Source organism: Gymnogyps californianus, chromosome 1 (genome assembly GCF_018139145.2).
Source record: "Gymnogyps californianus isolate 813 chromosome 1, ASM1813914v2, whole genome shotgun sequence".
NCBI classification, from domain to species: Eukaryota; Metazoa; Chordata; class Aves; order Accipitriformes; family Cathartidae; genus Gymnogyps; species Gymnogyps californianus.
Genome location: NC_059471.1, coordinates 203,628,209 through 203,700,297, shown reverse-complemented (window position 1 = coordinate 203,700,297; position 72,089 = coordinate 203,628,209). Strand labels below are relative to the sequence as shown.

The 72,089-nt window shown below is 42.0% G+C and overlaps 1 protein-coding gene across 2 annotated transcripts; it reads right to left on the bottom strand.

The window, feature by feature from the left end:
* Positions 1-17,531: 17,531 nt before the first annotated feature.
* NAMPT (nicotinamide phosphoribosyltransferase) lies at positions 17,532-49,685 on the bottom strand. 2 transcript variants are annotated; one of them, XM_050904659.1, is made up of 12 exons: positions 49,601-49,685; positions 37,126-37,282; positions 35,717-35,820; positions 32,780-32,908; positions 32,142-32,300; positions 31,662-31,798; positions 29,379-29,604; positions 28,056-28,175; positions 25,392-25,409; positions 22,504-22,644; positions 22,213-22,347; positions 17,532-20,446 (listed from the first exon to the last, which is right to left on the bottom strand). In XM_050904659.1, the coding sequence occupies exons 1-12, from the start codon at positions 49,658-49,660 to the stop codon at positions 20,333-20,335; spliced, it is 1,500 nt and encodes a 499-aa protein (XP_050760616.1). In that variant the 5' UTR covers positions 49,661-49,685; the 3' UTR covers positions 17,532-20,332. The 2 variants fall into 2 exon arrangements, with proteins under 2 accessions (XP_050760616.1, XP_050760624.1); XM_050904667.1 differs by lacking the exon at positions 25,392-25,409.
* Positions 49,686-72,089: the final 22,404 nt, after the last annotated feature.

Genomic DNA, 72,089 nt, shown 5'->3' with positions numbered 1-72,089 from the left:
AAAGTCATTAATGACTATTGCTGCAAGAGCTGCTTTGGGCAGAGGAGGTCACATTGCACCCAGCTGCTGCCTCCTGCTCCAGCTGGTGCAAGGGCACATTGCTTTGACCCAGAGCTTGTGCAAAAGCTTGCGAGGGAGCAGGGGGTGCCAATGAATTTTGCAATCAGCTGGCAGTGCGTTTTCTGTATTTCTGTGTTAGGGTAAAACACCTAAATGCCCTTGCTGACAGCCCTCTCATGGAGCTCAGCGGCACCGCACCCAAGCAGAACCTACTTCTTTTAGGATGCAAGTTAGCTCTTTTGTCTTATTATAAGAATTATTACTAAGGAAAGGAAAGGCAATGAGAGGCTTGTCAATGTTTGGGTTTTTTCTCCATTATTTGCACAACCAGATAGAGGGTTTTGTTATCTTCTGGGTTCTGGAGCAAGTTCAGACTGAAGGTTGTGCCGAGGATTGGATTTCTTATCCCCATTTAGGTTGGCATCTCTGGGAGGAAGGGGCATATGCTGCAAGAAGAGCCCTCGGCTACTCCGAAAGTTCAGAAAACTGCCTCAGCAGCATGTTTCTGGGGAAGGCATTTGGTGCAAGCACTGAGTGGGCATTTTGTGGCATATTTTGCCTCCCTGATGTTTTTCCAGTGCCTTTCCTGTGGCCAGGGATGGGGTAGAGTGCCCTAGCACAGGGTGGGGTGACATGCCTGGTTGTGGCTTAACACAAAAATAAAATGCTGAGCAATGGAACACGCTCAGACAGGAAATCACTTATTTCCTTGTGCAGCTGCTATGACAGCAATGTTGATGTTGGATCTTCCCTAGCTGAAAGAAAAAAAGTAAATAAGTTCAAAAAAATAGGGCCTGATTCCTGTGTGGATGAGTAGTCGCCTCACTCTGGAAGGTGATTTTCTACAGCCCAGAGCATCAGCCACGCAAGCAGCCAGAGGTGGACGGTTATACATTTATCTTCCTTTATCTGCAAGATGCACAGCCCTGAGTAAGGAAAAAATGGTGATTTAATTCTGTTTGATTGAACCCAGTAAGAAACAAGGAGGGATTTTCCAAGAGCACTTCAGGCAGTTTCATTTCCATTGCCCTTGAGACAGAGATTTATAGTCCTGTCACTTGAGGGCAGCTGCTTGTACTCTTAACTCCTGTGCTGCCTTTGGGGAAGAGGGTAATAGTCTTCAGTGACCAGAAAATCTCTGGTCATTTCATGTGGGAAAACTTAGGATTTCCTAGCACCAGAGTTGGCTCAGTTGTAATTTTCACTGCAGTCATTGTGATTCCTCTGAGAAAGATGCTATGCTCTCTGCTCAGCCCACTGGCAAAAAGGACGAATCTCATCTTGGCAGATGCGTGTTTGTTTCTTTTTTCCCTCGCAATTTGCTCTCCCTGAGTTGCCGAGAAAAGACAAAAAGCTGCTGTTTCATCAACCCTTTCTCCAGCACTGCAGGCCCTTTTTAACTTTTGAACAAAGTGGGAGCAGGGAGTATTTGTGAAGTTGTGTGGCAGCAATTGACTGTAGAGGAAAATCAATGCTCCCCATCAAACCAGCTCAATAGCCTCGTGTGCATCCCCAGCTGTTTTGTTTCCAGATGCTACATTTTGCTCTAGTAACGTTTCCAGTTGTCATTATCAACCTGAGCTCTATGTTTTACCTGCAAATGTTTCAACTTGGTCGATACATTGACAGGCCCAGGTTAATTCACCTTCTTTAAAATGTGTGGAAAAGGAGACCTGCACCAAAGAGTTGGGGATTCCTTGTGAAATGGCATACGAGAGACTGAGCAATGAGGTACAGACGGCAGTAATGTGCATCTACTGACTTGACGGGACCTATGTCTGATTTCTAGTGATTTATATGAGACCAGCGTCAGGCACAGCCACCCTGGGGGTTTTCAGGCCCAGGAGGACAAAGCCCTGGGGCTGAGATGATGCCTGTGTAGCTGCCACATGCCTCGGACTCACACTCCCTGGGGTTTGTTTCGCAACTGCTTTGCAGTTCCCTGCCTTGCTCATGGAAGCAAAGGATGAAGCAGCAGCAGCATCCTCACCTCCTCCAGGGTTCCCTATTCTTGTTTAAAAAGTAGGTCTTTCCTTGAAAAAAAATCTTATTTGTTCCTGTTTGTCTACATGGTATCTCCTTCTCCTTTCCTTGGATCCCTCCCAGCCATACCTGCCCCCCACATTAAGCCCGTACATGCCACAGTGGCCTCGTTGGATTTATGGGCAGTGGCCAACCCATGCTGGCTTGTTTTCCAGGAGGCTGCCACAACCCCTGGACTTGTCCCGGTGGCTCCCTGCCAGCACTGGGAGCTTCATGAAATCCCTCCCTGCGACTGTGCCCACCACAAGCGTGCATCCCACCGCTCAGTCCAGCCATGGAAAATTTGCTTGCATCCCCTTGCAGACAGGGTATGTCATAGCAAGTGACTACTTGGGTTGGTGGACACGTATCTCCTGGAGCAGAGGCACATCCACACATTTCTAACTAACCACTATCAAATTCAGCTTAGCCTCAGCAGTATGAAGTTGCCCAGCAAGACTGAACCACACATCCACCCTCCCCTGCCTGAAATCACTCCTCTGGGCCTTTAAAGTCCATCTACTTTCATTAAAAAGAAACGTGATCAGTGAGAGACAAGCGGTTGCACTGCAGTAGCAGTGATGAATGACATGGTGACATGCACAATGCAGGGACTGTCTTGTGCACTTGCTGTGCAGTCATTTGTGCTGCCACATGCTCTCCAGGGGAGCCCCATGGTGAGGACGGTGATGGCAGTGTCCCCGCCAGCTGGCTGTCGGCTGGGGACTGGTTACCCAGCCTGGGAACACAGAGGGAGTGAGATACCATCCCCTATCCTCCCACCCACAAGTGCCCCAGCACAGGAGTGAGGAGGCAGGTAAGAAACCTGCTTGGACCATAATAGGATGTGGGCAAAGTGCTCACAGAATGAGATGACCCTTCACATAACCAAGTCTGGAGCTAAAAACACTGAGATTGATTGATACCGGCTTCTCCCACAGTGCAAAACCCCATCCCATAGTGCCAAGTCAGACAAGCAACCTAGCTCCAACATACTGCTCAACCCAGCCACGAAGGCATTTGGTTGCGACCCTTATGTCAAAAGACATGTACGTGCTGTTGTGCACATGGGATTACTCCAGCAGGTCCCAGCCTCCAGGAATCAATGCCAGCCTGAGAGCGAACCCACCGCTGTGCATGAAGGCTTCACTGCAGAGGTGCAGCACAGACTCAGGATTGCACTGGTGGGGACATCCTCATATTTTGTTGTCCTTTGAGGAGGACAAACCCAGTCTTTTGCTTCAGGAGATGTCAGCTCTGGCTTTTGGCAAGATGCATTTCTAGATTCTAACTAGAGGGTTCCTACGTGGGTTTCTACCTAATTTCTTTTATGATTAGTAGAGGTTACCAAGTATTTCCCTGTAGAAGGCCTCATAGACCTACCAAGAGAAAATACCCCAAAAAAGTAGGCAGGCAGGGAAGGGGCACAGCCCCTGCTCAGGTGATGTTACGGTCAAGAGGCAAAGATAGGTGTGATACACTGTGCCTGTGCCACGAGGCTGCAGCTGAGCACCCTCTGCAAGCCCAGCACTGGTTTCCAATCTCAGAAACCTAAAGCAGATCAGTCTCAAAGCTGCTAGGTTGGGTCTGGAGTCAAGGGAGCATTTTTTTATACTAGTTTGGTTGTCAAAATAAATATTCTAAATAATAGTCAAAATAAAGATAGTCCTCAAAATAAACCAGTTCCATCTAACAACAGAGGAGTTCAGAAAGCTGGACGGGGATAGTTATTTAATGGATTCCCACAGTTTGGTTGCTGAAATAGACTTTCTCACCATGTTTTTATAGAAAGCAAAACCGAGTTAAATAAAATACAATTTCATACTATTGCTATTTGAACTGGGGCTATATCATGGGCTGGATGTAGGACTGTGCTAGACATCCCTGGAGGCAGATGATGCTCTGCAGAGCTGAGGTCAGGCTTATGTCCCAGGCTGGGTGCTGTGGTGGCTGCTGGGCAGGAGCTGGGCTGGGCTTCCTGCCTAGCACAGTGAAGCCCGAGCCTGAAGGGACCACGTCAGCCTAGTGTACAACTGTTATTATTTCTTCCACACCAGAGGTGGGCAGGACAACCCATAAACACGTAGAACACAAGCTGACATTGACTTGGCTTCAATGGCATTATTTTGGGCTGCAAAATGACATTATTCAGGCTGCTCTGCTCCTCTGGGCTCCTGCCAACGCACTGCAGGTGGCTGGGAGACACACAGGCCCAAGCTGGGGTGCCCAAGGTCCGGGTTTCACCCCTCCCACCACCCCACTGGCTGTCTTGGGAGCTTTGTGGCTCCTGGAGGGTGAGGACAAGCCTCCAACATCCCAGCCGAATCCTGCCCCTGCGACTCCCAAGGACAGTGCCAGCAGGAGCTGGGAGACAGAGACTCCCCATTGCCAATGAAATCCCAGGTGATGAGGGAAGCCACTGCATCACCCCAGGTCTCGGTGGGAGGACACGTCCCTCTTTGCCTGCTGTGGGGGACATTGGATCCCCAGCCACCCCTCAAGCTCTGGGTGCAGGTACAGGCACTCGCCTGATCTGGCTGTTTGGGCACTGTGGTTTTGGGTGACTCTCTGAGCTAAGCTCTGGGCGCTGAGCCAGTGCGGCTGTACCAGGGGCTATGGAGACTGTCGACGGGCGTCCACCAGCAGTTTCACCCAGCAGGAGGACGCTGGGCTTTGCTGTGAACTCAGTGCATAGATAAACTAATTACCAGGTAAAATGCCAACTACAAGAGAATTAGGAACTGCATGATTAATTAAACATTTATTAAAGGCATCCCTGGTTGACGCTCTTTGGGTTCAGACTGGATTTACTCCAAAAGCTCCAGGGACTTACATTTTTTTATGGTGGTCAATTTTTTATGACCCTTGAATTATCTGTTTCAGGTGTAGAAAAACCTTCAGACTTCTCTCTCCATTATATTTATTAGACGTGTTTAAGCATAATGCTTTTGATTCTTGGCTATTGTTAATCACACATAGCTCTGTGAACTATTAAGTATGCCACTTTATTCCTGTCTATTCAGGAAAATGTTAGGCTAAGCAGCAAGGAGGCAAAAAAATAAGCTATGCGTGATTTTTTGAAGAGCAGACATTAATTCCAGATGAAGGAGCCTCATGCCCAGCTGCCAAGGAAAGCAGTTCAGAGATGATCAACTGAGAGAGGGAATGGTTTTGTCTTTCTGGGTTTCAGATACATCTCTTGCTCCAGCTGGGGACCTGAGCAAGGGCAGGTTTGCACTGATTATACACTGCCTGGCATTAAAATGTTGTTTCAGCTCTAGGAGGATAAAAATCAACAGCAGCAGCTCTCAGGAGGACTTGCAGCAGGATGCATTATCAAGCAAGGAGGAGGAAAGACAGGCCACTTCTGGTGTCTTCTCTAACAACCACAAACCAGCACATTACTTTGGTACTTAGGAATTTGAATGAGAAGGGCACAGCTACACACAACCCACTTGGTTGCAACCCCAGTGGATTATGAAATGTACTGTGCAAATATAAGTCATTATTGTTGCCTTTCTGGCCCTAAGCCACAATAAAAGATATCTACGATGAGCCATAGTTTCATGCCTTTGGTGTGCCATGGGGCCAAAGGCAGCATCATTTCACCCAGCCGGGAAGTGCGTTAGTACCTTACCAGTGCAGGCTCTGGAGAGTATTATTCCAGGATGAAGTCTTCCTTTTTTGTTTTGGCCTTAAAATCCTCACTTTTTCCAAAATTAGAATGAATATAATTGGTTTTGTGTGCTTTCTCTGGTGCGGAAAGCTGGGGGGGGGGGGGGGAGGGAAAAAGAAAGACCGTTTACTTACCTATTTTTAATTATTTCCTTTGGTTTCCCCCACCCACCATTTATTCCCAATATATTTCCTGGACAAAAATACTTTTAACAGAGGGCAGGATCTTGACTGGACCTTTATCTTGCTCTAAACATGCCTCATAGTAGTTCCAGCCCAGAATACTTCCTTTTTGGGGTAAAAAGCAGCAGCAAAACAGTAATAAGCCTTCTAAGGTTAGTTAGTGTTGGTTAGTAAGACCAACATGTGCCTTTAGCTTAATGTTTGTTCTGTTTTTTCATTAGACGTCTTGCACTGCCTTTGGTGAAGACGGAGAGAGCCAGAAATGCTTCACCTGTTGCTTTGAACCTGTGCTATTCTGAAAACTGAAAACAAACCCATCAAATAGGGGCAGATCAGTAAAACAAGTACAAATAAGGGCAGACCAACATCACCCCAGCCCTCCCCACGCCGCATGCAGGCTCAGGCAAACCATGCGGTGGCTGTGTCCCACCTCTGAGCTGCTGGGAGAAAATAGTCACGAGGCAGAAGGGGCTTCCTCATTTCTAACTGACATTATTTTTGCATCAGGGTACTAGATATATTTATTTTGTGTGCAGCTCTTCAGAGGAGGTGACGGCTGCATGCTAGCCTGCCCAAATGCAGAGTTCATGTTTTGCATGACCATGGTCACAGCCACAGGTCAGGGAGTTATTCGAGCCCATTTCAGAAGAGATACCTGTCAAGAAAGTGATGCCATTGCACAAGGTCGGCAATTTATTCTAGAGCACAGGCATGAAGCCTCACCCCCCTGGTCCCCACCTACCCTGCAGCTTTCCTGCTAGGGCTGCTTACCAGTCTCCTCCTGGCATGGGGTGAACTTTCCCCAGAAATCCAGCTTTCAAAGCTGTTGTGAACTGATGATCACAATGTGTTTTGGATTAGGTCAGTTTAAGCATTTTAGTTTTAAATAATGCAAAAATACTTCATTTTGATTTCAACTCTATTTTTGTATTGTTATTTATTTTTTCTACTTTTTTAGTTCTAATTCTATTTTTTTAACTCCAACTGTAGATAAACTTCATATTTGAAGAGTTATGCTGACAAACTCAGCATTTCAGCAGTTTCAAAACTTTTCTAACCAGCGGTCAAATGGGCAGATTCACTGAAACCAAGCCTTTCTGCAAACTGTTCTGATTTTAGCAAACTGGCATTTTTTAAGGAAAAATATGCTTCACAGGAGAAATTCCAGTTCTCTGCCCAAATAATTGTATAAAGGCTTTCATAACACTCAAAGGTCAGTTTTTTTCTCGGAGAAAGCAAGTTCATATTTTTTCCCACTCTCCTCCTCTAACTCGAAAGGAAATAAAAATAGATAAACAGTCTCTTTTTGGTAGTAAAAGTGCCATTTTGTACTTCTATAAGCACTTTATAGATTTGAAGCACCATAGAAAAAGTAATTAAGTAGCTTAAAACTTCTGCGGCTGAGCTGGTGAACCTGAAGCTGTGGAAATGCTGAAGTCCCAAGGCTGAGACATCTCGCGCTCACTGGCTTGCAGAGGTTGTCGCTGGCTGTCAGGCTGTGAGGAGCTCCAGTGCCCCGCGGCTCCGTGCGGGGACGCCGGGTCAGTGGCTGTGCTTCGGTCGGTGGCTGTGCTTTGGTCAGCAGAGCCCTGCCAGGGCTCCCAACATGCAAAAATCCCAAAGCTTACCTTGAACTTGGGGGTCTGCTCAGACGAAATTGAGCTCTCCTGCCCCCATGTTTACCCTTGCTTTTCCAGAGCCAGAATTTCATCCTGGCTGGAAACCCTGCGGCTCTGATGAGGTCTTAAAGGTTAGCAGCGCTTGCCCACCCTGCACGTGGGTGCAGCAGGACTGGGGCACAAGCCAAGTCCCAGCATCCTGTCATGAGACACCGACCCGGACACTGAGCCAAACAGATGGTGACACTGCTGGCACCCGGGTGGCAATTGCTGCAGGGGCTTTTGGGGGGTTGTTGATGTGGTGCAGGTTTGCTGGGGAAGGAGGATAAGCTCCTCATTATAAAGCCCTTTCCAGTGGGAGATTATTTATCCCGTCAAAGAGAGGATGGGGACTGGCTGACGCATGTCCATACATAGCCACCTGGGGAGAAAAAGTGTCATTACAGAGGACTTGGGCTGGTGAGATGTGATGCCAGGAGGATGCTGCTACCAAGAAATCACATCTACAATGTGAAACAAATTTGGAGGGAGGGCTGTTAGACACGGGAGCAAGTGGCTAAGGCTGTGCCTAAGGCACTGGGCAGGAGCATGCCATGCTGCGGCTGGCAGCCATGCTGCGGCTGGCAGCCCTGCGTCCCAGCCCCTGCACTGCTGAGGCCACACCACTTACAGACTGTCCAAGTAACTCGTCTCTTCTGAGCTTTGCCCTGGTTGCAAGAGCTTGTCTCTGTTTAATGAATGTTAAAGTTCTGGCGTAGACAAAGGAAGCCGCAGTTTTAGCACAGCACAGGCGGTGTTAGGGGAATCCTGCAGGTAATTTTGCAGGCTTGACGTATTTTTTATATTTTTATAGCTGTGGCTATAGCTGTGGCTTATAGCTCAGTCAATTAATTATTGCGTCCTTATTCATTTATGAACGAACAGCAGCACTCAGGGTCAGGGTCTCTTTGTACTTTGAGATAAGAGATGATGTAAGGCACATTGCATGTAATGCAGCAGGGCAAGCAGGAGAGGAGCAGGCAAGAGGGGGATGATCAAGCCGCCCGTTTCAGAGGCCAGGGCCTGCTAACAGTGCCCAGCTGCCAGACATAGGTGTTTGCAGCAAGCACTGTGTTAATGCTGGGAATGGTGTAGGATATGCAGAGTATATGATCTGCTGTGAGACCCTTTGCACTGAAACCACCAAGGCACCAAAAGACATGTGTGGGAATTACATTTCTTACTTCAAGCAAGACACCGTTTGCTTGCGAATGGGGCACAGGAGATGACATCCAGGCCTCCAGACAGACTCCACCTGCTTACAGAAGCGATGAGGTCAGTTTAATGAAGGCTGTCTGGACTTTTCCTGGGTACATGCTTATTCTCCTGCGTCTTGGAGGAACAACCTGGAGGGCATTTCCAAAACTGTTGTTGATGCCCTGGATTGCTGATGCTCCGAGGAGGTAAACTGCTCAGAAAATGAGTATCATTTACTGGGTACGTAGGGTCTGCTCAGCCCCTTGCTGGAAGCTCAGGGTATGTGCTCCTTCCCACTCATCATGTTCCCAGCAGAAAAGTCCCAAGTCACAAACAACTGAAAATAGCAAAATGATCTCATAGATCAGTTGCTAAAAATACAGAGAAGAGTCTAGTTACAAATGCTGTGGCCGGGTGGTTTGTTATTCACCCGGCAGAGGAAGGCATCAGAGAATCCTGGATTCTTCCACTTTCAGAATAATTTTTCCTTTCTGGTGTTGCCGGCTACCCTTTCCTGACCAGCACCGAGCTGACGCTGAGCCCGCTGGAGAGGAGCTTATTCAGAAGGAAGCACCAACGAATGAGGCAGGAGTACAGCACATCTCTCATGGGCCACTGGCTCTGCCAACACCTGCCCATCACCCAGGGGTGCCCTGTTCCGAGCCTGCACCAACAGGAGAGAAAAACCTCACACCCTGTCCTGAGGCAGGCATCTCCCCAAGGGAAACAATCCCCATACAGACACAAGGCAGGTGCAGTGGTTTTGGCCAAAAGCCTGATGCTGCCTGAAGACCTGGCATAGCTTTGACCTGAGGCTGCTCACTCACCTTCAGGACTTAGCTGGAGCTGGGAGGGGAGTCGTTCCAGGGGCTGCTGGGCTGTGGGGACTGAGAGGTCCCTCCTGAGAGCAGCATCCGGGCAGCAACTGCTGATGGAGACGACTCGCTGCAGAGCCCAGGACGGCTTGGCCATGCCACCTGGCTTCAGCTTGGCATCTCCAGCGAAACAGTGTGCTCAAAGTGTGCTCAGTCGGCTCCAGTTCAGTTCCTTCCCTCCCACCTCTGCTTGGACAGGTGTGATAGTAAAGGCAAAGTGTACTTTAGCAAGTTACAGCCAAGACTTTGGAAGATGAAAGGTCACTAGTGAAAGCTATACAGTCCTTGCCTGTGCTTAACAGGATGCCTGCAGCAGTGTCTGTCCCTCTGGCTTTTCTTAGATGCAGACAGAGAGATCTGGCATCCTCGGAGCAGCCGTTTCCCTACAGACTCCCTTGGTCTGTACAACTTTGCTCTCCCCTAGCTTGCAGCTAGGCTGACCTGGAACTCAGTTTTGAAACACAAATGCACCTCACATGGACAGCTCGGCCTGGCAGGAAGCATCTTGCATGCTGAATGATTGCCCGTCCCTGCTCACACCTGACAGAGCAGGAGCAACGTGGAAGAGGAAAATGCACTTCATACAAAATCCTTTTTTTTTCCCCAGGGTATGCTGGGCATTTGAGGGGAGTTTCTTCTTTGCCCTCGGTTGGTTTGCTGGCTGGTTACTCCCTACCTTCTTCGTGGCATTATACTTCTCTGATCCAGACCTGGCTTGTATCTAACTCAGCAGTTTAAATTTTCCTACCTCATCAGCATTGCTCACTGTTTTGTGGTGACTTTTGGCACATAAACATGGGTGAACACTACATTTATGTTCATTTCAGAAGCTTTTAAATGTTGCTGGAGCAGCGTGTTGGGGACATATCATCAACTAGATTTAGGTCCATCACAGCAATCTTCCACCTTCTTTATCACCAAAGTATGCAGGTTTTAATTTCATAGAAATATAGCTGCAAGCTGCATGATCGTCTGCCGGTTCTGTCCGGGCGCTGAGTGTCCAAGCGCCCTGACCTGCCTCACCTGGGACCTCCCCTCGCCCCCAGCCCGCAGCCCAGGAGCCTCATTGCAGCTCAGCTGGAGCCCCGGACCTGTGCCTCAGCAAGTTTGGTCCAACACAGACGTTTGCCCAGGGACGGATGAGCTGCCAGGTCTGGGCTGTGCCGGGCAGGACAGTCCCCAGGGTGATGGTCCCCGCTTCTCCTGTGACTTTACCTAGCTAACACATGGGTCCCACTTCTCCTCTGGGGCTGTGTTTTCTCCAGCCAAATATTCCCAGCACATTCCTTACCTAAAGGTATTTCCTTTCGTCATTAGGAATTGCAGTAGAAACCAGGATTTGGCCAGCAGCACTTCCTGCTCAAAGCTAAAGAGAGAAGGAGATCCCAAGTGGAGAAGGAGATCATCCTTAACCTTTCAGTTCAGAGCACTTTACTGGCTAGCAGTAACAAAGGGAATCAAGTAGGGCTGGTGTCTTTTTATTGATGGGATTGCAGGTCTGTTGAATAAAGAAATCCATCATAATGCAATGTGAATTCCTCCAAGGCATTAGTACAGCGCTGTGTTTGGTTTTAAAAACTTGTGCAATATGTAGTTGCCAGGTAATTAACTACATGGATTAAAAACTGGTTCTTTCACCGATCTCAAAATATTGATCATTGGGAGTCATCAATAAGCACGACCATATTTAGCAGTGATGCCAAAGGGCTGGGGTCTTTTTGCCACAATTCAGTTTGTTCATTGGTGAACTAGACAATGACATAAAACTTCTGCTGATAAAAGTCTGTGGAAGACATGTAAATTGAAGGGTAATGAAGAGGGACGAAGACAGGTTACTGTTACACAAACCTGACTTGCCTGGTCACAGTCCCATGACATCCACTGGCAGGTAGCTAAATACCAACTTGCACAACACCAGAGACAGACACGCAGACTGTCTTGGCAAGCAATAATTCAGAGACAGATTTAGGAGTAATCATAGATGATCATTTCAGCATAAGCTGCCAGTCAGATGGTAGCTGAAAAGGCTGCTTACACAACTCTTTCATGTATAAAATGAAGGTATCAGGAAGAAATAGGGCAAGGATCCCTGTACACAGAGTTTGTGAAAGATCATACCCCATGAAAGATCACTATTAGAATGTCTAGTCTTTATAGGCATTTCCTTCTATAGATAGAATATATACACATCTACACACATCTGTCTACTCATATATAGATAGATTTGCATCTTTGTGTCTGTAAAATATATGTATATGTACACATATGCATGTGACCCCTGTACAGTCAGTATATGTAAAACACCAATTGCCAGTGTTCACTTCACGCCCAGCAAATATGCCAGAGGCACCTCAGTAGTTTCAATATACCCTCCTTTCAAGTAAAGAGATGACCAGGTTTATATATCTATTTTTTCGGGACATGAGACATGTCCACAGAGCCTTGCATGGGGTTCTAAAACAAATGGCTCTTTCCTCAGAAGTACTCTGGAGTCTGGTTTAGTCCAGAGCCCCTTGTTGAATACAAGAACTTTTTTGGAGTCCAAGGATGAGCACTGTACAAACTAGGTTCTCTCTGCCTCTAGTTCACATCGAATTTCTTGTGAAGTGGCTGGTGAGGCTGTCTCTTTTATAATGTCCAGCTTTCCTGTTCATGCAAGTCCCTGAGAAGCACCACCAGGTGACAAGCCTCCCACAAGTTGGTCTGTCACTTGGTAACTGTCCCTCTTTAATTCAAACCTGAAGAACAGATTTGTCCTAATGGCTAGCTGGTTTTCTTATCCCAAGGTACTCCACTGAAATAGGTGACTGTCAACACGTGAATAAGACTGTAGAATCTTGTCAGCATTGTGCTGTTTGCCGCCGAGAACTGTATTGCAACACGAAAAGACAGCAGGAGAACAAAAATCAGTTTCACAAATTCCCTCAGTTGTCTGGAGTCAGATTTTCCAAATTTTCAAAAAACACTAGATCTTGTGGACAAAGGCACAGAAAGACCAAGGGGCTGGATGCTGACGGTGGACAAACTTAACTTTGAAATTACAGTGGAAGGAATGAATTTGAGCTCCTGGGGAAGACTCTGCATGACATACGCAGGAGAAAGTCACTTTCTTTGAAGTCCTTTGAAGGAGTCAACGGGTGTGTGGATAAGAGAGACCCTTTTAATATAACCTACTTTAATTTCAAAAAGGCATTCAACAAGGTTTCAAATCAAGTCTTGAAGGAAGCAAAGAAGTTTTGAGACATGAGGGGAGGTCCTTACATGGATACAACATTGATCAAAGGATAGAAAACAGTACGAAAATACTCAGCTTTCACAAAGAGTGTGAAACTCCACTTAGTGATCTGTGCTGCAACTCATGCTGCTCAACATGTTATTAAACAATCTAGAGAAGGATGAGTAAGTAGGTGACAGTTTGCTGGATGTGCTGAGTTACTCAGGGTAATAAAGATGGGAGCTGATTGTGAAGAATTGCAAAAGGACCTTATGAAACACAGTGACTGCAAACTAAAATGGGAGATGAAATTCAGCATAAACTGATGCGTACAGGAAAAAATAATCCTAACCTCCCGCATGAAGTGATGTGTTATGATTCATCTACTACCACTTCAATACCAAATCCTGGGATTATAAAAAATACCTTCATAAAAATGTCAGTACAAAGCTCAATAGCACTAAAACCAACCAACCAACCAACCAACCAAAAAGAAACCCAGGCAATTCAAGTATTAGGCAAGAACAGAGACTGTAAAACAGAGCTTTACCCCATTGTAGGAAAATTACACATGGCTGCTTGGTGAGAGTGGTACTTTCCAAATTCCATGTGTTTTAACAGAGTAGTGGATAAAGAAAATCAGCTGGGGAAGAACCAGAGGCAGCCTTAGCCAACACACATCTCGATACCCTTGCCTTTGCTGCAGTGTTATAACAACCATCTCAGTGACAGCATTTATGTCTAATCAATTGGCTTGGGAGGGAATTATTATTTACAATCATATCACAACCAGCAAAGTCACTCCCTCTTCTCATGCTGGTTTACAGCACTCCACATATTCAATAACCATATGGGTTCTTGTCTCAAAACGCCTTTGGGCAGGACCCCATTGTAACAGGGAAGAAACTAATGAAACTCTTTCCAGGTCTTGCCTAATCCAGGACCAGCTGTGAAAGATAGACCAGGGATTAAACAAATACATGCTTTCTTACAACAAAACAGCCATGGGAATAGTCTCCACAGCTATAAGCAGAGCTGGAGCTGAATTAGGCTCACCAAAGCCACCAAAAATGCATTTTTTCCTTCGGGGTTCAGGATGGCAGCAGGATAGGTTATTTCATATAGCGCTGGACTTTCCCAGCAGACACAAGACCCAGCATTGTGGTCTCTATATACTTGAGTACTTTGTCTTGCTATTCCCTGTGCCAGTGCAGCCTCTCTGCCTGATGGGATTAACTGTGTGTAAACCACACGGAATCTGGCTGAGACTGGTGAGTCAAGAAGCACCTGCAGAAACCAAGCTAAAGTGTTTGAGTATTCAGCTATGTTTTACTAATTACTATAAAGATTATAAATGTATGTTTCAGTATACGGCTTTTATAAGGAAACTAATTTTTAAGAGAACAAATTCTTAGTTTTGCAAGATTCTCACGTGTCTATTAACATTTTCACGGTCACAACTCAGGACATGAAAGGCAGCAAAGGGACAGCTTTCTCTTTTGGTTTTAGTGTGTGAATCTATTTGCTTTTGTCTGAAGGTATAAAGATTGCAAAACCTTGTACAGAGGTGAAATCCTCCTTTTTATCTTCTGGAGATTTATAGTTGCAATAAAAGCAAATCATGGTCTTCAAGCAACAGTGCTGGAGGTGAGGCTGCAAAAACCACAGTGTGTGGGAAGAACAGTAGCTTTAATGAAGTTTGTCACTGGCATTTGGCTTAACAAGTAGCAACAAGCTTTGAAAAATGGATTAAGGTTAGACTGGGGCACATTAACAGACCACTGCTTTGTTATCACAGGGACAATGGCACCACTCTGTTTTGGTTGATCAGCCTCAATGTTTTCACAGCAGATTATAGGATAGACTTGAACCTGCTCAGCTGAGACAGAAATCACAGGGAGGCACCCTCACCAGAGGGAGATTAGTTCTCAGGCTTCGACCTTTCTGTGACTTACAGACACATCTCTACCCAAAGCCATTTCACCCAGAGCTTATCCTCTTAAATTGCTGGGGTATGTCATCCTTCTGACACATCCAACAACAAGCTGCAATTCCTTATGCTTAAAATAGGGTAGCACCTTTTGGAATAGGGAAAACTTCCTTGAAAGGGAAAAGCATGCCAGCCTCATTCTTTACAGTCAGAAAGCCGAGGACACCGCATCCCAAACACTCTGAGAAAACAGCTTTTTTCTTCTCCCTTTTGTGGAAAAGGGAAGGAAGTTTGAGACTGGTGTTCTTCACTTTACCTTAGAAGATACAAGGTTTAGAGTCCATACAGTTGGTCTGATGTGTGTATTACTTTTATTAATATTTTGGTGATATGAATACTCAGCCATTATAAAATAGGTTTCCTCATCTCCTTCTGTATAAAAGAGCTCATGTGAAAGCTTTAAATAGCTATACTAATAACCTAAACTAGTGACAAAGAAGTAAAAATGTCCAGCCCTCAGATCCTTCCATGCATTCTTTATCTACCCACTTGAATTTCTCCAGTACTGTAATTATAGAAAATTCTGAAGCCATTTTCAATAACTTATAATTACCTGGCTACATACGGTTACTTGACACAAGCATTGGAACAACTACCAAGAATCAGATCCTCAGATCTCATAGACCAATATTAATCAATGAAGCATAAGAAAATGTAAATAGTTACATACATTAATTAGAGTATGCTTGTGTAAATATATCTAGTGATCTAGAAACAGCTTGAATTGATTTAGATACAATCTAAATTGCTGGGGGGGAAAAAAAGGAGTTATACAACCCAAATTTTCTGATTTTTTGGCTCAAAGGTAAACAAACAATAAACTCGCCCTTCTACTCAGAAGAGTCATACAAGAGGGAAGTAAAAACATTGCTGGTGGCATGATGGCTCCCTATCCATCCTTAAGAGACCTCTCTGCTCCAGCCAGGAGCAGGAGAGAGGACTGCAATTCTGATTCCAGGAAACCTCACCATAAATTGAAAACTCTAGAAATTCTATTCAAAAAGCAGCTAGTACTACTCAGATAAAGATTAGTGAGGAAATTATATGGAACAAAGTATGTTACTTGAAAAGAATCCTGACTACTTCACTCCCATATCCTTTGAATTGCTCTGGATTATGTTACAGCAGAAATCAGGGCACCTTTCAACAAAATACTGTGCCACAAGAGAATACATTTTGGAAATGCTCTATTGCTAAGTGCTTTTCATCCCTTACCATGAATTAAAACCAAACACCTTTAGATAACTGTGAAGGATGTTTAAAAATCATTAACAAGGTCAGCTGTGCTACTAGTAAAATGGGGGGAAAAAAATGAATATAATCCATGGTTAACAACTGTGATTTCAGTAAGCGTGACTTTACAGAGCATCTTTAATCTCAGCATTTCCTTATTTCTGATTATCAGGTTATTTAGAAGGCAAGCAGCTCTCCACATAAGGTGCCTCTATCCACCAGGTTTAAGACAAGAGGATCATCTTTCACTCAAGTGTTCACAAACTTCACAGAGGAGGTACGCACCTACAAGACCCTGATGGGGTCCTCATGGACAAAAAACCCCATATGTTACTGAGCAGAGATGCAATTACCATTGCTTAAATGCATCCTCACAGTTCCTGCCTTGAGCAGCTCAGCACAGATACTATTTTATTTATTACGGTAGAATTGGAGGACACAGAAGAGACACATTTGTGAGTCCCTTGCCTTCTCCTGCACAGTCTGAGGCCTGAATTTCCCTGCAGACTCCTTTGCGTGCTGACCTGGGAGCCTACCACCGCACATTCACCATTGGTCATCACTTTTAACTTGCACAAAGGCTGATTAGAGTGAGAAAAGCTGGAGTGGGGTAGCTGGAGGTTTTTACCAGCATGGAAAGAAGGAGGAAGGGGCCTGCCTACCACTAAGGCTGTGCATGTTCTCTATGAGGATAATGTAACAGAGAGTGCTGAAGGGCCATTCTTGTAGGCTAGAGGAGCCCCTTTTTACATTACAGTAGGACCTGAAGGGACCAGCAACAAATGATGATAATCTTTACACTAGGTGCCTTATATACCCATACTAACAGCATCTGTGTTTGTAAGGTACCCTCTGCAATTTAAAGTTATGTAGGAGTTAAAAGTGTAACTTCTAATTATGAAAAGCCTGTCCAAAGGGACATGAGATGTTCTCTCTGTTGAAAAGCTGACATTATTTTTTGACAGATACTGAAGTGAACCGAAGGCTGCAACATCTTCGGTTAATTTGCTTTTAAACAAGCATTTTTAGTGGCTTTAGAGGTAAGATTTAAATAACAAATCTTTATTTGAGAAAGGATTATGTGAAATATAAATAGAGGATAATTCCTTATATCAAATTCAATTACAAGTGCTTCATTTTTAAGCACAAACAGGCAAGATACTGAAGCACAGATGTGCTCACCCCCCCCCCCAAGGCAAAAAAAACCCCAAAACAATAAAAGAGCCCAGTTTCCCTTCTCTTCTCTACAACTGAGCTGCCTGTAAATTCAATCACCTAACCACAAACTGCATGCGTGCCAATTGAGCAGCTCTCCTACAGAGGACTGTAATGACAGCACAGCTATGCTCCAGTCTGTGTTTGGCAACAAAGAGCATAGGAATAAAATCTGATGCCCAACATCACAACTTTAAGACACAGTCAAATAGCTATTAATTTCACTGCCAGAACTAAACTTTATTTCCATGTGTATTACATACTGGTATTTGATGCCAAATACATTAAAATTACTTTAACAGAGGATTTAAGTGAGGAATATTTATTCTTCACTAAACAGGTTAAGAAGGAATGTAAAAACCTATAAGAAAAAACTGTTTAAGCTTTGTTTTGATTTTGGCAAACCAAACAGTTAAGTACTCTTCTGTTCTCTCCTCAGATCTTTCAAAGTACCAAAAAAGCATCTTTTCATAATCATGCAGCTGAAGAAAAAAAATAGTCTTATAAAACCCATTTCTTATGCTAAATATGGTTACAAATAAGAGTATTAAACACAAAACTCCCTATTTTTAAATACAAATACTGTATTATATTATGAAATGGGGATAATTAAAATATATCAATGACTACAAATCTAGTAATTTAAAGCAAACTTAAACATGCTGTTTGCTTTCATGTGGAAGAATTAGGATATTGTATGGTTCAAGCACTGCAGTAATTTCTGTCAACTCCTTGATGCCCAGAATGTCAAATCACCAAACAGAGACATGTATTCAGGTCTGAATAGCACCAGGTGTTTTCCTTTTTCTTTTTTTTTTTCCTTTTAAAGATATTAACATTTAATAAAATGAGTGATGTGACAACTTTCTGAAAGTGACATGCACAAGTAGACAATTTGCTTCAAGTCTCCAACTAATAAGCTAAAAGTTTTAGACAATACTGAACAATTACTAATGTATTTCATGGTACACAAGAAAACAGTGCTTCCACAGTATATCCTCAGTTCTCAAGTACAAAAATATCAGTTATGGGTAGTCAATAGTTATCAAAATTTTTATTGGTACAGAATGAAAGCAGCATTTACTTTATTGTTTTTTAAACCATACATCATAAAATTCCCTAGTACACATGTGGAGGAGTGAAATAGGCTCTCTACTATTTACCTGCTACTGATCCTAGGTCCAGATTTAAAATCCTTCCTGGCCAAATACAAACAGTATCATTAATAGCAAAGGGAAGGCAGTTCCTCAGTGTGAAAGGTCAGCATTTAGAGTCCTACTAAAGCACTATTTTTGAAACAATACATCACTTAAACGTATAATTACATACACTACAAGTGGAAAACAAGTTTTTATTAACAAGAACTATTGAGACTGGGCATAAACGTCAACCACAAACCCTGGAAATATTATAGGTGCTTTGATGTGGCCCTTTTTGGCGAGAGAATAAGAACAATGAAGTATGGCTTTTCAATCTTCCTTTAAAAGCACGTTTTATAAAATTTTGTAGGCTTAAATTATTTTAGAGGACCCCTAATATTTTTTTGTAACATCACTTACTAACTAGAACCATTAATTACATCAGTATATTAAGCCATTGGCTGATAGCTGATCACCAGCATAACACAGGAGCCGTTTGCTTTTGCCGTTTTTTGTTTTTAAGTAAGGGAGGTACTTTTCTAGTGAGAGCCATCCTACAGTACTACCAAACATTTCAGAGGTTACTACATAGCTTCTCAAATAAAATCCTCAACCATTTTGTTTTCCAGCAGATATTCAAATCAAGCATATGCAGAGAGCAAATACAATCAAGTGCAGACAGTTCAAAAGTATCTCTCAAACACATTGTTTTACAGTTACCCTCTGCAAAATAAAAGCCCCTCCTCACCCCAATGAGACGGGGCGAGAAGGGGAAACAGGTCTGCCATTCATGTAGGAGTTTGGCTAGCATAAAGTTTTATTAAAGTTGTTAACAAAAATAGTTAAACATTTTTACAATTTAACATCCAGTCTGACAAAAGGCAAATCAATGAAAAAAATACAAAAAAGTAAAAAAGTGCACTACCCAGTCCAGTATTTTGCTTTAAAGTCATGTCACTTACAGTATATGAAAAATAAACCCAGAAGTGTAATTACTTTAAAATACACCGCTTCCATATTTCAGTATTTTACACATATATTCTATAGTGGAAGAGGAGATCTCTTAAAAACTTTACTTCTAAAATATTGAGGTGCATATGCCAAGTGGGATAGACTTGGCAAGTTAAGTTGCAGTAGAGAATCCTTTCAAATTTGGCATTTCATTTACATACCTTACCATGCCAGCAAGGTCTGTAGTACCTAAACCTTCTAGTAAGAACAGTAATTTTCCTTAATGCAGATTTACTAATACAGACAACTACAAGTAACGGTGAGGTCAGCAATTCTATGGGATCTTAAGGAGATACGAGTCCTGATTTAGTCGTCAAATGGTACAATGTCACAACAAACTTTAAGGCCATGTTTTATTTGCTGATTAATGGACAAAAGGCAATGGATTCCCCCCCCCCAAATATTTTCTTGAAAGTCTGTGCTCATAAAAATCATGAAAAGTTGGAAAGACTTATTGAAACTTTAAATATATTTTACACAATCTTGTTTGTACAAAAATACAAGTTAAATATAAACATAAAGCAATCATGATAATTTTATGTAAATCCATTTTGTGATATTCTGTTATATATAAAAAAGCTTCTCAGCTCTGTCTCATTTGTGAAAAGATCAATACCAGATTGAATCACTACTGGCAAAGGGCCCTAAAAAGCACACTTTAGCATTAAATATGTTTTACAATGTAAGTACCATTTCCTGATTTAATCTTTTCTAAAGGCTGGCAAAAGATAGGGCAGTATGTCCATAAACCAACAAATAATTTGGCTACAATGTCATAAAACACAAACACACAAATCTGTACAATAAACCCAGTAGCTATGCAGTACGTACTTGTTACACACACAGACATGGAATGAAACTTAGTGAGATGCCATTTCTAGTTCACTGTTCTTCAGCCTGGCATTTTGTCTTACTTCATCAAATGAATATGACTTCGTTACCTTTCCATTCTTAAATACTGTATGAAGGAGATCCTGCAAGAAACACCACTGTTTTAGCAAGAGCTATTTGGCAAATGAACAAACAACACAGGCTACACAAATTCAAAAACGAGCACCCAAAATCAAGCCTGGTAAGACTAGAGCTTTAGACTGTCAAGATACTAAATCTTTACCGCTTCTTTAGACACCTTTCACTAATGGTTAGACAGAAGAAAGGATTTAGGCTGTCCTGTGCACAGACAGAAGCTTTGTGCTGAGTAGTCCCTAAAGTAAGTTGTCCACATCTGGCCAAAGCCAAATACACACACGCTAAATATACCTTGCTAGAGCAGCTAGTAAGAAAGGCAACACTCAACCAATTAAATACAATTCAATTACAGAGGTTTAAATGAAATCTTTATTTCCTCTAGAGCAACTATAAAAAAAAATAAAAAAAAAAAAAAAATCTTTCTTCACAGTTCCCTTTGCACATGTATTTTGTAAAACAGTGTATCAAGAAGTGCTTGCAAAAAGCACACTGAAAGAGCAATAAGCACAGCTTTGTACAGAAAAGTTAGCACAAAAGCAGCGTTGAGCAGTCACTATGCTTGATGACCTATTGCAAGGACCTGTGGCTTTAGGGAAACAGGTCCACAAAAGAGTACATTTCCCTGTCATTTCCCAGGGAGCCCCAGAACCTGTACCACACAAATAACCCTCTCTAATATCCCAGGACAGAAAACTTTTTAATGACTTATTTCACCTGTCAAAAATGAAGGAACTATATATTGCCTGATTTCAGAGCCAAAGTCTTGTGATTTGTTTCGAAGAGATTTCCCACCATTAGGTCCCTCCCTCTCTACATATATATATATATATATGTTCATCACAAACATATATACATGCATATGTGTATATGTAACTTTGAAAGTCTTTTTTTAGATCTTCGCATCCAGAGCACATTATCTACAGTGTATATAACTCAGTTTGTTTTCTGTCTTGAAATTTCTCAGAGAGATCTCAGTTTTATGCTTACTGTTGCATAAAACAGTATGCCTAGTAGTACCTCTCTGCCTAGTAGCAGAGAAATGTGCTTCTGCATACCAGAAAACTCAAGAAACTTCCAGCTTCTAAAGGCTGAAGTGCAATTTGATAACTTATTTTCAGTCCTCTTAATTCAGGAAGAGACTCAACATGCAGTTAAACATTTCATTGCTTGCACACTGAAAACGTAAGAGATATCAAACTGAAAGCCTGAGACCGGCATGAAGTTTGTGCTTATTTTACTGAAATAGCATTTCATTTTGCAATTGTAAAGAATTAACAGGGAAACTGAATTCCTGGTTTAAATTTACATCTTTGAAAACTGGGCGACTACTCCACATAAAGAGCATTAACACCTGAAGGAACTATTTAAAAATCTCAACGGGGAAGTAGAAACAAATTTTAGTTATGTCTGTCCCTCTCCCACCTCCAAGTCAGGTCACTACTCAAATTGTGCAATATAACCCATACAAAACTACTTGGCTAGCGTATATTCTGCAACATTGAGACGTTAGTTTTGGGAAAAAGCAGCAATGTTCCCTTGTTTCTGAAGACAAACAAAAGAGAAAGATCTCTAATTGTAAAGCCTGAACATTCTACTGGCATTCTAACATTCTGCTGTTACTGCATTTGGCACTGGGGACACTTCTGAGGTAATAAGACGGGAGCTGAACAAAAAGACAATCAAAAATAAATTCTGAAATTAAGTTATAACCTGCTTTTTCTCAGTCTATTTTTGCATGAAGAATGATATAATACATTTTGGAAATTCATACCTGTCCATACTCTTCAAGATCTCCCTTGCCTTCTTCTAGTGTCACATAATCCCCAGCAGGTGTCCTATGCAACGACAGTCGTCCTTTCTTTGACCTTTTGTTCGGATCCGCAACTGGATCCTTGAAGACATTTACCTAAAATGAAAAGAGTATTTTTTTAAAAGGAAAGGGCTCTGTGGGGCTTGTGTACCGAATACAGATGGTGGTAATGTAACAGGAAACGTCAAACAGGTTTTCAAGTGGGGAGGCCTCTGTTGAAAACATAATGGTGGAAGTTGTACAAAGACATACCCCGAGACCGTTGGTCACCACGTAACTACATTTGAAGGAACAGTTTAAGAGATCTCTGGTTAGTTTCTGCAACAAAGCTCCACCGGATCCAAAGGCAATATTCTCAATACTCCATTTATTCTTCTTCATTCCCTCCACAATCTAGTAAGAAAAAGAAAATTATGATGGAGCATACTTTTAGGCCATGCCATTTTTCCATAAAAATATTATACTACTTAAACAAGATGCTTTTACAGACAATTAAACCAACTAACATTCAGTTTCCAGGAGAGGTACGTAACAATTCTGTCAATATTTGGCACGCTGTCTGCATTTTTATTTGTGATTCCAGCATGGCATAATTATAGAAAGCTTTTGCTGTAAAACTATTATCATGCCAGCATATATTCTTCCCAAACTAGGGTAGCACAGTAATGCAATGCCCAGACAATCAGAGCTCTAAAGAAAAGAGAAGACTTCATGGGAGTATTTCAGAGCCTTCCAATTTCTCAGAATTATGGGAAGACCTCAAAGCATAGCATGTATCCTGAATCATCTTGCTCATCAACTCCAGGAAGTTATTACCCACTTTGACCAATGACTTCAACAGAGCAGTTCTCCTGAAAATCACATTGACTAGAATTAGATTAGCAATTTCGAAGATGAGAAATGGAAGTATGTAAAGCTGCTCAAAAAGTTTGCTTTGCCACCTTCTCAGGCAGGTACAGATCAATGTGAACTGCACCGCTATCAACAGTCAAGTTGAAACTTACTACATCATTTCCCCCCACCCTCATTCTATCCAGATAAACATGACATCCTCTAGCCTGGAGTAATGGGTGCTAGTTTAGTCATGCTCATAAATGGCCAAGATTTGTTCCCCTGACCTGTTACCCTTATGACAGCCTGAAATGATGGTTATAGCACCAATAAGAGAGTGTTTGAACTCCTATCTCCTAACCATTTTACTAACAAAAGTGGGTGAGAAAACTTCAGAGTGGGCAAAATCCCATCTATCCAGAAAAAAGGAAGGTGAGAAGCAGAATGGAAGGACATAATCTACAGGGAACAGTGCAGAGTTTCAAAAATCAACATCGTCAGAAATCGGGTAATCTTTTGTGCCGTCTCAGCCGCCTGCATCAAAAAGAAATGCCAGAGTAACACTGAACAGGACTGTTTCAGGAGCTACTGATGTCAAGTCACTTTTTTTAAGGGACAGCTAAGGCAAAATTAAAGTTTCATTTGTAAGGGGAAAAAAAAAAAAAAAAAGAAAGAGACAATTCCAACTTCAGACAGCGGCAAATGGGTAGCTAACAAAAGAGCATACTAGTATTTTGTTTATCCATTTAGTCGCATGCAGACTGTCTCTTCACAGATACTCTCAGTCTGAATGCCTGACAGAGGCCAGCCAACAGGAGAGGTGGACTGCAAAGCCATAGCCTTTTGAGGGTATGCTCTGAACACCTTCCCACTACGTTTTTAGCAGAGATTTCCCCAGTAGAGATCTCATCAGTGAGTTTCCATCATTCTAATGGTACCAGCTTATTCAGCCTCATCCAAAAAGCCAAGTGAAACAAATCTCAGGCCCTACCACCATGACTTTCATTTAAGGGAACCCTTTGGAAGCTTTGTATCCTGAACAAATACCCCCTCAATATGTGACAATTCTGTGGAGTTTACCAGTAGTCATCATCTTTCAGACAGTGACCATGCACAAAAAGAATCTGTATTTTCAGGTGATTAGGTTCTCCTGGAAGCAGTTAAAAGGGGTACTCAGGGAGGATAAAGGATTGAAATTAATTAAATTCTCCCTTAAGCATCTCAGAAGTAACTGGAGATGACAAGGGAAGGGTAAGAAAAGGGATTTTGTATGCACTCTGCTTAAGCATAAGGCCCAATAGTACTGCAAGAAACCAGACTTGACTGGGCCTGGATATGGACTCTGCTTATCTACGCTGTCTTTTGAAAAGGCAAATGTAGGTGGACTCTGATCAAGTTCTGTCCAGACACTGACCAAGCCTGAAGCCATGTGAACTGTTGGCCACGCCTAAGCCAATGTCTTCTACTCCTTTCCTTATCCAGTTTTATAGACCAGGTCTGACATTGAACTCGCTTGAACATGCCCGCAAGACATAGCACAAACTACCTGGTATAAACAACAGCCTACCAAGGGACATGATGCTTAGACTTCATGTTCACTGATACTTGTAGGTTAACAGATGCTAGTACAAGTATAGTGTAGCTGGGCCATGTCAGCTTAACCTTCTTGCCTGGGTGAGAAGAAATGTGAACCCCCTTTCAGCTAGTGTTCCTGCTCTCATTTACAGATGGGTTGTTCATCTTGTGCCACAGGCACAACTGCTCACTTACCCTGGGTGAAGAACTGGCTTCCACCTTTCCACTCTCTCCCAAGGGATTTCCTTACTCAGACTGATCTTTGGCTGGTGAGGGGTGGAAGGGAAGGGAAATCAAGACTAAGTTGAAAGACAGCTCTGACTCTACCAATGACCCGCAGCAGAGGCCCTGATAACAGCTTCCTTAGGTATGGGGAAGAGATGGCAAACAGCAGCAGTAATAGGGAAGAAGAAAAAGGGGGACAGCTGAAACAACTGAAGCCTCCCCCAAAGGAAAACAATACAGAAGAATGTGTCCCATACTTTCAAACCTATGCAGGGAGAACAGTTCAGGTGTCAAGCTTCTGACCAGCTTCCTCTGACCATTATGAGCATGATTAATATATCAACTGTGACTCCAGATTAGAGGATTTTCTCTGTATAAAAATTTAAAGACATCTGGAAATTGAATGTTCAAAGAAAATCCTTTGAAAGTGTAGTATATTGTGGAGTTAGCAGATTGGAATGATTTTAAAAAGTGAAAATGCTAGAAGAAAGTCAGAAAAGGTTCCTTACCTGTTCTACCAGCATCCCCTATTAAAACAAAGAATTTTAAAATCCAGTTTATACTCTGAGTTTTTCTATATTGTTGTTTCAGCTAGTTTGGATAGTTAAATGAGACTGATTGGTCATTACTCATTCTAGATTTTCCTATTGTACCCATTACTTTTCATCTGATCTGTAACAATAAATCATGCCTAGAATCTAAGACTGATATGGAGTAATTAGAATAATCGCATAGGCTATAAAAGGGGGAAAAAAGATAGCCACAACAATACATTTATATTTGTTCATGTAAACTCCTTTTTGAAACGGATGAATTATACTTCAGGGTTGGGTTGGTTTTGGGGTGTTTTAGTTTTTGGTTTTGTTTGGGTTTTTTTGTGTTTTGTTTTTTGTTTTGTTTTGTTTTTTGGTTGGTTGGTTTGGTTTGTTGGTTTGTTTTTGTTTTGTTTTTTTTTTTTCCAAATGGCAAGCTATTACCAAGTCTTCCAAAAATCAGCATGGTAACCTTGGTTTTGCTGACATAAGAGGATAAAGAGATCCATGAAATTTAAACATGACTAAAATTAGGCTGCAAGATCATGGTCTTTTTGCTCCAACATAACTTGCTGCTGTCAAATGAGAAGTGTCAAATTTCCTTCCTGCCTGCTTCTCCCAGCTCAAAACAACAGTTTATTTTCTCTCCTGTATTATGCTGGCGAGTACTGGCCCCTTTTTTGGGCCAATTTAATTCACTAAAGCACAAAATTGATCACTTTTGGCTGAGTTAGTTTGCTGCTACATATGTGGGCTAAATTAGTTTAATGACCAGCGCGGTTCAATGACCAAAGCTGACATGAGGTGCCCAGCAAGGTTACAGAGTCAGGAAGAGATGAGAAGGCGGCCACTACGCAGCAGTCAGTTATGTCTGCTCTGTACGTCTTGTGGAACTGGATCTTCAACTCTCTTCTACATATTACAGGTAGACTTTTCCTCATAATCAGTTACAGTTTGATGAGGAAAATATGTACGCAGGCAGATCATCTGAACAAAGAATTGTTCCTTCTGCCTCTTATCCTCTCCCATTAGCTGCTGGAATTTTTTTCCTGCTCTATTTAGAACTTGGAGAGCAGTGCATTTTTTCCTCTAATGTAAAGATCTTAAATACTAGTTTTAATATTTTGATTACAATCAATGCTATATGAGCATCCTTGAACTTTGTCCAGTATAACTTACAGAAAGCAACCTTTGAGTTCCTTACAAGAAAGAATTAATAGTCCAGTTTCTTTCCTGTCATGACTCATGAAAATCTCAACCACAACATACTTCGCCTAACACAGGCATTGGTCCTGTTAAAAGGTTGTTGAGAACAAGCAGAAGTGTATTTAAAAAAAAAAAGAAAAGAAAAGAAAAGAAGAGAGAGTCTCTTCCCCGAGTATCTAATGATAAGGCTTTCTTTCCAGTTATTAACCTCTCATGCTCGTGGTTCTGTTAAGCACATTAGCACAGTTGTATATTCTCAAAAAGCCACATGGGACAAAAAAATAAAGTAAAATAAAATTTGCTTTAAAGGCTATTGGAGGAGGAACAAAACTGTAGCGCGTGACTGCACTACAGTTGGCATATCAGGTAACAATCTCAATATTAACTGCTCTCTAAGGATCTGAGTGACAAATTTGAGTTCTGTCATTGAGGTTCACATTATGTGCCCACGTTAGATATGCAGATAGTTTCAGACTAACTAAAAAACAAGCCTGCTGTCTCTCTTACTCCTCATTTTGAGGAGCAGCAAAAGTCAACTTTGTTAAGAAGAATCTAAGGATGTGTCAATCTAGAAAGCTAAGACAAGCATCAGTAAAATCAAGTAAAATTAATCTTAAATTTATCCAACTTATTTCTGTTTTTGAACTCTAATACAGCTGAAGATGAATGATCCTGGACAAAACTGATAAAGTCAAGTCCTCCTCCTTTTACATGACCCTTATCATCTGTAGTTACTGCAGTCTGTACCTTTGTAACCACATTATATTACCTAGTATCACCATCTAGTCAATAGTGGTGAATTTATAACTAGTTTCAAGCATGCAGCATCTACTAAATAACGAATTTTTCTCTTGATGAAATTGCACTTTTGACTCAGACTACAGTCTAATCTGTTATACATATTTTCTGGGCTTTCAATAATCCTTATTCCACTAGTTGCCAAATCAATGAACTTGCCTCCCTTACCCTTGTTTTTAAAAAGTCTCCTTCAAAACTACACCTTCAATATTTGAGTGCAAGCACACTTCAGATGGTACATAACTAATGAGCCAAACCAGTTAATTACTACTATTGCTATAGCACAGCAATCATGCAGTGTGCCTTAGATATCAAGGAAAGGACCAAACACTCCCAGATGTTGATCTGAATTAGACCTGACAAGCAAGATGAAAGCAAACAAAAGGAGAGACAGTGGGAGGAGAAGGGTTACAACAGGGGGATTAGGAAATGCCTTTTAGGTTTTTTTATGCATCTTAATTCCTTGTGGATTTTTAATGAATTTGTTTTACACATTAGGATATCCTGCCAGTGTCTGGAATGAAGGGCAGGGGACGGTCAGCAGTCTCTGCTGCAACATCTGACTTGTAATAACAGAGTCCAGATTAAATATCAACATTGCCAGTGTCACCCTGACACATGAACAGGATCTCCTACCTCTTGCAATGTGTTGATATCCACACCATCCCCTTGAATAACTCTGAGATATGGTGGCAGCAACTTGTAGCCTTTTGAGTTCTCTGTAATGGGAAACTTCTTCCCTAAGATCTCCAAGACCTATTGAAAAGAGAAGGGAGACAGTTCAAAATAAAAATAAAAACCTGCCATTCCAATAAAGAAACACAATTTCCACATTTGAGTCATGCTCTCGCTCTCTCAAAAGAAAAATCCATAAATATGCCCACATATCCTGCTCTAAATCTATCCACATAGGCACACAAACAAAAAGCACGCCAGTCACTGTGGTGGAAGCCATTAGATTAAAGCAGTCACAGACCATATGGCCTTTATGAACTTGTACCCAAGACCTAATCAGAACCATGCTTCCCTCCTTCCTCTCTTTGGTTGCTGTGAGTTTTTGCTATTAAATGTGTCAACTGAAGATTCTGCTCTTCTTTTGACCTCCCTTAAGATGGTGGATGAGGCTTTCAGTTTTCTGCTATTTTGTTAGCCACCAATAATTAAAATGAAACACTTCAGTTCGGAGTTTTTCTTATCAGCTCTGATAAAGATTATTCAGAGTTTCTATCTGTGACATGTCACTTGTCCCAAACGAAAAAAAAAGTGCTAAAGCTGTATGGATCTAATTTGATAGAGTACCAACGTAACTAAAATCTCCCCTACTTCCTTATTAAAACCGTCCTGACAGCTACTCAAATTCAGAGTTATCAACAGCTTTTATTATAGAACTGCCACAATCATTATGCTCTCTAAAGAGCTACGAGGCAAGAAGCATTTTTCAACTTGGAGGTCACGTGCCACTGACTTAAATGCACGTCTTGCAAAAGGGAGAAGAGTGCTAAACTTGCATTTGTAGCATAAAACAGTGAATTACATTAATACAGGACGCTAAGATACCTAAACTTGATGGTAAGAAGTCTTACCGGCCTGGCATTTATTAATACTCAAGTTGTTTCCCATTTTACTTGTTATTAAGTGATGAAAGTTTCTCTTTATAGAATCATTCCAGTATCATTAGACCAGCAAAACTGGTAACTGTTGTAAAAGCCTGAAGAATGGTATGCAAGAATCGGTTTGATGAAAAAGATTAAACTATTCAGACTGCAAAAGAGTTTCCATATCTATATTGAGATGAGGTAAATGTTCACATTTTTCATAGGTCTAAATTATCCAGCATCAACTGTATACTATGCATACCAAGTTAGAGCATTATGTTTCCTACGTTTGTTAGCCCATCATTACAAAACAAACAATTGCCCTTCCCAATCTTGTATACAAACGACTTCAAGAAAGGATTACCTTTAAAACAGTGTCAAGGGGATTCCCAGAATCTGGTCTAATAATAAGTGGTGCCTCTGGACTTCGGGCTTCAATTATATGCCTTAAGTCATCACCCCATATTTTTTCACAAGCATTGTAAATGTCGTAGCTGTCACTAACCACAGATACAGGCACTGAAGAAAACTGTGTCACTATGTGTTCAAAAGCATCTTTTTCATGATCTTTCCCCCAAGCTGTTATGGTACTGCAAAGTCAATTGAAAAATCTGTATTAGAGCAGCATTGATACGTTAAATTACACATTCTGTATTTCCTGCCAGCAACAGTTCAAGATAACAACAGGCAATATGTTTACAAGAAAGCATAAACTATGTGCTTATCAGCTCTGTGTTGCGTGGATAGTAAATATACTATATACTAAATAAACAGCACCCTGGATTTATCTTTGGCAACTCAGACAAACACTTGACACATGAAACTTCTTTCACATGTAAATGTAATTTTTTTTTTTTTTTTTTTTTTTTTTTAACATTTGTGAGAGTTTCTCTTTTAAATCTGAAATTCAGACAGTTAGGGAGCTACAGATGCAAGAACAGAACATCTGCTCTGGCAACTTCAGACTACAAAATGGGAAGTAGAGAACTAGCAGCATATGTTAGAAAAGCCTTAGAAGAAAACACAATTTATTTTCTTTTTTAATAGTGATTTAAAACCATTATGCTCACTCATACAAACATTCTTCTAGAGGAACCTCAGGGCACTACCCTTGGTACAAGTGTACAGGCAAGCACATAAAACAGAGTTGCTACGAGAGGTAATAAGTTATTGAATGCCAGTTGATCTGCAGTAGCTGTTCTGTACCTGGCTGTCGCAGACCAGCTGACATAACTGACTTTGGTAATTGTGTGTGAACACCTAAAAATGCTCTCATGCAAAGAGCAGTGCAGTAAGAGCTAGTGGGCATTGAATTTTTACCATAAAATGCCAGCATTAACTACTGTGTGGACAAGCCCCAGATCACAGTAGTGAAGATACAAAACCAAATTTGTTTCAAAGAGGTTGGGGCAGTCCGAGGAATAACCCTGGTGGCACGCCAGAGGCAAGCACCACGCTCACAACACAACCTCACATTGGAGGTTGTGGAACAGCAGAACAATTCTGGAAAAATTCGGGTCTCTTGCACGAGACCCTTTTTGTGTATTAACTTGGAAAGGGTGACTGCAGTCTGCATTTGGCAATGCAAACTTTAACTAGGGCAGTTTAAGCTGCCTGCTCTCATACCACCACTTCAATGTGCTGTGCTAAAGACGCTGGTTCTCCGACTCCATGTGTTTGCTTTCATAACAAAGAATTTTATAGTTGCTTGGGCCATCATCTTTGGATTTAACTGTAGTATTAAGCTAAGCTAAGAGAATAAGTTTCAGACAAAATTTGTCACTTCTACTGATCAAGCAGTAGGTCTAGAACAGCACTACAGCAACTGTCCAGAAAGTTATATGAAGCAGTGTTCCTTTAAAGATGATCACTACCCTATGAGGGCTATTCATGTAAGCCTTTCCATTATCTGTCTTGCAATCCTAAGTGAAAATATTCACTATTTAAAAGCACTAGATTTTGTACTCGATAGGAGAAAACCTGTCCCTTCCTTTATATTCGGCTCATTTCAGTATGCAGACATGCAAGTGAAATCCAAGGATTTGCATTCACTCCTGACCTTGTACAGGATTTGGATATAAAAAATGAGAGCTCTTCATCTCAAATGTCTGTTTGAGATCAGTTTCTTACTCTCAAAAAAACCTCATTCACAATTCTTAGTGAGAGATCAAGGATTTACCATTGGCTGAATTAGTTATGCTGATGGGAAGCTTTAGAGCAACTGTCTCTTCTGGAGGGAGAACATGATCTGGGAGAGTCCAGAATTGCAACTTACATGGTTTTTCATTTTATGATTCTATGTTTAAAACAAAATTTAAAGCTCATAATGTGAATCCTCAATATCTACTTTAACCTGTAATCCTTCAAGTCTATTCTAAAAAGAATCATCCAAATTTACTTAGACACTGATAAGGTTATAGCTAAAAACATTTAAAACACATTTATAGTTAAGAACAACCATGCCACTGTTGTGCCCCTAGAACATACAGAGGCATCAGTATTGAACTTCAGCCTCAACAGCTGGATCAGTCATGGCTAATACTGTATAAGTGAAACAGCTTAATATTTCTGGATACAAAGATAGACAAGAAAAAATTACATTTTGTTAAGCTATTTTTAAAAAGGCTTTAATAGCCCAGTATCTCACCTGTGTTCAGCAGCTGGAACAGAATATCCTGGAACCGGATCTTTTGTACCGTAGTACTTTTTAATTAATGCAATTCCTGCTACAGTGTCTGTTCCTTTGAAGTTCACCAAATGAGCTGAAGCTCCTATTCCTGCAGTCTGAAAAACATGCAACTTTCAGTTGCCACGCCAAATACAGAAGCCTAAATCCAGTCACCGCCTAGCACTAGTTTGTAAGAGCAAAACTCTCAGTTCCCATTTCACCAATACCCTCTTCATGCATTTACACAGGAAAGACAGCTTCCATATAGAAAAAAGCTTTCCCAGTCTAGTGCTCACAGTTCAGACACATACCCACCCCCTACAATAAGTCCACACACAGTGCTCTATGCATTCACAATTTCACTGCTGAACAGGGAAGCAATCGTTAACAGATACACACTACAATCCTTTATAGTTAAGAACAATTAGACTTCTCAAATTATTAGACAAGTAGTACTACCTCTTGTGAAGAAACTCCTCTGTAGCCAAAGTCATGCAGTTTATACTCCAGTCCTTCTAAGCTGCCAGAAGTCTCCAGCAAATATTTGGCCAAAATCTTTTTCTGCTCTCTAGAGTTTGTAGCCACTGTGATTGGATACCATGACTGCACAAGAATAGTCTAAAACAAAACCCACCACATTATTAGGTGTATGTTTGCTTAGCACTTAAAAATCCCCACTTGGCATTTAATCAGGCACAAAAAGGTCTATTTATTTTCATCGCCCATTCAGAAAGTACTGATGCCTCCAACAGTTTGCTTTAGGGCTAAAGTAATTAGCCTTTGTAATACTTTTATAAGGTAGGCCAGGTATTGACCATCTCAGGAGTTATCACTTCCAAGCTACAGATACACAATTCCGCCCCCCCCCCCCCCCCCCCCCGATAAAAGTACTGCTGTGAATTTCCTGTAAAAATTATTACAATCTCTTGCCAGGTAGGGGGAAAAGATCTGTGCAAGAGCACTAAAAAAGAGAATCCGGGCTTACTTAAAGCAGAAAATGAAAGCTGCCAGAGATTCCCCTTAAACCAATAAGGGATTCAGCCTTTATGTGCATTAATATTTACTTAGAAAAAACATGTTAACTTTCCAAAACTGACCTCAATCCAATTTGTGAGCCAGTAGCACTCTGGATCTGTGTTTTCTACCGTGAAAAGAACATTTCCTCTGGGAATTACAGAGCCCTCAGGAACAGCCTTTATTTCTATAGGAAGATGGCCATCGTATTTCTGTGTAAGAAACAGCAATATTGTTAGACAACAGGAAAGATTAGGACCTACCTCTCTTTTATTTGACAGCAGTGGATAAAAGTCAGGCTATGAGTTTATTGATAAAGCTTTCTTCTTCTTCATTTCTTTCAACCCTAAACATAATTTGGTTTGTTTGCACACTCACTAGCCCAAATAAATAAAAAAATCCACGTTTATCAAACAAGGAGGAAAATCCTGTAACCTAAAAAATAGTCTCTTTATCAAACCAAATGATGGTTATCAGCTGTATTCCTTGTGCAAATTGAGTCAGGAAGGCTTAAATATTTTATAAAAATACATAAGTTCTACCCACAGAACAAGAAATATTTGCTACTCAGTTTTCTTCAGTGCTTGCACATGAAGTAAGCTGAAAAAAGTTCAGCTATTATCTGGCCTTCAAAAAAATCTCTAGTTTTGCTCAGTATAGATGTGTGCTTTGTTAATTTATAGAACAGGATCCATTTAATATCTATTTTAAAGAGTATTTTATCATCTCAATTATTCACTAAACATGAAACCTAATCTTGAAGTGTCATTCTTTTGTCAAATTCAGTCTTTCATCCCTGAAGGACTAAACATTGTGTGAGATGTGCCTTTTGAAAAAGAGTAAGTTGCAAACAGCAACTCTAAAAGAGTAATTATCACTTTCTGAAAGAGCTCTGCAAGCTAAACTGATAATACTTAAAATGTTTTGTATACTAATATTTTTTGACAAAGCTTCTCATGAGATATTCTTTAAAGGTAACAAAAATTGCATCAATTCAGAGAAATTACACAGATTCATAAGTAGCATCAAAATGTATTCTCCAGTGCCCAAAACACATCAGAATTCTCTTCTACACTACAGTTTCAAAGTTTCTTCGAAAGTGTAATATGCTAAAGCAAATTGTGTTTATATACCATATGGGGACAGGGTTTAGTTGTCAGACTTGGAGATGTCTGTTCTGGATTAACAAAGGACAACGAAGCCTTCAAAAAGGCTCAAAATAATTTATTAACGATTCAATGAAGACAAAAGTACAGTTAAGTGAAAAAACAAAACAGATTTCAAAGTTGATATTAGGTGTTGATTTTGTCCATGGAAAAAAGCATTATGGTCATGCCATAGCACTATATTATAGCTCTTTTCAAAATTTTTAGGTAGAATCAACTTGTACAATTCAGGGCTTACATCTCTATCACTCATCATCAATTCCTGCCAACTTCCAGCCTTTACACCACCCCTTTGTTCTCCAGGTAGTCCATTCCTCTCTTCCACCCCTTCACCCTATCAGTATTTACTCTTGGTACAAATTCACCTATGTACATTTCAAATTCATTTCGGCACTTCACTCATACAGCCATTGCTCCCTCCACTTTACCTAACACTACACATTAGGTAACAGAGCCAGAGGGCAAACAGTGGTAGGTATGTGAATATGTACAGGAATTCAGTGAGCAGAAGCAGGGTCCCTGTGTGCATATATCGGCATACAAAGACCCAAAGGGTACATACACTTCCAGTTTGAGAGCCATCAGCATCTAAGATCAAGAAGTGAAAATCATATTTGTTTATATATATGCATAATTTTAACAAAATCTGACAAAGGAATAAACAATGTATACAGGGGGTATGCAGGAAGGCTTCTTTTGACTAAAGCAAAAGTTGAACGGAGTTAGTTAAACCACATTAAAACTCAGTGTGGACAGACATGCAGCATTAAAAGTGTATTAATTCAGTTTAGCCAAAGAGGGATCAAGATTACTTTAAATACAGATGAGAGCAGTTCACAATGTATAATGTAGCTTAAACACAAATATGGATTGAATTCACATCTGTAGTTATTAGAAATGGATGCAAGACCTCTACAAACCTCTCCATAACTCCCTCTGAGAAAACAGTGGTTTTATTTACCTTGCTGCCATTTGCAACATTTAGTTGAAATTCACTTTTCTCTTGCACACCTCACGGGGTCCACCCTGGTTGCAAGATGACATCCAGGTATATTCACAGACAGATGTCACCATAAAATACATACAGTCAGGGTATCCAGGGAAAAATAAATGCAAAGAACTAAAAATTGTGTTTTCAAATGCCAAAAATATCCATTCACTAGAACGCACAGTGAAACTTAGCATATAATTAATCTGCAGAGATTAGAACAGCTCTGATGAATGCTATTAGTCTGAATCCGCTGCTTTTACAGAGAAGAGATGTTAGCAATTACTTGAAGACTGACACCTTTTTAAACAAAAGGGAAAGAGGATAATTGTGGAAAGACTTAATTTGCAAGGATTTGTGTGTCAGAAGTGCTCGAGCCTTGCATTTCATAATAAAGTTCAACTTAAGTATCTCTGAAAAATTTAGCAAACAATTGAACAAAACATGTATTTTCTGGAACTATTTATACACGCAAGAAGTTGTAATGCTTTCTGCATTACAATAAAAATGGCTATGATTAGTTACAGAAAGCAATGTAAATGATGCTAGCAACCACTAAGCACTATATTACATATGGAGACTTGCCAACAAGCCCCCACTTACACTAGCTGGCTGACGGCAGCCATAAATCCTTATTACCTGCAAAGCCATATTTGGCATCTGAAAAGATGAAAATTACTTTTCTCTAAGGAATTACAATTATATGATTATTCTTTGACAGCTGCTGCTCTCTGTACACTAAACATAAAAAGCTAAATTTATCCAGCCTTTACTATCATGGTTAAAAGGAGAGACTGCTGTATTTATTCTACAGTTGATTCATAAATCCTTCATGAAGATCTTACACTATTTTCATAAATTTTTACCTCCAGAATATAGTTCCATCCCTTTTCGTTGAAGACATCATCTTGAAAATGCTCCCTATATACTTCTTTGGCTTCCTTGATTTTCTCTTTGGTCACCACTTTACCTGTGGTTTCAGAAACAGATGAAAGCTTAGAAACTTATGATATTCATCAATTTATAAAATAAATAACAAAAAGGTTCAGACACAGAAAAGTCACTTTGCTTCCAGCAAAGACATGGAGAACACTTCAAATGCAGTATACTAGCTATGTTAAAACCAAATTTTACTTTCATTTATTATATAGATTAGGATGCTCAAGAAACCAACGATAAAATATGCTTGTGGTTTGCAGGTGACTCAGGAACAATTTGAGATTATTACTCTTTTATAATGGCCAAAAACCTGTCAAGAGTTTTAGTAGCAGTGCTCTTCCCAGAGGAATGTGATGATTGTGCAAGTTGGCACATGCAACAAGACATAACCAGACTAGCACAAGGGTTAAGCTACGCTGCTCCAGGGAGAATCCCCGTGGAGAGGCCTTACAACCAGTCTTTGATTGACCACCTTGCGATAGGAACTGACAGACTAACCACATTATTTGAATAAGCATTGTTACTGCTATAGGACCAATCATCTACTGGAAATGTTACTGAGAACAATCCTCAGATTGCTAAAGAGAAAAGAAACAAGATTATCAAGTGTTTTGATTATAGTGGAATTCCAATCTTTGGCGGAATTGGCAGAGATATTTATGAATTCTGGATCAAGACAAAGATGTGGAAGTCATATGACTGAAGTTTTCCTTCTAGAGCTTTGCAGAAGGCAACTTGCATTCAGGTCAGAACAGGTGATATTTGCACATAATGCAAAAAAGCAAACAAAATCTTAAACAGCACCAAGGAATTTTCAGATGTTACTCTTAAAATCATCAATATTGAAAACACTCTCACATGTAGCTGCCATATTCAATGATCTAAGCTGAGTGGCAACCAAAGTTTAAGGGAAATTGAAACCATCATTAATTTACACAGTAAATAAACCAGCAAATACAGACTAAAGTTTATGTTCAAAATGTGAAATGTATTTTCCCTCGAATCTTCTATCTTCTTGTGATTCTATGCACAGTCTTGCTCTATTTCCATTCATCTCAATTTAGCCCACTGAAGTTGGGATATGAACACCTCTTCATTTTTAATAAACCATGGGCATAAATAAACATAGTAGAGAGGTGTCTGAATTAAGAAGTCAACACCATTTTATGAGGGTGGACATCTCATTTTCAGAATCACATAAATAAGATCTTATGCATGCCACTACCTACACTGCACCAAGATAACCTGGAATTGTTTCAACTATAAGACTCCAGGCTTAAGAAAAATTAAGGCATTTATTTACAGGTAAAGTTTTACTGGAATTTGAGACAGTTACCTTTTAAGTATTTATTCAGAATGTACTGCAAACCATAAAAAACAGTTTCTTCATATTTCACTTTCCTTAATTTGGAATTTTCAGTCTTCTTTTCACGACATTCGAAGTAGGAATATACTTTGCTTGTATTAGGTGGATATTGCTTGTAGTGTGTAACCTACATTAAGAAAAACTTCAGTAAGAGCTCAAAACATCACTACAAAGCACAAGAGAAATCATATTTGTACATTTAAGCTTAGAGTAACTCCCAACTCTTCTGGACTATTATTATTTATCCATTCACATTCTACACCATAAGTATTTAGGGGATTTCCCCTCTTTTAGCCACCTTTAATTTTCAGCTCAAAAGACTGTCTTCCCTATCTTATTCTTTGCTTCTGTGTGAAGCCTCTCCCCCTAGAGTAATCTTCATGGTCAGCTCTTCCACTCCAGCTCAGCAGCTGGAGCAGCAGCTACTGAGTAGGAGGAGGAGCACTGAGCACCGCATGCCAGGTCAGTTTTCACTCTCCCGCACTTTGGCCAGGCCTAATAGCTACAGGAAGCTCAAAGTTGCCTGCCACTACCGAAGTGAAGGTACCTGCTCGTATTTGATTGAAGTTTTGAAGGCTATAGTCACGTAGTTCAAATAAAAGCCATCCAGACTCAAGAAGGCATTGACAATGGCCTTTCCCAGGCATCTCATTCACCATAAGCAGAGTGAGTTTCTCAAGCCCTGGTTACATCAAAGCCAGCTTACAAACCTGTTACTGTCAGTAGTGCTGTTGAAATCTACCTGAGGTTTGTACCTCCCCACAAAGTTTGCTAGATGGACTTTTTTCCAACCTTTGAAAAAGTTCACATTCAGCATAAAGGAAGCAGGAAAAGTTGCAGCCTATAAGGGTGTATTACATGGAAACTGGTCATATGAACATACAATGTTATGCTGGATTCAACCATAACAGCTTTCTTTAGCTACTGATAGTAAATCTACCCAGAAATTTACTTTGAGTAATATATCATTTGAAACAAGTACACTCTAAATATTAACAACTTAAACTTGCAAAATTTTATCTCCTAATGTGTAAAAAGCAAACTCCATGCAAAATCCGTAATTCCATATGAAACAAAAAGACTACACAATGACATAAATTTCATACTATCAATGTTTAAATTACAGGATACATAAATCAGCTTAAGACATTCCCAAAGATGGAGCTATCAAAAGTTTTCTTGAATTACGATGAAAAGAAAAGTCTGTGAACAAGTCTATACATTTCATAAGGGAAAACTGTTCCTACAGCCGAGTAAAGCATCGTCATACATCAGAACAAAGCTCAAGAGGGTGTGAAAGTCATGTCTGAATTTTTCTCAAAAATCCAGATTTACAGGTTAGAGCATGAGTTCATTTTAAGTTTCTTGCTGTTACTTCTTACTCCAAATCATCTTAAAAATTTTTGTTTCTAGTATCACAAGGAATTGGAAAAAAGATAGTTTTAGCACTTCTTCCTTATTGTCCTGTTTTTTTTAAATGTACCTCTGACACTTTCAAAATAAAATATGTGAAGATATCCCTTACCTGTATTGCTAAAACTGTATATTAAAGGATTTTAAAAATACAATTTTCTTTTTCCTCTCAAATGCCATTTATATTTAGTATTTCACTCTGTTTGGACAATGACCTAGACAGCTCAACTGAATTTTTCGGTTCTCCGATACCAGCACAACACTGTTATGGTTGTATTTCCAATGCTGCAAGGAAACATTCAAATAATGAACAGGTCAATTTCCAGATCTTTCCATGGTTTTTACTTGTATGAAGTTTTCAAGGCCAATCAAGTAAAACCCAAGCTGGTCATTGCAAGTTTTCTGCCTTTACTTCAAACAAAGCACTGCAACACAGGCATTTAATGAAGCACAAACCTATTCTGTTCCAATTCCGCAGCCACTCAAAAGCAGACTGTTTAAGAGTAGCAATGTTAGACCATAAGACAAAACCTGGCTTTTAGATTTAGTTCTAGCTATTAATAAATGTCTCCACAAATTATAACAAGTCCTTTCCTTGTCCTATGCAGAACTTCCAAAAAAGTAAATCACACTGCCAGCTCACAGAAAATGCTCTTCAGGATATCATCAAGTTTAAAGGGAAAAAACCCGCAAACAAAACAAAACACACACCCCCTCTAGCCCCCCCAGTCCCTTACAGTGGAGCAGTCAAAAATATGTTCTGTTTGACATGTCTTTCTAACTAATGGGAATAGGAACACACACACACACCCTCCTCACAAAAAACGGTATTAAATGGACTCCGAGAAAAAGAGCATGTAACAAATCATTAGAAGGCTCATTCACTGTAAGGCACAGAGAATAGAAACTCCTTGCTTTGCACTGTTGTCACTTAAGTTACAGCAACTGTATGAAAAATTTTGCTCTTTTTTATGACTGGGACTGGACTTTAAGTTGGTGCTTCTTTATGATTTGATTGTATCACCTGGGAACTCTGTTTATTTCCATTCTTCATCCTATTGGCATACTACAGCTTCATTATTTCAGAGTAAACGCTCAACACAGAGCCCACCACCTTCAAGTGTACATAGCAGACGTCCCAGGAACAATTCCCCAAACCAATATCTGAATTCCTTGTGACAAGCTCCAGAGCAAACCAATGTAAAGCTCTTGTTCTCACCACAACAGTTCAAGCAAAACAAAGAAAACTACATCTGCATGAGACTGCCTACTCAGGTTTCTTTAAAAAAGTTTAATTATCCAACTTACTAACTATGGGCAGGTTGCTGACACCGACACCTATATTATAATGAAAATTTGCGTGATCTTCAGCTACCATCTTTAAAAAAATATTTGACTGTTGCAGTTCAAAGACATCTCCTCCACCTAAATGCTTCTCTCTATCAAATGGGTTACATACCCAAATTAGCTTAAGGTGTACCGTGCACACATTGAGTTGGTGCCACCTTTTCCTATTGTGTTTAAATACAGGGGTTTTTTAGGGACCTCCCATTCTAGCTCTGCTTTGAAGCGTGATCACAAAACATGGTGCTCTGGCTGCAAATCAGAACTTGAGGGCTGAAATCAGGCTGGAATGCCAACAGCCAGATTTATCCTTTATGTAACATACCTGGGGAAAAAGCTCCTCCAGACTACCTTGCCGTCAGTTTCAACCTAAAAAAACCCCACTCAAGTTCCTCAAACATTAAATCACAGGTTTAGCTAATTTTTCTGACATTAGATTAGATCTTAACCTGAAAATATATACTGGCTAGTGTCCAGAAAACAGTTATTTCTAGGGATTCAAACTTAAATAAAAATTCTGTGTATGATAGAAATGTCATTTTATCAATTAAATTGCTTCAACTACTTGAAAGAGATAATGAACTAATTTTACAACAGTTATATGTGTAAGATTCAATTACATTCTTCACACATTAGAATCTATTTAAACAGTGAAAAATACACATCCTTGGCAATTAAGATATTTACATCTAAGCAAACTTTACAACTGTAATTTTAAATAACTTGTGCTTCTTTTGACATTCCACAATGCTATTAGTTTTTATCTATAAAGCTGAAACACCCTTTGGGTGTCCGCAAGGCTTCTCACAGACTACTTGGTATTTAAAGACACAATCACGATCTTAAAGTACCACACTTTCCAAGCACTGCTTACTCCAGGCATGCTGTATAGGTATGTGAGACATTAAACACAAGACCTAAACCCCCTGTTCACTTATCTTGCCATCTGTTTTGCTTCCAAGCTCTCAGGCAGGGCACCATACCTAGCAGGAGCATCTGCCCACAAAACATCATGGCAGCTCTGACCGTTAGCTGGCATTTCTGGACTACCAGGACATGGGGAAATAATACCCGTCCACTGTAGCGATGGTCAGGAGGTTTGGCATGTAGTGAAATGCCTGGTGGTAAAAAATCTGAAAAAGGATCAAGCTCTAGGGAATGGGAACAGTTCACAGAAGATACAAAGAATGCCACTGAAAAACCAACCAACCAACAAAAAACCCAACACAACACTACAAGGCACTTAGACAATGAGAACCATGCTTCAAAAAATGCCTGAACTTTCCTTGTTGTCAGATGAAGTTTTGCATCTTTCTGTATTCTAAAGAAGAGTGGAAAGAACAACAGTGACAACATACAATATTTGAAATGTATTTTATGTGACTTACAGATCGAGACAGCATTGATAAATCTATGCTTTCAGTTAGGGGATGACAGAAGCAGGACTTGTACAGATGGGCTCTTCATAAGTAGGACTGACTATAAAGTCAATAGGAAACCTCTTCGCTACAGAAAAACAAACAAACAAAAGCCCCTACTGGGATTAAGAGACCCTTACAAGAAAACAAAACCCCAAAATATCTTCAAAGGCCTTTTGATATTTAGTTCAAAGGCTGTGGTTTAGGTTTTGTCTACAAAAAAGTATGACAAACAGCCTTGGAACAACCACCTACAGCAAGGTTATGTACTATGACTGAAATAGAGCATTTTTATTCCAGTTGTGATAGCTCCTTATTAAATTTAATCCAAATAAAGGCATATTCTGAACAAAGAATACCTCCACAAGGACTACATCTACTTAACTAAATCAAGTCAGCCATTTGAGCAAAACCATGAAGTACAAATTGCATTTAGAACAGCCATCCAAAAAAACCATCCCAAACATTAAGAGTTAAATTTTAAGAAAAAGGAATTAACAGGTATTCATCACAAAACAGGGATGACTGAGGTTAAGACTACGTTTTTATAGGCTAGGTAAGAAAACCTTTGTCATAAAAGCCAAATAATCTTATAATCTACAAGCTTTGTTGGACAAAAGATTGCAGTGAAATGACTTTAAAAGGTTATTTAAGTCTATATAACTCAACCATTTGAAAACATGAGAAAACCAGGTCTGACATGAGTAGAGAAGTCAGGCATGGCCAAATTCTCCAGTGGTGGTTTATTCCTGGTGCTCACCTAGGTCAGATGGGTGCTAACATGAGCCATCAGAAAGATGCTTCTAAGCCCTGCCTACAGTGAAAAAACCAAAACCCCAAATACCTAGCCAGCAGGATCTTGCCTGTACCATAACTACAAGTGATAAGATACCAGTTCAACCAAGACTGTATTTGAACTTTCTGAAGTTATTTTGAAAAATCTCTAGTGCGAAATGGGTACAGAACAACCCAGCTACTGAACCCATGGCACTGTACAGCCACAAACATGAAGAATCAGAGGCACAGGTGGAAGATAAACGAGAAGAAGCATGGCCCTGGAAGCTAGTAGCTGGGCCACTCAGCTAGGGCACTTCAGGTCTGCAGCAAGTAATTAGGGCCCGAGGTATGGGTTGGTCACTGTACTGCAAGCCTTGTTCATACACTGAAGTAAGCTATATCCTTTCCAGTGTAGGTGAAAATTGACCATAGGCTGGTGTGGTGGGTCGACCCTGGCTGGATGTCAGGTGCCCACTAAAGCCACTCTATCACTCCCCCTCCTCAACCGGACAGGGGAGAGAATATATAACAAAAGGCTTGTGGGTCGAGATAAGGACAGAGAGGGATCACTCAGCAATTACCATCATGGGCAAAAAATTGACTTGGGGAAATTAATTTAATTTATTATCAATCAAATCAGAGTAGGATAATGAGAAATAAAACCAAATCTTAAAAACACCTTCCCCTCACCCCGCCCTTCTTCCCAGGCTTAACTTTACTCCCAATTTCCTCCACCTCCTCCCCCCCCCCCCCCCCGAGCAGCACAGGGGGACGGGGAATGGGGGTTGCGGTCAGTTCATCACACGTCGTTTCTGCCGCTCCTTCCTCCTCAGGGGGAGGACTCCTCACACTCTTCCCCTGCTCCAGCGTGGGGTCCCTCCCATGGGAGACAGTCCTTCACAAACTTCTCCAACGTGAGCCCTTCCCATGGGCTGCAGTTCTTCATGAACTGCTCCAGCATGGGTCCCATCCACAGGGTGCAGTCCTTCAGGAACAGACTGCTCCAGCATGGGTCCCCCATGGGTCCACAGGTCCTGCCAGGAGCCTGCTCCAGCACGGGCTTCCCATGGGGTCACAGCCTCCTTTGGGCATCCACCTGCTCCAGTGTGGGGTCCTCCACGGGCTGCAGGTGGATATCTGCTCCACCGTGGACCTCCACGGGCTGCAGGGGGACAGCCTGCCTCACCGTGGTCTTCCCCACGGGCTGCAGGGGAATCTCTGCTCAGGCACCTGGAGCACCTCCTGCCCCTCCTTCTTCACTGACCTTGGTGTCTGCAGAGTTGTTTCTCTCACATCTTCTCACTCCTCTCTCTGGCTGCTGTTGCTGCTGCGCAGCAACTTTTTCCCCTTCTTAAATATGTTATCGCAGAGGCGCTACCACCATCGCTGATGGGCTTGGCCTTGGCCAGCAGCGGGTCCATCTTGGAGCTGGCTGGCATTGGCTCTATTGGACATAGGGGAAGCTTATAGCAGCTTCTCACAGAAGCCACCCCTGTAGCCCCCCCCACTACCAAAACCTTGCCACGCAAACCCAATAAATCTGGTTTATGTGACAAGTAAAAATGAGAGCTATGGTTGTGGGGTGCAGTGTCAGAATGGCTTGTTGATGCTGGAAGAGATATTTGGGGGATCCTCACCCCCATATACAACTGAGTTAGATGATTTTACTGCGGTGGTGCTTCTGGCATTTACACTGGGGAGACTTCTGTGAAGCACCTTTAAGATCCCCATTAGTTACAATATTAAATACTATTTGAAAACATTGTGTAAAGAGGCTGTGATTTGAAAGACTGCTTTACCTAAACCTTTATGAGGTTTAGCCAATGGAGCAGTTAAAAGCAAAGGTTGCCAATAACCTATATGGAAAACAACATTGTTAGCAACGAGGAGATGAACCAGTACTTGGGAACAATGGGAATGCTTTATCAGATATACCTCACTGGGATGAGACACAAACCAACAACAGTTATAAGGTAGTGCTGACCCCCTCCAGGAAAAAAAAAAAAACAAAACCAACCAAAAAACCACAACCATGACTAGCAGTTATATTCAACAAGGATACTTTTGTAGCTTTCAAAGCAATCACAAAAGGAATGCACACCACAAACAAAAGTAGAAATGAAAACCAAACCAAAAGTCAGTGTGGTTAAATCATAAGCTTATTTGAACAAAAGAGGAAACGTCAGAAGAATCAATCTTTAATAACTCAACCAAAAGGGCATTCAACAATAGCAGGTAAAGTGCAAGACACCTGAAGTGAGTTTAAAAAAAAATAAAAAAAAAATAAAAATCTAAGAGTCAAGTACAATCTTACTATTTTGGTTATACATGACATTCAAATTACCATAGGAAAGTAGCCTTAGGGAGACTCCAGACCCCTTATTAAAAATGCGTAAGTGAAGCAAATAAAGATTAAGATAATATTTAAGAACTAAAGTGAGAATATTGGGAGATATCTGCCCTTACGAGATGAGAGGAATAAGCTAATACAGGTTATGACTGAAGGTTGATCTTGTACCACTTTTAATATCTCTGTATTCTAGTTCATCCATCATCTCTTATATGTGTATTGAAAAATAAGAGGACCAGAGGTGAGCAAAAAAAAGTTGAGATCAGTCAGTACTAAGAAAACTCAGGAGAGCACATGCAAGCAACTGAATTCCTATGGAAGCTGCACGTTATCAGCAGAGATCCTGTAAGTGACCACGTCCACATTCATTTAAAAAACAAGGTGAAGTGTAAGCGCTGGAACTGAATGTATTCTAAATTGCTCATTGAAAATACGTTTAAAAAAGGTAACACTTTACAGCAGATTTCTTTACCACTAAACATTTTTGTGTGTTTTGGATCAAAAATTATAATAAAAAGAGATGACAAAATGCCTTATGTTTACTGTTTACACATTTGTGAATAGTCAGCAGTACTACTTCACATACTGCTACAAGTTTCCTGTTCCTTAACGAAAAAAGAAAAACATTTACCTTTTCAACAGTGAAAGTTGCAATGATTCTGGAAGGGGTTACTTTCCATTAATTTAAAAATTGGCTGAATTCTGTACAGTTGCCGTGTTCCTTTAGAGCAATGATGACTCAGGGTTTGTAACGGGACCGTGCGACTGCAAATCAAAACTTGGAAGATAACGAACCTAGATAGAGTGAAGATTGCTTCTTATGAGGAGTGCCGAGCCACAAGTTTCCAATGCTTTTCCACTGACAGAATTACAGGAGGTAAGAGAACACATTCACACCCCCACCACAAGACTTTAATTAAAAAAAATCAATATATATACACATATATGGGCTGCTGAAAAGACTATTTTGCAGTCATTAAGTACTAGTCAAAACCAATAAGCTAAAGAGTACTTATGTCTTTTCCTTGCATATCTCTAGGCTTCTAAATAAAGAATATGCAGGCTGTCAGAGCCTGGAGTAAACACACACTCACATGAAGTGCTTCAGAAGTAAGTGCTCTCCTACATCCATGCAGAGTAAAAGAAGTCATTCAAAGTGACAAATACTTAAAATTCAACATGTAAGGCATACAGAGTTAAAAGGTATCTTTTAGGCTTCCTTGAAGCGTCCAGAAAGAACGGAATTCTGAAACAGATCTCATTTACAGTCTAGCTGGCAAGTCAGCTCCTCCTATGGGGTAATTGCATGGCAGCTTATTATAGCTATCAGCTTAATTATGAAACATTCCAAGCAACAGTAATACATTTCATTGGTAAAAGCAAAATAAGCTATTATTACTTTAGCAAACAAGGTTCAGTCCTCATTTTGAGCACCTTTCCCCACTTGCAGCTCATTGGCCATCCAACCCAGGCCTGGTATATGCCAGTCACTGGTATTTTCCGACTGAACAACACAGCTCTGCTAAACTGATCCTCCCAATACAGTTTCAGACTACATATACCCTGGAAGATTTATGGAAGAAAATGGAGAGGTGGTGTGCCAACAACGTCAGATGAATGAAGGACTCAAGGGCACGGACCCTTTTGCTTGGGAGGCGTAATGACTGAACAGAACCCTCACTGTCTGCACCCAAGATTGCAGGGACTTCTTGGTATAGACACAAGGGTAAGACATCATGCAGCATGAACAGTGAGGTTCAGGAAGCCTGCTGATATCCCCTCATTTGCAGCTTTCTAGCAACAAGGATTTTGGCTTCAAATGCTTCCCTTTTTCAGTAATACTGAGTCACTAGCAGAAAACTTTACTATTAAAAGTGTCATTGCTATACTGGACATTCACACAAAGAGGTTCCCCAGATATCACCGCATTGATGAATCTCTTGAAAGTGTTATGATCCAAAGAATTAAAAAGACTGCTGTTATTTATCAGCAAGATGCACACACACCATACCATATGCCCATGCCCAAACTCTGAGGGGATGGCATGTAATACCCAGCACACGGGAGGAATTATACTGTTGGGGGATTTGGAGAAGCTTAAGAATATGCAACAAAGTACACAGGAAGAAAGAAACCTAACTGATGTAAAAACATTTATCTTGTTATGAGGGTTAGAGACAAACTGGGCTATTTGAAGCCTGGCCTCAAAATCCTAAAGCACTTGTAGAATTCAGTAAGCCCCAGTTCACAACGGAAGCTCAGTATTGGGTCCAGCATGTAGCAAGTCTCTGAAATTCACCCACTGGGAACTACTCCTATCTAGAAATATCAAGTATACTGGAAATTAGCATGATACTCAGTTGTTTTTCAAAAACAGCTTTTATGATTTTGAGACTGAGTATTTGATAATCTTCTATGACTTAAGAGGACATGTCCTATGGTGCACACACAGACAGGAGAATCATTTAGAGGGAGGGGAGGCTGGATTAACTGTCAACAGACAAATCTTTGCCTACCAAATTACTTTGTTTCTGAATCTTTATAGGTGCTAAACCAGTAACCAATTTTCTCTCCACCCCAGATTTCCAACTGTAGCAACAGAGAACTGGGACACTGGAGCCAACACTCAAACTAATGAGTTGTGACAGATATGATCCTGAGATACCAGAACTTTTTACTCGTGGACAGCTGCCTAAGCTAGGGTTGTACTGTTTAGAACGGTCTGCACATTTTTTTTTCCGAGTTGTTTATTTCCACATGACTTTTGTCACCAACATTAGTTTCTATGGATCAGCATGTACTGCAATAGGATCACCAAGTAACCTTCTGAACTGATGCATGTAAGAAAACCACACAAGATCGATTCTCATTTTTGTTTTAGTTGCTAGTAAGAGTGCTTGGTAACTCCTGTAAAAAGCTTGATGTTGCAAACTACCAGATATTTTAGTGCAATTGTTACTGACAGTGCTCTCACTAAGTGTGTTTCACTGATTAGGAAATGACAGTATCATCCAGGGAGAAGATAAGTGATGTTTGCTCGTATTATCTAACAAGCTAAAAGAAGCTACTTGTTTAAGCATTGTTCAAAGATGCTGGAGTTCCTAAGATATGGAAAAAAGCATACAGGAAGAGAGACAATTTGAATAGTCCTAACAAAACGAAATAGACAATTCCAACTGTTTTTAATATAATACAAAATGCTCCTAGCTGCCACAGAAAACCTCATCCAAATTCAGTTTTGAACTGGGGAAAAAAAAAAAAAAAATCACCTCAGGCCTTTACTTGACCTCTTTAAGATTTCTACCGCTCCTCAAATGTTACCAAATCATCTTTCCTATAAAACAGCAAACAAAACAGAAGCAAACTGGTCACCTGTCATCCCAGCGCTCCTCACTAATCCTAGAGCAGATCCAGTGAATTTAGGAAAAGTAGTGTGCAAATTAGGTTTAAAATAGATACTGTTTAAACCCAGGCCTACAGTATTTAATGTGATTAGTATCAGACATGGAAGAAAAGTGGACCTTCCATATTTGAGTAAGTTTGATAACGAACACTTAAACATAATTCTTAAAGAGCACTGTAGCTAGATTAAGCCCTTAATGAAAGCAGTTTTGTGAGCCCTCAATAGCAGCATTAGGATGCTCTGACTGAGCTGCTCTAAGACTTATCAGCGTCTTCCAGTCTTCCAACACACCTTCCCACAAACAGCAACAACAAATGTTAAGAATTTCTTTACAAAAAGAGCGTCTTTATGTAACATGATATAATAATAGTATCACAGAGGAGCTGGGAAAGGTACAACAGCACAAGTCAGCAATCAGAGCACATACTGAGCTTGTACTTTGGTAGTTAGCCAGTAACGAGACCTGGCCGTAACATCATATTTGCTTTTTTCAACTCCTCTATCTAGAAGTACTTTCCTCCCTAAAACCCATCCGAGTGGTCACATCTTTAAAGAGCTATAACATAGTAAATGCTTTATAACGATAATCAGGACTGTTACTGTGGTTTTGTTTAGGGCACCAACAACCTCTTTGACATTGCAATGCAGCTCCTGAAGGAAAAAAGTTAGTTTTTCAGTCTAGGAGACACACGGCACATCTGTACGACCAGACTCCGGGAGTCACATGCTGGCTCTGCCCAGTGTCTAGAAACTGTATGCCTACATTAATGCAACGCTGCGCAGAAGTAGGACTTGGGCCTGGGCATACTCATGTTGTGAGGCACGTCAAGAGCTTCTGGGTCAGAAATCATCGGATCGGAGTGCAGACAGCGCAGCTATACTTGGCCATTGCTATCAAGCAACGGTATTTTCAAGTAATTTCACGGAATGAAGGGAGGATTGTGAAATGGGATTCCGTACTGCGAATGAACACCTTGCCTAGCAAATTTGACACCGCAATGACCAGAAACTAAGCAGAGGACTACAGAACGCGTATTTTGAGTCAGCCGGTTCCTCAGAGCACTCTACATCACAACCAGATACAAAACTGCAGGCAGCCAGCAACCGGCACAGTTTCGCCGCCCGAGTTGAGCAAAGCGGGAGAAACGAGACACGGAAAAAGAGTAACTGCTCTGCTCGCTTTCCACCCTCCTACCGAGGCAGCGTGTGCGCCCGCTCCCAGCCCCGGCGAGGGACGGAGGGAGGGCAGCCCGGCGGCCGCCGCGGGCCAGAGGATGCTCCGCGGCGGCAGGCGGCCCCCGCCTCCAGCGTGCCCGCCATGGCCGCCCCTCGCGCCCTGCCCGCCCCGCTCCGCGCCTGCAGGGCGGCGGCGCCCACCCCGTCCGCTTTCACTTTCTTTTCTCGCTCAGCCGCCGCCGGCGAGCCCCCGGCAGCGTGGCCCCGGGCACCCCGCGGGGGAGCGGGCTCGGCCGCCCCCTCCGCGGCACGGGGCTGCGGGGGGCAGCCCCCGGCCCGGCCTCCGCGGCCCCCCCTCGCGCCGCCCCGAGGCCGGGCACCCTCTCTCACGCCTCGGGGCGGGGGGGGCCCTCCCAGCCCCGGCCAGGCGGGCAGGGGAAGGGAGCCGGTGGCGGTGGGGACGGCCTGGCTCGACGCCCCGCCGCCAGGCCCGGCGGGTCCGGTGCAGCGGCGCCAGAGCGCCCGCAGAGGTGACCCCCTCCCGCCCGCCGTGCCCGCGCCCACCTTGTAGGAGTCGGTGGCGAGGAGGATGTTGAACTCGGCCCCCGCCGCAGCGCACTCCATGTCGCCGAGCCCGGGGAGGCGCCGCCGCCAGCACGGACAGGACTGGGCTGCGCCGCCGCCGCCGCCGCCAGACGCTCGGTGCGGGCGGAGAGAGGAGAAAGGGGGGACAGGGAGGGGGCGGGGACAAGGGGATTACGGCCGGGGGGCGGGGACCTCGCGCGGCTTTCGGGACCGCTGATTGGCTGCACGTCTCCGCCGCCGAAGGAGGTGCCGTGAGGTCAGTGCGCGGGTGGGGCGGGGCCAGGGCGCCAGGCAGGCTCTGATTGGGCCCGCCGCCCGGTCGGTGCAGGGGAAGGGAGGAGGTGGCTGTGACACCGCGGGAGGCGGGGAAGAGCCCCGTGCTGCACGTTCTCTTTCATTGGATTCCGGGCGGAGGGCAGGAGGGGCGGGGCCGGCTCGGTGACGTCACTGCGCGGCCGGTGCGCGCTCTCTCGCTATTGGCCAGCAGCGCGGCGGCATGCTCGGCAGAGCGGGCGACACCTCCGGCGGCGGGCGGGGAGGGGGCGGCTGGAGGGGGGGCGGCAACGGCGTGCGCATGCGCCGGAGGCCCCGGTTTCGATTCTCTGCGGCCACCGCCTCCGGGTGGCGGTTACGGGAAAAGGCGGGCGGCGGCCTCGGCCCCTGCGGGGGGCTGGCCCTGGCCAGGCACACCCCGAGGTGCCGTGCCCGGGGTAAGCTGCTCTGCCGGGAACACGGTGGCCGCGAGGGAGGGCCGGCTCCCCGCCCGCCGCCCGCCTCCCCGCTCCCTCAGGCTGTGCGGAGCCTGGGGCCCTGTGCCGCACCGGCCTGCGTCAGCCGGCGGCGAGGATTGGGAGCTGCCTCGGGGGAAGGTGCCGGCGGCCGCACCGATGGCGACCGACTGCTGAAGTGAGGGCAGGGCTGGCTGCGGGGGGCGGCTGCCCGGCGGGTGTGCAGCCTGGCCTTGCGTGCTCCATGGGGTGAAGGGTCCTCTCTGAGGAGGAGGGAGCCCGTGAGAATGAGGTGGTTCAGGGGACAGGTCCCCCAGGAGTGACACAGACACCGCTAACGGCGTGCCTGCCGCCGCGCTCCTGCCAGGAGAGGACAACGGCGGCAGCTCTTGGTTATGCAGTATCTCAGCTTGGGTCAGGGCCCTTGGGGGTGCGTGGTGAGGAGGAGAAAGGAGAAGGGGACGTGTCCTTGGAGTCAGTTTGGGGAAAGAGATGGAGTAACAAGGTGGAGAACTTGGGGCAAGTAGAAAGCACACGTGAGCGCTTGAAAAGGAGCTGCAGTTGCCGTATGGAGAATGATGGCCCAACAGCGGAGTGTAGGAGCTGCTGCTCCAGTCAGGCCTCCTGTTATCAACGTGCTGGGATTGCCGTATGGGAAAGGACTCCCTGGCCTTCCAGAGCATCAAAATCTCCGCCTCTGCCTCCACTGTTCAGAACCAGTTGCTCCAGTGGAAGAATAAGATACTTTTCTATAGGACAATACTTCATAGCCCTCTCTCAAGTAGGTGTTGATCTGAAAAGACATGTAAAGATACATATACCTTCCAAAAGCTTTCTTTTATACTCATTGTAATTGGTCTTCTAATCTGTGTCAATACTTGATGTTTTTGAACCATATTTAGCTACTGTTTGAATTGTTCTGTGACAATAGGAAACTGCTGCTTTTGGAGCAAGTAGCAAATATGGTTTCTGGCACAATCATGGCTCTTTCATGATGGGAAGATGGTCTTCTTGCTCCCTACTAATTAGAAGTTTGGAAAAATAATAACATTAAATATTGACCATACTACTGATCAGTACTGCATTAAAAAAGCTGCTTAATTAGCCTTTTCTGTAAAAGCATTGGTGAATTAACACTTAGGTTGACATTTGATGATATACAAATCCAAACCCCAAATTGTGTAACTAACAACTGTTTATTAAGATGATTCAGAAAAGATGGTTTTCACCAGTCAGATTTTCATAGAAATATGAATATCCAAGAAAATTGCAAAGAATAAGATCAGAAATGGGATCCAGATATTTTGGATCTGATTCTACATCGGTCCTGGTTGAACCATAATTGCACTGTGAGCCACATTGTCCTTTTGATTACGTTTGTGTGCCCCTGTTGACTTCAATGTGCTCTTTATGCCATTTCAAGTGAGAGAAGCACCAGGTCTTTTGTTTAATTGTGACTACTTATTATTAAACTATTTACTTACTGTTTAAAAAAAAAAGATAAACGCTGACAGCTACTAACAATAATCAAGCTATACGAAACTACTTTCATTAGTTTTCTCAGGCGGGAAAGGGTTCCCATGGATCAGGAAAAAGTCAGTGAAGCAGTTGGAAACATTAAGAGAATATGTATATCAGGAGTTTCCTGTATGCTTCCCTCTGCCAGCTTGTCTATGTGCTCTTTTGCGACAAAATCTGGGAGTAGCAATGGTAATTGCTGTTATTGCTATTATCCACCATGAACTTGCAACTAACTCTTCTCCTTATCTTAGACTTTCCGCTTGCTCTTGTTCAGTCCCATGGACACAAAGTTATCTTCTTACCGTTACTTCCCCATCACAGCAAAAAAAGTTGAAATGTCCATTTTCTTTTTCAGGGCTCTCTGTAGCTCTTCCCCTTCTTACCTCTTTGTCTTGTTTGTTGCTGCATAGCCAACTCGGTCTGCCCTCTTCCATTGGCAAAACTTAAAGTGCTCTTTACATGCTAGTCTAGAAAGCTGGTCTACCTTTTTCCACATCCTCCTTAAATACAAAATGATTTTTCTGAAGTTGTCTGGACTTGACTCCTCCTTAATTCCTTCTGAGGATTCCTTTCGTGGAGTGTCCCATGAATGTGACAACATGATTATGGGATAATTTGAAATTATACACAAATCTCCCTTTTTTTGTCCCAAAACTTTCTTCTGTGATGTCGTTTACATCAGAATTTTCCCCCTTACCACATCCTTTATCTGTGTATTTTTCATGGGGAAATTTCTCTGCCACAAAGGACAAATCTTCGTTTTTGTTTGGAAAGTCTATTTTAATATAAGGCAGATTAGTAAAAAGAAAAAATACATCTATTTGATCAGATCAGTCTTTTACGTTAACTGTTGCAAGAAATTAGAAAAGTCAGAGAAATACTACAGGGCTTGTTTTTTAAAGAAATGACATTTCTCACTACAGAATTCTGCTGATATATCTTAAAGCCTTCAATAGAATAATTAACGATGATTTGCTCAGACAGAATTTTTAATTGTCAGCATCTTCCTCCTCCTCCTGCTGGCTCTTTCTTGTATCTTACGATGTGCCAGAATTTGAGTAATGGTTTAATTTAGCTCATATGAACATATCTAAAGCTGTATCTGTAATGAAATATTGTAAAGTTACAACACTTCAGAGTATTAATAGAAAATGGTATTATGCTAAACAGAACTATATTAAATCACAGTTTGCTGGTGAAGAGAACATATTTTAAGGTTGGAAAAAATTAAATACAACTCTTGCACAGTAGATGGTGGGAGTATAGTTACAACGGCAACAGAGAAATAATCCTAGGAACCTCAAACACTTGATTCCTGTGCTGTATTTGTCATCTGTTATCTGTGAAACCGACTTTGGACTGTCCATCTGGCTTATTGAAACCAGGATTTGTAATGTATGTGGGGCTTAACTTCTCTCTTCAGATGGAACCACACCAAGAGATCGTATTCTTCAATTTAAATGCACGTTCAGCTAAATTGTTTCTGACACCATTTAGCCTACTGATAGAGTCAGGGTTCTTCAATAATTATCTTCTAGTATTTTCCTTTGGCATATGAGAGATTTTTAGAGGTACTAATTTTAGATATTTTTAATAAACAAAGCTCTAATGGTAGGTTTAATAATTTCATATTAATCCAGGGCCATGTTTTGTTCCTCAGGGATTTCTGATAATAAATGATATTCTGCATAGCAGAAGTGTCCAGTCAGCCTTTTATGTATATAAAGTCTATAATGTAGTCTGCTGCTGTATTTGGAGGAAAGCTATCCCACAAAATGTTCTTAGGCTGATGTCGTAGGAGGTATACAAGGACAGCCAAATTGAGATGGATATTACGTTACATCCATTTGTCGATCACTATTGCAAAACTTGATATTTATTTCATCTAGCTGTGAGAGTCCCATCACAGATGCATAGAAGGTCTATGTGACTGAAATTTCTGCACACACCATGGTTATGCACAGAGGGTGAACTCTTTTTCCTCCTAAAGAGTTTCTTGTTCTTTTGGTCAATAACTCTGAGCCTGAACCAATCCCCCGTGCTCCCTTTATCTTCGTGATAATTCCAAGGCATATTGACAGATTAAATGTCAACATTATCTCAATACTGTTACTTTTCTGTTCAAATATGCTGGCGAAAGAACGGAATTTTAGCTCTACTCCTTTGTGCTTTAGGTTTGGTGCAACTAGTACTTATGGTGGTGTTTAAGCTTATAATGATTGGCAACAAGTCCCTCGGTGCCTGACAGCCAGGTTGGTATTTCTGGAGTTTATCAGACATCTGTCCCTCTCCACCTCGGGGCATACAATTCTTTGCTGTGGAGTTATGACGAAAACAGAGTGGGGCCTGTAGACTTTTTTCCAAGGCTGTCTCCTAAATATCCTTTTATCCTTCCTAAAGCTTCCCATCCTACACCATTCTGCAGCATCTCGGTGTTTCCTCTGTGTTCTTGTAGTGTTCTTTCACCTTGGATACCTGGCTAGGACTCCAGAGTTAATCAGTGCATAATTGGTTAAGACCATCTAAGTAGATTTTAGTGGGCTCGAGAATTTAATTCTTACTGCTAAACAGTATCCATCAATAGTCCTGTTAAATAGTATCCCAATCACAAGGAGTCATGGAGAGGTAGATTATTTTGCATAGCAGTGAATTAAAAAATCCTGACACATCATTTTAAATCATATTCAGTGAATGAAGCAAGGCTAGTATTTCTGCCTTGTAGTTTATCCAAAGGCTTGTGTAGAAGTCTCTCTTTAAAAATTATGTGTTATGCAGACTGTATAAATAACTGACTATAATATGTATGAAAAATAAGAGGAGTTGCTTTTTCTGTGCAGTATATAGGACAAGGTTAAATCCAGTGCAAGATTCTGTTTACAGGAGATGACAGATTCTTCTGGTGAGCAGTCACACTAGATGATATGTAATTTGATATTTAGATCTTTTGTCTGTGCATGAGTGTGTGTGTATATATTTATATATATATGCCCTAATATTCTGTTGAAATACTGCTTGATGGTCTGTCTACTGAAGTTCCTGTTCAGTCCATGGCATAGCACCTCTTTTCTGAACTCCAGCTACCAAGAGGTGTGTTTATATGACTGGAGGACCTGGGTCAGCAAGACTCACACATCAGCACAGCTAAGCTTCAAATGTTTGTCAGGTTTTGTGCTTCTGAGTGCGAGTCACAGCAAGTCAGTTTTTCTTTATACCTTCTTAAGAACTGTATCTCACCATTAGGTCTTCTCTTTGGAAGTCAATGCGTGTATTTCTGCTGGGAGTTGGATTACTAGCTTTCCAGACATGCTGTGAGACTTCTTGCCTTGATTTTTGGAAGAGGTGATTTGCAGATTATGATTATGGCTTTGTATCACAGCACATACATTTTTATTTCTTGGCATGCATTGCATAACCAGTACTGAGTTTTTTGCATGTTCTTCAAAGAGTAACAAAAGTTCAATTGCTTTGTTGTTCAGAGTAACGTGTAGCTGAGATAACTTGAAAATGCTGTCACACAGATGGATGAATGCCACAGGACACCCTGAAGTTTCCTGTGTTACAGAGATGCCTGACTGGTTCTGCATAGTCACTGTGGATCCAGCACAGTTTACCAGCTTTGGCTGAGTCCTGAGGCTCCCTCCACAAAAAGCCGCTCAGATGGATCTGCTCTGCATTTTTTCAATGCTTAAGATTCCTCATGAGCTGGATGGCAAGTAAATGTTGCACATGGATATTTGAGTGCATCTGTCTAGCACCAGCTTGGATCAAGGAAGACCTTCCTGAGCAGGAGCTTGTTGAATCTAACGTGGCTCTATGAAGTTAAAGGTGCTGGTGTTGCACTTCCGAGTTTTCCTGGTTTTGTACTGTGGTCCAGATATACAGTGAATGGAGCTGGCTTGGGTCAGTAGAGCTTATTCTTCATGTTCCAGATCATATAAAAATGGCTAAACCGCTTCCAGATCTGAACCGACACCAAAAGCTGTTTAACCTTGTTTGTGCAGCACTGCAACTGAGCCAATAAACTTTGCATTAATAACCTCTGAGCTATACAAAGTGTGTCCATGGTACAATTAATGTGCAACTGAAATAACCCTCTACAGCCGGTTAAGTGATGGCTGTGGAGTGTGGGATGCAGTGCAAGAAGGGAGCTGACATGAATATTAGACTGGATCGCCTGTGCTTTGCCCACACATCAGGGTTCCCAAACATCCAAGCAGCTGGGTTTCTTTTTCTTTTAAATCAAGTAAGCACGAAGTATTTTCTTTGCCTCCCAAACCGAATTTCCTCCACTTCATTACAGCGCCCTGAGGCTCAGCTTGGGCAAATAAAGTAGAGTTCATCATAATGAATGCATCTGGCTTTTACAGGAAAAGAGTGAAATATTTCCAATAAATATATTTCAGGATTCAGAAGTACTTCTAAATAGTTCAGCAGTGTTTGGCCAATGGAGAATTTGCGATGTTATTACATAGTCTGAAGATTATACTGCTGTTTGTCTAGAATAACATTTGTAATTTAATTAGTTTTTACTGCTCTGGAGTAAAACAATAGTGAGTCCTCTGGAGCTGAGACCATTTCTAGTTCTGTGTTTATCACCTGATGTGCTGAGGACTGATTCAAACCAGAGCCTCTGCGCTAACGCAGTAACAACAGCAACCACAGCATCTGCAGAGCATGATTGAGCTTTGTAAGGTGGAGGGATAAGAGACCTGAAGCTAAACTGATTGATTTTTGTTGTGTATTTCACAATACACAGTATGTATTCAAATACGAGAGAGAGATGTACAGTTGTGTGTCTAGGTAAAAATACAAGGTTGACAAGACCCGCTACACCGAGTTAGCAGAACATGCAAAGTTCAACCACACTGCCACAGTTACGTCTGAGGACCAAATGACAGTCGTCCAGTTTGGAAACACAGAAGATGACTTTCTAATGATCCAGGTCTCCGTGTTTGTTTTAGCCAGCTGAAGGTTATATTTCTCTTCATTTGATTTCTACCTACCCAGGAAGAAAAGAAAAAAAGTGGAGCCCCCTTGAAACACTGATTGCCCAGAATTTCTGTTTTCACTGTGTAGACAACATGAAAGATTATACATACTTAGTGATTGCCCGGCTTCTGTAATATTCATGCTGGTTTTGCAGGAGAATACCTGAAGCAAAACAAGACAGATCAACACATTTGTTAAAAGCAGTAGAGGGCCAGACACTCAGCATTTTGCTACAATCCATCAGTTAGAGGAGTTGCAGTTTCACAGCTTATGACATCAACCAGTCTCCTCAAATGAACTTCAGCCTTCAACTGTCTTTTCTCTGGGATTGTGTTAACACGCTCAGATACTTTCTACTTAGGCTTGATCCTGTAACATGCAGTGCTTCTCCAGTGAGCACTCTGAGCTGCCACTGACTTTCGTGTGCTCAGGATCTTGTAAACTGTTTCTTTAAAGAGAGAAAAAAAGGAGTAATTTGTTTATGCTCTCTGAAAGAATGGTATGGAGGGCAAGCTGTACTGAACAGACAGTTTTCTGGCAAAAAAATATCACAAGGTTACAAAATTTGTAGCACTACAAGCTTAAAGAAACGTGTGATTTTTTCCCTTGCACCCTTTCTAAAAGGGAACTGGGAGGTTTATCAGGCAAAGACCTTGCTCCTGCTGTTCCTGAGGAGTGTGAATATTTAGATTATAAAGGGATCAGGACAAAGCCCCAAGCATTGTCCATTTTCATAACAGTTCATCACAGATTATAGTTTGACTAGGAGACAAATTAAGACTGTTTCAGTCAGTCAGCAAGGGTATTTGTAACTGTGGCTGGAGCTGTGATACTGCGTAGGATGCAGGGCTGTTCTGCTAAGTCATCCTAGCTGCAGGTGAGAAAACCCAGCATACAGATGCAGGATCATTTCTGCTCACTCAGTGCTGGTGCATGCAAACTGCTGCTGGACTGTGCCATGGCTTGTTCTTCTCCTGTGCAGAGGTAGAAATAGAATTGTCTAGGAGAACACCTTGGAAACCAGGGAAATCCTCATGGAAATTTATATTTAGGTTTGTATTTTGTTGCTTCGTAAGGTAACAGTGAAGGGAAAAGAGTTGAACTTAGAATTCTAGCCTAAGCCCATAACCAGCAAAAACTACCTCAGGTGCCTAAATTTAGGATGTTAGCAGTTTATTGACTTGAGCAGGATTAAAACTGGCGTGTTTGGTGAATAATTGCAGAAATGATGAAGTAGTGTGTGTGTGCACTCATTTGCAGAGCTGGAGATCTTTCTTTTTGATGTCTCAAACAGAGATGATCTCTGAAAAAAAGTTATTTTTTAGAGAAGTGGTCTTACACAGTATTTGCACTGTGCGCAGGGCACTGTGCTTCCCAAGATCTCTGTGGACTGATTTACATGAAATGCAGAGTCACTGGAGCAGCAGACACCCTCCTAGAGCAGTGCCCCACAATCCTTACGGTGTAGATGAGATGTAGGTTTCTTCTGCTCTCTTTCAGACCCAATCCATCTTCAATTCTCTCCACAGTACGCAACCCTCAGTAGGCTGGCACGCAGCCTAGGCTCTCTCTCCCGTAGCCAGCTGGTCAGGGAGCTGTGCTGGAGGGCACAGGCTGGGAGCATCCGCACGGCCTCTTTCTGCGGTGCTGCTGTTTAAATGCATGGGCAGTTTTCCTCTCACTCTCCACACGGAAAAAGATTGCAGCTGCGTTTTGCGAAGAGCTTAATCCCATTAGTGTGCATGAAGCATGGCCTAGAAATGCTCTCTGGATGTAAGCAGAGGGATGATGTCTGTGGATGCTGACGGGCTGAAGAGAGGTTCGCACCGCAGCAGTCAGGCTGTGGGCATGCACAGAAACAAACTGATAGGCACCAAGAAGGTGTTTGGGCTAAACAGATAGGCACCTGCTACATTATACAGAGTTTTCCATGAATGGTACGTTTGGATTTAGGTGTTTTTTTCTATTAAATTCTACTTTACTCACCTTTGTCCTAATTTTAATTTAGTGCTTTGTAATTAAACATGAAATGAAAACTGGAGATCGGAGCCTACTGCGGCAGGAGAAGAGGAGACAGGGATGAACTTTATGCATCAATTTCAATACAGATCAGACTGATGCATAAATTAAAAAAACACATTACCTCAAATTATGAGGTGCTAGAAGAGGTGCTGAGAAGTGGAAGGAAAAGCTGCCTGAGCCTAGTAGGAAGAGAGATGGCAGGCATACCGTGTAACAGCTTGTGCTGCATCAGGAATCAATGTGGGATCCCAGTTTAAGCTATTCGATTTGGATTGCACCTACCCGACAGATACCTGTAGGATCTGGCTTTACCCTTTCACTTTGGCGACATTTGGAGAGTTTGTCAATCTGATAAGTTGCACTGAACTGAATTACAGCATGGCCCCCTGCACACAGTGTTTTCTTGCCAGCTTCTCTTCTCCTCCTAGTTTGCCAAGCTCCCTAAATTCAGTTTCTGCCTGTAGTCTCATTTCTTCCTCAGTGCTCTCAAGAAATGAACCAAATAATTAAAACACACCCCTGAAATCCACACATGTTTATAGCTAGTCCTTCCTCTGGGATCATTAGCAAGGGGTCTTTTATATTTCTCTCTGTAAATTCAATCCTGAGATCTCAAAGTTAGCAGAAAGAGGAGTGAGGTTTTAGATTGCTAATTTTTGGAGGTATGATTTTTTGTGTCAAAACAGCACTGAAGTTGGGATGAAACAATAATCAGATCTCTGGCAGTATTACTTTTTAAACATGAAAATGAGATAATCTTTAGCAAAAAATTATAAAATACGGCATTTAGCTTATCAGGTAGCAAGTAATAATCATTCCACAAATAATTTGGGAAAATTGTGGTCCAGCGAACACAGTGAGGTGAATAGCTGGCTTGTGACAATCCTTGGTGTCAAATGAAATGTGAACCTTTCCGTAGCCTCTGTTAATTTTGCTATATTGAACCAGTTCCTTCCTTATGTTTTCATTTTCTCATTCATTTTGTCCTTCTATCTAAAGCACCCATTTTGCTGCTTCTGGCAGGAGTTTCTTTCTTCTTGCCGGGGAGGCACAAGGTATCTGATGTATTTTTTCTCTGCAGATACCTCCTTCTATGGTTTACATAGTAATGTTTCCTCTCTTTTATAAACTGATCATAGTAGTGGAAATTAATCCATATTCCTGTTAAGAGGATTTATTTCTGTGTCACGTTATATTTATTAGTGTTTATGTATTAGCCAGTCACCTAACTTATACTGTCATGAAGATCTGCCATTTGATAACAACTTGATTCCAATTAAAAGATTTAAATTTAGAAGACTTTTAAGATTTAAATAACAATTAACTGATAAATGTTGTACAATATTTGTTAATCCCAAAGGTCTCTTTTAAAGAGAGAATGGAAATGCAACACTGGAAATTTGAGGGGGTAATGGCTGAGTGTGTTGCTCAAGAAACAATGTTCTATTTGATGCTGAAATACTGAAGAGTCAAAATGTTTCCTCCCAAAGGGAAATATTCAGAGGACAATGAGGGTCAACTAACTAGCATGGAGCAATGGAAAAGAGTGGGAGTGAAATTAAAGATTGAAAATAAACGATCCAGAAGATAACAGTGAGAGTATAAATGTAGAAGAAATGGTCAGTTGTCCTTGTTTATGCAAACAGTGCTGGAGTAATCTTCCCCACTCCTCCTATGAGTCATGGCTATGGGGAGGTTCTCAGAAGTTCCACTAGATCAGGAAATCAACAGAGGAGTTGTGTCCTAATTTATGTGTTGAGTCACACTGTGGTAAAGTGGTGTTCTGGCTGCTGGTTATCCAGTTTAGCATCTCTTCTAGCATATCAGCTTTCCAAGAGATGTACCTGAGATTATTTAGCATGATGCGCAAGGCCGGGTTAGGGCAAGGAGGACGGCTATGAAGTTCCAGTCTCATAAAGGTGATATGAGAGCTCCAGATGCAGTCAGGAGATGGTATGGTTCCAGATTCAGACCTGGGAATTAGAGGATACTCCTGGATGCAATGGTGTACGTGTAGTCTCTATAAACATTATGTTATTTTGAGCTGGTGAGAGAGGAGATGCATCAGGAAGGGAAAAAGGTGAGCTGAACTCTTGGCAAATCCTGAGTCCATTTCTTTTCCCACCATTTCCTGCTGGATCTCAGGCAACTCAAACTGTCTATGATAATTCATAGAGCTGTCCAGGTTGGAAGAGACCTTGGAAGAGCTATAGTCTGGCCTGCTGCTCAAAGCAGGTCAATAAGGAGTTCAGACCATATTGTTCAGGGCTGGTTGTGTCAGGTCTTGAAAATTTCCAAGAACAGAGGTTCTCCAGTGTCTCTGGACAATTTGTTCCAATGCTTAATTATCCTCCTAGTGATTTTTCCCCCTCCTTATATCCAGCTGGAACCTTCCATGTTTCAACCTCCTTGTAGGCACTGGAAGGCTGCTGTTAGGTGCTCCCTAAACCCTTCTCCAGGCTAAACAAGCTCAGCCTCACCTCACAGGGCATATGTGATCTGATCACATTGGATTAGTCAAGATTTCTCAAGAGATACTTGCCTCAGTCCTCTTCCAAGGAGAAGATAGTTCTTCTTTGCTCCCCTCTGTAGGCACAACAGCCCGGGAGACCTTGCTGGTGAAGACTGAGGCGAAGGAGGCATTGAGTACCTCAGCCTTATCTGTGCCCACTGTCACTAAATCACCCACCCCATTCAGCAGCAGGCCCACATTTGTTTATTCTTTTAATGCTAATATGGCAGTAGAAGTTCTTGTTGTCCACGATGTCCTTTGCAAGTTTCAACTCTAGCTGAGCTTTGGCTTTCCTGGCATCATCCCTGAGTGCCTGGGCAATGTTTTAATATTTCCTTTGAGAGCCTTTGTCTGTCCCATCTGTCCATCCATCCATCCATCCACGCATCCCAGAACTCTGCTGGTATGACTGGTCTCATAATGTCTCAGTGATTCCAGTGATGTTATAGCTCTGTATCCAGATGCAGAGCTCTAGCTGCTCCTGTTTCTCTGGCTGCATGTGTTTGTGTATGGGCATTTGAGGTGGCCCCTTTATACCTATTTTATCCTTCCCAAGGGCTCTCTTGTTCCTGTCACCTTGTCTCACCTACTTACCACCTGGACCTCCCTTGCTTAACTGCAAGCTGTTATCACCATCTTGTGATGGTGTATATCTTGTTTGAAGTCCTCTTTACCCGTTAGCAAGCCTGCTGCCTGTTCGTCCCCTGTAACATGAGGATGGTTGTATTTTTCTGTCTTACTGGCATATCATAATGATAAATACATGAAAGAATTGGGAGCAGAGCTGGTTGAAAAGAGAAATATCTGCCTTGTGGGAAACTTGTGTGTGTGATGAAAATTCTTTGTGTTAGAAACAAAGGTAGAAATGTCAATGTTTGATGTGGAAGGATTTATTAATAATTGTTTTAAGATAAATACAAATACTTTGTTAAAAACAGTCTTCAAAAATGTTGAAATTGAGGCAGGGAGCTTGGCTTCAAGACACCTGCCTCAGCTGCAGTGCACAACTTGGATGCTCTGCTTGGAGCCTGAGCAGGATGAAGGGAACTGGGAGACTGGAAGCCCTGGGAAGAGTGAATGAACCTGGGAGCTTTGGAACCAATGGTTGCAGGGTTTCTGGGCTCCTCACTCTCTGTCAGAGCACTAAATAAAGCTGGGTCATCCATATCTTCGGGGTTTCCTGGAAGCCCAAGCATGCTCTAGCCTAATAAAAGTGTTGGAAACAAGCAAGATGAGGTTTTATTTGAACTTCTCTTTTTAATAAGAAACTCTTTAAAGCCTATAGGTATTCATGAGATGTGTTAGTTCTAGCTACTCAGTCTTTCCTACCTGTTGAGTCAGAAAATTCCCCAACCGGTTGCTCAGATAATGCAGCACTGTTGCTCAGATAATGCAGGCTGTTGGGAACCTAGGAAATGGTGGTCCCTGTCATCCCAACCAGAGATTATGGAAGACCCTGCATGTTATGCCAACAGCGAAGGAAGATGGCTAAAGTGCGGTACATGAATTAGCTGTTCCCCTTTTACTATGCACAGACAGTAACCTCTTCATGAAGATAGCTAACTCTTCTTGATGACTCTCTTCTTCAAGTGAGCCGATTGAAGGACCCATCAGAGTAGGGAATGTAGATTGCAACTGCAGGTGTCCCCCTTGAAGGACACTACAAGCAATGTAAATACCTTTGAGCAACTGCTGTAGTCACTATTTCCTCTGATTGTCGACTTCAGGTTGAGGTAATTCAGAACAGTTGTGGTTCAGGAGGTGAGCTCACGATGGTGGGACGAGTCTGTATAAGCAACACATACTGAGATCTTTCTCCATATAGATGTTTCTGTATACTTTTTGAGAAAGATTTTAAAGTCCGTAAATTTGTCATAAGGAGCTAAGAATTTCCAATACTCCTGTGAATACTACTGTGATTTATTTATGTATAAAAGACTATGTTGTATTTTATCTTCTGTGAAATTTCTGATCTTCAGCTGGGTTATCTAGAAAATCATAGAGAATGCCTGCATAGATTTAATACTCTTGATTATAAGTGCCTAGGGAAAACCTGGACTTCACTTAACATTTTCTGAGCAACACCTAGCAGTTAACATAGAAGCAGCGTGATTGAAGTGCTTTAATTTTCTACAGCTCAGGTCTGTGCGGCTCTACCTGGCACTTAGTGGCAATCATGCAAGTACAGATGCTCCAAATTTTAAGGGCACTGTTGGAGCATAAACTTTTACTTGTTGCATACATACTGATTACATACAACTTAGCTGTGTGAATACAGAAGGTTAAGAAGAGTCAAAATACGTGGGCCTTGTTTCTTTCTCTGTTACATTGATATAAAATAGGCATAAACATATTGAAATCAGTAGTAGTTACTGCTATGTAAAACAGGTGTAATGATTACAGAATTAGGCAAATTTAAGCTGAATTTTTCCCCTCTTCTGGTTTAAGTAAAATGGATTATCAGATGTGAACTCTGATTCAACAAAGGCAAAAGACTTCATTAGCACAACACTTCAAAATGTCTTTTTTTCTGATCCATGTCCAGTTTGGTTAAATAATAACAATTAAATCCTTCAAAGATAATAAAGACCTGTACCATTAACAAATTTCTTTTAACATATTGGATAAAACCAGATTTTCAAATAATGAATAAAACTGCTGTATGTCACATTAGTGTGACCGTATATCATATCAATATCAAGCCTGTTGCATTTAATCTGATTAAGCTCACAAGGACTGGGTTTCTCAGTGTTAAAAACACCATCAAGAGCAGTAGTAGATTCTTATCTTCTATGGACTAGCCAGTGGACAAGATGAAAGGTATATTCTCTTATTAAATGGACTGCATTTTTACTTTACAGGTGTCAGTCACTGATTATTTATGCCATTATCAGAAGGTCTTGCATTATAGAATGGAATGAAAAGTGTCCGCATCACTATATTGTCATGTACAAATTGTTGGAAGGTTTTGCTAGTGCCATCAATGCAGTTAGATTTTGAAAACATACCTTTCTTTAATGGAAGGTTGATTACATACATTCCTTGGTAAATGCCTTTTTATGTACCTCACACAGTTGTTTTTTTAATAGGTTATTTCTCCAAGAACTGAAATTTTACATTTTTCTCTCTCCTGCTGTAGCCAGATCAGAAGCCCAAAGAGATCTGAGATGAGAAGAATTTATACTCTGTGGTTTTTTTGTGGTTTTATTGTCTTACAGAGCCTTACAGATTTTTTTAAAGTAAGAATATTATCCAGCATTCTGAATAAATTTCCCATCTCTTCAGCTTAATTGGAACAAAGGTCTTCAGGGTTATTTTTCACATGTAGTCAAACACTGCTATGTGGTTTTGAAAAGTGACTTCAATTCAGGGAGAATTTCCAAATATATGAGAAATTTTGATCAATAAGGTGGTAATCAAAAAGAATACGTTTTGTACTTCTATGTCAGTCTGCCCTCCTAAGATCGTAGAGCCCTTTGAACATTGAAGGAATGAAGCCTATAAAATATATCAAGTGGGTAACATTATTTTCATTTAATAAATTAGGAAATTCAGGCATATAAATTTGTAACCATTTTTTAAATGTCCACTGGGTTTTTTTTGGGCAATGACTTTGTCGCAGGCTCTGGGTTCAGAACAGTTTACAGCAATTAATTGTGTTTAGCCTTTGAATTTTCAATTCCATGTAGTCATCTGGAAGAGTTAGCATTTTTTGTGGCGCCTTCGTCACTGTGTGTACCTCATTCTCTGATCACTCCACTTTGTTTGTGTTCCTCCATGACCTATATTGTAGCTCAAAGAAGCCCTCCACTCAGTGGCTTGCTGCCAGGGCCCATTGGCATGGGCACTGCATTTTGCTGTTGTTTGCTATTATTCCTTCTGGTTTTTTTTTTGTTCTTTTTGCTATCCTTATTCCTTTTCTTTATCCAGTTTAAATTTAGGGTTTTACTTTTTCCTTTTTGCTTCTTCCTTCTTCTCAAACAAAAGTAGATGTCCCATACTTCATACTCCTACAGAAGGAAGACATGAGGTCTAGAAATGACATCATTGTTCATGTGAGGCTATGCTGAAAGAGGGGGGTCAGGTTTTGCTGCCGGGAGGATTTCCTAGCAGTAGTGCTGGAAGGGGATGCTTATTAGCAGCATATTGCTTCAAGATTTAGGGCAGTAAGTCTATGCAAGGGCTTGTCAAAAATGATCTCACTGAAGATGATCAAGATGAAAGTTTTGACTAAGAGTTCATCATGGTGCCGCATGTAGTTTGGCCTTCGTATAAGGCCTGTCATGGTAGAGGAATCTGGGACACTGGCTTGTCGTTGCTATCCAAGGTCAAGAACAGTGATCTAGGTGAAGTCCATCCAATGGAATCAGGAAACAGCTTCCTTCCTCTGTCACCACCACCCTCAGTCTTCATGCCATGGTTCTTTACCCAGAAGCCTAACATTGGTGACTGCTTTGCTTTGTACAATGGCTTCAACCCTAAGAGAAGGGAGAAGGGGGCATGAGTGCAACAGACTGTGAATGCAAGCATTTTCCAAAGCTGTCCCAGCCATTCTCACTGCTGTAGACCACCTACAGACAGTAGAGCGTACTGGGTTAGTTAAACAGGAGTGTCCCTTGTTTGGCATCAGCTGGAGAGGACTTCTGCGCAGAAGCCAGCTACATCACATCGGTCACTCTGGTTAAGACCATGCTGCAATAATTGTGTTGGTTGTGTACATTGTGATTGCAGTTCTGGGAGGAAAAATTGCTCTGAACAGCATCCGCTTTCACTTCCTGCCACTGGCCTGGTGTCATGGTGTTACTGTCGAAGTCCTACTGCAGTTACATTTATTCTCCTTACATAGGAAAAATCAGTGCAGCACTGTCTTCTGCAAGCCCGCCTTTTTCCTTTTCCAGAACTTCCTGGGCTACGGTGTCCCTTCTTCATCTTCCACTAGCCTTGGAAAATGTCTGCCTGTTGTCAGGCCACACTGACATTCCCAAGAGTCCAAGCAGTCATCAGCAGAACCATTCCAGTGATATGCTAAAAGAAGGGGGAAAGGCTGGAAGAAATAGGTACTTTATAGTAAAACAAAGCAAGATAGGAACCTGTTCATTCTTCACATAAACGAGCCCCAGGATACACAGACAATTGTAAGTCAGCATGAGACCAGTGTATGTTGGAGATAACTTCCACTAAAAGTCATTAGAACTTACTCTTCCAGTCCCTACCTGAACACAGAATCTATGGTGTGTCACCAGGCCCACTGGGAATGGGGCACAGCAGCAAACTCCAACAGCAATGAGAACGCCATGAAGTTTATAGAATCATAAAATAATTCAGGTTAGAAGGGACCTCAGGAGGTCTCAGAGTCGTCTATGGGATCAGACTGTGTTGCTCAGAGCTTTATCCAGCTTTTGGGTCTTGAAATCCTCAGAGGATGGAGGCTCCACAACTTCTCTGGACAATCTGTTCTAATGCTTGATTGTCCTCATGCTGAAAAAGTTTTTCTCATTATCCAGTCTGGTACAACCTCTCTTATTGCAATTTGTGCCTGTTATCTTTTGCTCTTCTGCCATGGATCACTTGAACCTTCTCTTCTCCAGACTGTAGAAGCCCAGCTTCTCCTCATGGGGCATGTGCAGCAGCCCCTTGATCATCCTGAACCTCCACTGAACTTATTCCAGTTGATCAACATCTCTCTTGTATTGGAGGGCCCCAAATTGGATGTGGTATTTCAGACGTGGTCTAATGAATGCCAAGTGAGATAATCACTTTGCTCATTCTACTTGCGCTGCTCCTGTTAATACACCCCAGGACGCTGTCAGCCTTTGCTGCCAGGGCACACTGTTGGCTTATGTTCAGCTTTCTGTCTGCCAAGGCCTCCAGGTCTTGTTCAGGAAAGCTGCTCTCCAGCCAAACAGTGCCTAACCTGTATAGTTGCAGGGGGTTCTTCTGTTGCAGGTGCAGGACTTTGCATGTGTCCTTGTGGATTTTCAGAAGGTTCTTGCTGTTCCATTCCTCTAAGCTGCCTAGGACCCTCTGAATGGCTGCTATGCCCTTGAGCATACTGTCTGGTTCTCCCTCCTGCCCTGTCAATTTGGTGTTATCTGCAAACTCTGTGACAGTGCCTCCTTCAGGTTACTGGTAAAGTTAACGAACAGGGTAGGCCCCATGATAGATCCCTGCAGTACTCCACTTGTTACTTGCCTCAAGGTATGGTACTACCCATTAACCATTAAGCTGAACCATCCAACCAGCTTTTTCCATCTAGTTTTCCAGCTATCCAGATTGTAACATCCCAACTTGGATACAAGATTATTGTGAGACAGCGTATCAAAAACCTTGCTAAACTCAAAGTGAGGGGCATCCACTTCTCTCCCCTCACCACAAATCCAGTCATTTTATCACAGAAGGTGTCCTGGTTTCAGCTGGGATAGAGTTGATTTTCTTCCTAATAGCTGGTATAGTGCAGTGTTTTGGATTTAGTGTCAGAATGATGTTGATAACACACTGATGTTTTTAGTTGTTGCTAAGTAGTGTTTATACTAAGTCAAGGGTTTTTCAGCTTCTCATGCCCAGCCAGCAAGAAGGCTGGAGGGGCACAAGAAGCTGGGAGGGGACACCGCCAGGACAGCTGACCCAAACTGGCCAAAGGGATATTCCATGCCATATGACGTCATGCCCAGTATATAAACTGGAGGGAGCTGGCTGGGAGGGGCGGATCACTGCTTGGGAACTAACTGGGCATCGGTCAGTGAGTGGTGAGCAACTGCGTTGTGCATCACTTGTTCTGGATATTCTAATTCTTTTAGTATTATTATTGTCATATTATTATTATCATTATTTTCTTCCTTTTCTGTCCTATTAAACTGTCTTTATCTCAACCCATGAGTTTTACTTTTTTTTTTTTTCAATTCTCTCCCCCATCCCACTAGGTGGGGGAAGTGATCGAGTGGCTGCATGGTGCTTAGTTGCTGGCTGGGGTTAAACCACGACAGAAGGCAATCAGATTGGTTAGACATGATTTTCCCATTGTAAAAACCATGCTGACTGTACCCAGTCACCATCTTCTCCTTCATGTGCCCAGAACTGTGCTCCAAGAGGCCTCGCTCCATGACTTCTCAAGGGATTGTAGTGAGGCTGACCATGCCCTTTTTGAAGATGGGTGTAACATTTGCCTTTCTCCACTCATTGGGGACTTTCCTCAACCTTTCAAAAATTACAGTGGCCTCACTACAATATTGGCCAGTACTCTCAGCACTGTTGGGTGCAGCCTGTTGGATGGATTGAATTCTATCAAATCATCTCTGACTTGATTGCTGGTAGTTCTCCTCCTTGAACCCTGTTTTTCAGTCCAAATGCCCAAGAAACCTTCTAAGTGAAGGCTGAGGCAAAGAAGGCACTATGTACCTCAGCTTTTTCTGTGTCCACTGTTACTAAATAGCCTACCCCATTCAGCAATGGTCCCATATTTTCTTTGTTCAGCTTGTACTACTAAGGTGGTGGTAGAAGCTCTTCTTATTACCCTTCACATCTTTTGCAACCTTCAACTCTACTTCAGCTTGGCTTTCCTAACCCCATCCCTGTGTGCCTGCGCAATCTTCCTAAATTCCTCATGTGCTGCCTATCCCTGCTCCCACCTCCTGTATGCTGTTTGATTGTGCTGGGGCTCAGTCATGAGTTCCCTATTTACACTAACCTGTCTCCTGATAAGTCTACTTGACATCCTGCATATTGCACTTGTGCTTGGAGGATGCTGTACTTAAGGCCTTGGCAGCTTTCCTGAGCTGCTTTACACTTCAGAGCTGTTTCCCATGGGATTCTACCTGCCAGTTGCCTGAAAAAACCAAAGTTTGCTCTCTTAAAGTCCAGGGTCTGTACTGTCCTACTTAACTTCCTTACTCCCCTCAGGATCTTAAGCCCCGCTATTTCATGATCACTACAGCCAAGGTTGCCGCTGATAATCACATCCACAACTAATTCTTCCTTCTTTGTGAATATCAGATCCAGCTGTATGTCACCCTTGTTTGGCCCATTCAGTTCCTGCGTAAAGAATTTATCCCTGGCATCCTCCAAAATTCTCCTGTATTGCTTACATCCCACTGTGTGGCCCTTCCAGCAGATGTCAGAGAAGCTGAAACCCCCCAAAAGTACTAAGTCTGTGATCCAGAGACTTCCGTATTAGAAGAAGACTTCACCCACTTTCTCACCTTGATTGGGTAGTCTGTTACAAAGTCCCACCACATGATTGTTATTGGCCTGTCTTCTGATCCTGACCCACAAGCTCTCAACCAGCATGTTATCTATCCCATAGGAGAGCTCCATACATCCAAGCTGCCTCTTCACATAGAGGACAACTCTCTTGTCCTCTTCCCTCCTGTCATTCCTGAAGAGCTTCTATCCATCCCTCACATCATAACTGCTGTTATACAAGCTGTCCCACCACATCTCAGTTGTTCCAGTGATGTTGCAGTTCTGCATGTAGTGCTCTAGGTCTTCATGCTTGTTTTTCAGGCTGCAGACATACATTTGAGATGGGTGTCCTTTTGACCTATCTTATCATTCCTGACATCTCTCTTGTTCCCACCCACTTGCATCATTTGCTTTCCACTACCAACCTTTGTTTCCTCACCTAACTGTGTGTCACAACTTCAATTTCCCAATCTTTCTGGTTTAAAGCCCTTCTTACCAAGATGGCCAGCCTTTTGACAAAGATGCTCTTGACCTACTTCATCAGGTGTATCCTGTCACTTCTCAGCAGTCTTCAATCCTCAAATAACATCTTGTCTTTGTAAAAGCCAAATCCCTGCTTGACTGCCAATAAGGCTTGGTTTAAGTGTTCAGAAACATACTGGACCAGACCACTTCTCAATCTGGATGGGTCACAGCATACCATACAGCAGGTGAACAGCAAGTGTGGGAAGGGCTTTGTCTCTGTACTCAAAGGCATTATCCACTTTCCTAGAGGACTACCTGAATCAGGAAGAGGTGCTCAGTTCACTCACTAATTAGAATTGGTTATAAAGTCCCAGCAGAGAAGGGCATTACCATGGTGTCCTTCATATACTGTGCATAAACTGACCCTTCCCTTCCCTCCCCTTGCCTGTGCTTGCTCAACTCCTCTCTCTGTAATCTGAAGCATAGGCTGCTGCTGAGCTGAATGTGTTGAAAGAGCCTTGCCACTCAGTGGCCTAATCCTCTTACAACACAGGCGACAAATGAAAAAGTCTCTCTGAGGCTTCTCACTCCACTGCTGAAAATGTAGACCTTGGCATTGAGGGCACTGTAGGAAGCAGATATGAGCGGTGTTCATAATACACATGTATTAATACACGTGTTCTCTCCACAAGGTTCTCGGGTGGAGAGACACTGTCTGCTGCCATGCTGCCATGACCGGTCCTTCTGCCCAGGGCCTAAAGATAAATGGAGATTGGTGACCCTATCCTGGCAGGGACTCTGAATCAGAACTGGTCTGTTGACTCACCCCTGGTGTGCAGTGGGAGCACCACTTCCACTAAGACTGTGCCTGTTGACCGTATAGGAACTGGGTAGCAGAGCAGCCACTCCTAATGGAGTAGCACCAGCAGTCCAAAGAGAGGGAGCTGGATTGATAAATACTTTAAGACCATTCAATAGCATGCTTTGTGAGCCTCCAGCTCCAGAGTTTCCTTATTCTGTAACCATCAGAGCCAATGAGTTTTCTGCCATTAGAAGAACACTTTCCTCAGACTTCTGCTCCAGAGGCCCCAGTGTCACTTTTTGTCCTGGAGAAGTCACTTATTCCATAGGGACCCCATTGCAACTTCTAGATCCTATGCCACTAGACATTGATAAGACCCACGTGCACCAGATGGATGAGGTTTGTGGTGTGCATTAGAGGTGTCCATGCCATTTGGGTGCAATACTCATGGAAGGACTCATGAGCCACTGTGCAGTGGAGACATGCCCGATCTGGACAGTGTTCCAGACCAAAATAACAATCCCCAATCTCCCACTAACTGCCAGTGAGACATAGCAATTTGACAGCAGCAGTTTGGGCCCAGTAGTTCACACCAGAACGTGTAGTAAATGCATACTACAGACATACCGAGAGAGGAACGTGTGTTTAGCTGAACATTTGTTTTCCATAACACTGAGAGACCTGACATTGCCCGAAACCTACTTTGAACTACAGATAACTCTGTAGTGGGGAAATTAGGCAACAAGCAAAATCTGAGCCAGATCTTTTGCAGCACATGCCTTATAACAGGAGTACAATCAATCTGTACATGGTACATGGTACTCATTCAGGTACTAAGCAGAGAAGTATCTACATAAGGTTGGACACTCAGTCTCTTAAATAAAATTATGCTTTATTGGGAATGATGGAGATGTAAGGGCTCTACCTACACTAGTGTTAAGTGTTCTTTTATAACAGGACATTGCTCATATGCAGCCTTGAAAATGCTTTGCTTCCTCTGTGAATGCAGAGGTTCAAATCCCTTGAAGCCGTGGTATGACAGCCTCGTCAGCTAGCAGTCCACAGCTCACAGCTTCTTAACTCAACTGACTCCAGAAAAATGCGGTCTCAGACTAATTAAATAGACAGCTTCAGCCTTTCACAAGTTTTCTTCACAAGTGCCCGTTGCTGTTTCCAGCGCTTTCAGGAGGAATATAGTAACTCACATGGACTTTAGCATAGCCCATATGCATACACTGAAATTAAACAACC

Excerpts from the sequence above, each read along its gene's own strand:
- NAMPT (XM_050904659.1), bottom strand. The coding sequence starts at position 49,660 with ATGGAGTGCGCTGCGGCGGGGGCCGAGTTCAACATCCTCCTCGCCACC. Across the intron at positions 35,821-37,125 it reads TCTGAATAAATACTTAAAAG|GTAAAGTGGTGACCAAAGAG; the intron begins GTAACTGTCTCA and ends CTGAAACCACAG. Across the intron at positions 32,301-32,779 it reads GGCTCACAAATTGGATTGAG|ACTATTCTTGTGCAGTCATG; the intron begins GTCAGTTTTGGA and ends GTTTTGTTTTAG.